This window comes from Phascolarctos cinereus, unplaced genomic scaffold (genome assembly GCF_003287225.1).
Source record: "Phascolarctos cinereus isolate Bilbo 61053 unplaced genomic scaffold, phaCin_HiC Scaffold_9;HRSCAF=440, whole genome shotgun sequence".
Taxonomy (NCBI): domain Eukaryota; kingdom Metazoa; phylum Chordata; class Mammalia; order Diprotodontia; family Phascolarctidae; genus Phascolarctos; species Phascolarctos cinereus.
The window spans coordinates 183,690,401-183,762,489 of NW_027556402.1; positions in this window are offsets into that span (position 1 = coordinate 183,690,401).

Here is a 72,089-nt window from a genome sequence, read left to right on the forward strand (position 1 = left end):
GAACAACAAGTAGAGGAAATCTTCTCAAAAACTTAAAGCTGCCACAGAGGTTTTCAAATAGACTCTGAGTGACCATTTGTGGGATTTGTAAAGAAGATTCCTACTCAGGCATGGGTTTGTAACAGAAAACTTTCTGAGGTCCCTTCCAACTCTGAGATGCCGAGATTCTGCTAATATTAATAACAGCTACTCACACGAGAGTAGGACTTTAAGGTTCACAAAACACTTTTCTCACAACACTGTAAGATGTTCAGAGGTAATGAGGGATGTTGCTAGTGGCTTTATACCTAATTTACAAGTGAGAAAACTGAGGTTCACAGAGGTTAAATGTTTAGGAACAAGCTCCTTAGCCTTGCATTGGATACCCTCCACAAAGTAGTCTCAACCTACCTATTTTTATCTCACCTTAGTCCCCATCACCACTCTTCCCCCTTTGTTCCAAATAATCAGAACTCCTCCCTGCTCCTGGGTATTCATCATGCTCATTCCCAAATATAGTTATCCATTGCACATTGAGGGGGTTAGAGGGTCAGTGCCCCCATGATCTGGAAAATCCATATAAAATTTTTGGCCCTCCCTTTATACCAGAGAAGAAGTCTGAATTATTATGGTATCAAAAAAATAAAATATGTTGATATTATACAATACTATACATATATTTTATGCATTTCTGAGTTCCTAAATTTTTTTCTGCATCATCTGCTGGCCTTGCATGTCATTCGCAGCTCCACAAAACTCCCAAAAAATTCCCATTTAATTTCTTATGCTGACCCATGATATCTTGAAACCCCGATGGAGAAAGTCACAATGTGGAAGGAGTAATTGTACAAACCTTCCCCCTCCTCTTTGCTTGTTGGAAAACTACCTGTGCTCCCAGAACAAGCTGAAGTCTTACCATGTCTTTCAGTCAGCCTCTGGCAATCATACCTCTTCTAAATACATATGGTACTTCCAATCTGTATTATTCATTCAGCCTGTATGGACTATCTGGTATTATTTAACTCTTTCATGTTCATTTAATTATCTTCCCAACTAAATTTCAAGGTATTTCTGATAAGGAGCTCTTATGATTCAGAAAAAAAAAATTATTATGCTTGGCATCAAAGGGACAGGCTTCAGGTCTGATCAAAAAGGCATTAAACCGAAAAAGGCCAGAGAAGAAAACTGCTCAAAAAACTACCAAGTCTGATCCTACAGAGAATAACAGATACAATATCAGAAGAAGAATCATGAAAGCATATACCAGTAACTCACAAGAGATACTATCTGCACCTACATCTGCAGAGAGAACCTGTAACATGAAGTTGATTTTTTTTCATCCAACTTTAAAATTTGCATTCACCCCTTTCTAATTTCATCTAATTTAGCTTTTAGGTACTGACTGTTATCTAAAATTTTAAGCTATTTCTCTCAACTTCGAGTCATCTGCAAATTGGACATGCATGCCTATCTACAATGAATTCATCAGAATGACCAAGACCCTGCCTCCCAGAAAAGGAGTGAAGGAACCCCAACTGGATAATTGATACTACTTATGTAAATATAACAAGTAAGATGGCTCAAAATACCTGGATCAGGAGAGATGGCAAAAAAGAATCAGACAAACTTTGCTGCTTGGAACTTTGTTTCCTTAAGTTTCCATTTACAAAGTATCCCATTGCCAGGGAAATGGGACTAGTCTGAGAGTCAGGGAGTCTTCAGAGAGAGTCCAGAAGTACCTCATTCTGAAGATAGAGATGGAGTGCTATGCTGACCAAGGATGATGATGCTGAGATTAATAATGTCTCTGAAATACTTCAGGAATCTGTGATTCCATTGGTATGGGTACTCTCTTCACCAAGAGATAGAAAATCTCTATAATTAAGTAGATGGTCTTTATGACCTTCTGAAACTCATTCTTCTCCTCCTAAAAAATGTATCAGACATTCTGGAGATTAATATCCCCAAATTTGTTAGGTTGATTCTTGAATTATGTATATATATATACACTTAATTATTCATTATTCATTGCCAGGTCCTTCCTAATCCCCACTGCTTCAAGTGTCATCCCCTAAGAAATCACCTGGTATGTAATTTGTATACATATTTTGTATTCACTTATTTGTGTGCATTTTTTTTTTGCTCAATAGAATGTAAGCTCCTTAAAGGCAGAAACTGGTCTTTGTATCCTCAGAGCCTAGTGTGGTGCCCGGTACATAGCAGCACGTAATAAGTTGTTGCTCATCCTTCATTTTCTGAGATGACCAATAAAATCACAGGTGATGTCTTGACTTGGATTTAAGTAAATTGGATTTAAGTGAGGCAGAGTTGTGCAAAGTTGTCCTTATAAAGCTGAATGCCTATTGTCTTCATCCACCTGTCCCTGGTTCTGAAATGCTGGCTTAAATTTTTTTAATTTCTACCTTGATAATCTGGGTCTTGGCTTCCAGTCTATCTTCAAGGCTGACCACTATTCACAGGTCAGTCAGCCTCACAGAAGCCCATTCTAGGCAATCAGCACAGGACTGAGAGGGATGATTCTATGGGTCCCTAGTGTTGCTTATCTATTTAGACAGATTTTTTTAAATGAATTCAATTTAGTGACATTCCATACCAATAATATGCTGAGAATGTTTTGAGTCCTATACCAAATTCACCCACAACTTACATGTTTTTGAAGAACAAACAAAGGAGGTTTAAAAAAATACCATCACTACCATCAATCCAGAAAGGAAAACAAGACTGTTAGTAACATAAATCATGAAAGAACCTAAACAAGTTTCTTGAGATTGGATTTTTTTTAATGACTAGAGGCCATAATGTTTGAGCTTTTCCATTGTTGAGTTGGCAGAGAATTCATCAGGGTCACCCCTCCAGAGACTCCTCTCTCTTCAAATGCAGAGATGTAAAGAATGAAAACGTGATTCTTATTAACAGATCCATAGGACTCAGCTTAAAAGAAATATGATGAGAGGCCAGAAGGATTGCTTGTTCAAGTATGGAAAGGAAAACACACTTCTGAGGGGGGCCATGAATAACTTTGTACTTCTCTCAGCAACACAGTAGGATTGAGAGCGTGTGTGTGTGTGTGTGTGTGTGTGTGTGTGTGTGTGTGTGTGTGTGTATGTGTGTGTATGCAACCACTCATCTCACATCAGAATCATGGTTTTCAGCATTCTATTGAAAAGATGTGTTTTTTGCTAACAAAACAGAAAAGATATTGAAAATAGGCTTCCCTTTTTAAACCACCTTCATGTTAAGGGGCCAGATTTAAATGGTCACAAATGAATTGTTCCCCTTTATTCAGCTCCCTTTGCTCAGACAGTGTCCTCACCTCTCCTGTCTGATTGAGCCAATCACATCCCTCCTTCAGGGAAGTCATTCATGTCCCACCTCCCCCCATGATTACTCCAACCTATATTCCCTTCTCTTTCATCTAAACCTCTAATGCTTATTAGCCAAACCATTTAATGGTGTGGGCATATTATGTGCTATTGAACAATCACATTGTGGTTGTATAACTCTAATCTGAGAGGCAGTATGGCAGAATGGACAGAGGCCTCATGTTGGAGCCATGAAGAGGTCTTCAGAGGGGTTCAAGTCCCGAGACACATTCTACTTATAGTGACCCTGGACAAGTCCCTCAACCTGTCGGTATTCTAGGCAATTCTCAAGGACTATAAGTTGCAGAGAAGGCGCCCCCCTGCATCTGTAGAAGGAGTTTCCTCACCAGGTATTTCCAATGAAATCGTAGGCTAAGTCCCTATTCTTATCTCTGCAATTCTAGTCATCCAGTTTCATCAGCCAGGCCTAAATCAGGCCAATCTGGTGGTTGAGGTTTGGAAATGGATCAAAGTGAGACACTCTTCGATCATCTTCCAGTTACTGTAGGGAAGTTTACTTAGCTTAGCATGGAAAAGATATTCAGCAAGGATACAGCTTTGGTTCCATTGGGTGCAGCTTCCCTCTCCAATGTTGCTGACCATACTTATTCCATCAGGAACCAAAAGGAGGACCTCATGGCTCTTCTTGTACTGGCTTTCGCCCTTAGCCAGTCAGGAAATTCTCAATGGTTTAGGCCTTAATTCTCTAAACCAATTAAGTCTCAAGGGTAGTTTCAATACCTTTTAAGGAAAAACTAGTCTTTCCTGAGTAGGATGGAGCCTTAGGATACTGCTCCTACCATACTCAATTTCACAAACTGAGTAATCCTTGACCTCATTTTCACTCATTCCCCATACCCAATCATAAGATCAGAACTCCAGTGCTGGAAAGTACCTCAGAGGCCAAATCCAGAAAATTTTACCTCCACAACCTCTCTTGTATCTGCCCCTTTTTCTCTGCTTGCCTCGTCACAAACATAGCGTTCATTCAGACTCATCATCTCTCCACTGGACTATTGCAATCACCGCCTAATTGGTTTCCTTGCTTCTGACCTCTCCCTTCTCCAAAGCACCCCATTCACAAAACTGACAAATTGCTATCCCTAAAGAAAGTCTGACCATGCTCACCTGCTCAAGAAGTTTCATTGGTATTCTCTTGCCTGTAGGATAAAATATAAAGTCCTCTGTTTGAGATGTCAAGACTCTCACCAACTGACTCCAACATATCTTTTCCCTTTCAAGGCTAATTACAAATTATTGCCTCTTGCAATTTGTTCCAGTCAAAGCGGCCCGCTTATATGTGTTCTACCTCCCACCTCTCTTATTTCTGAACAGGGTATCTATCCCCTTGCCTGAAATTCCCTCCCTCCTCACCTCTGTCCCATAGAATTCCCTTCTCTCTTTTGCTCAAGCTTCTGCATGAAGTTTTTCCTGATCCCCTCACTACCTCCTCCTCAGCACTCAGTGTCTTCCCTCTGACTGCTTCATTTTTGTTTGTATTAAGGCCATGAAACAGGATCTCCAAAAAGTCTTAGTGTAGCTTTTATTAAAGCTTAAAGCCACACTAAGACCATTGGAACACGCTGAATACGTACTTGTTGTCTCTTTCATTAGAAGGTCAGATAACTCAGAGGAGGGACTGCTTTGTATTCCTAACACTTAGCACAGTGCCCAGAACAGAGCAGATACTTCATCAGCGTTTGTGGTATTATTAAAATGATAATAATCCTCACCATTTCTGGAGCAAGTATCACTGTCTCCATTTGACAGAAGAGAAGACAGACACTTAGGGAAGGTAAGTTACTTGCCTATGGTCACACATTCAGCCTGGGCCAGAGCTAGGTTCAGCCAAGGTCTTCTTGTTCCAAGTCCAGGGCCCCTTAATCTTTTCCTCACTGTTTGTCTAGAATATGAGTCCAGTCATTTTAAACTTTGTATCTTGGCAACCTACGACCATGCCACGCACGTGGCAAGTACTTAAGAAAATGGTTGTTGAAAAATGGGAATAGTCCATGTTGAAGGGGTTGTGGAAAGATAAACTAATGTATCATTGGTGGAGCTGTGGATTAGTACAATCATTTTGGAAAGAAATTAGGAACTATGCAAATGAAGTAGTTAAAATGTCTGTACCTGGAGCAGCTAGGTGGCGCAGTGGATAAAGCACCAGCCCTGAAGTCAGGAGGACCTGAGTTCAGATCCGGCCTCAGACCACATACTTGATGCTTACTAGCTGTGTGACCCTGGGCAAGTCACTTAACTCCAATTGCCTAAAAGAAAAAAACCTGTACCTTCTGACCCAGAGATTCTATTACTATACATGTACCCCAAGGAGGTAATCGCTAAAAAGAAAGTCCCCATATATGTTAAAATATTTATAGCAACACTTTTATGGCAGCAAAGCATTGGAAACAGAGTAGATGCCCATCAGTTGGGGAATGGCTAGACAAATCACGGTACATCAATGTATGGAATATTGTTGTTCAGTCATTTCAGAGGAGTCCAACTCTTTGTGAGTTCATTTTGGAGTCTTCTTGGCAGATATACTAGAGTGGTTTGTCATTTCCTTCTCTAGCTCATTTCACAAATGAGGAATTGAGAAAAACTGTGAGAAGTGACTTGCCAGGGGACACACAGCTAGTAAGTATCTGAGGCCAGATTTGAAGTCACGAAGATGAGTCTTTCTGATTCCAAACCCAATGATCTATCCATTGCGCCACCTACCTGTCCTGGATGAAACATTACTGTCAGGTAAGAAATAACACACATGATAAATACAGAAAAACATGAAAAGACAAGTTAATTGATGCAAAGTAAACAGAGACAAGAAAATAATATACATAATAATCACAACAATGCTAATAATAATATGTAATTATGTAATGTAAATGGAAGGAACAACAACCACAAAATAAACAAAAACAAATGTTGCAAAATCGCAAAGAATAAGCTTGACCCCCAGAAGAGATGAGAAGACACCTTTCCCAACTACTTTGCAGAAGTAGAAGGTCCATAGATGTGGGATGTTGCTTATGTTTTCAGATTTGTTTCAATGTATTAATTGCTTATGTTGACTTTTCTTCTTCCTCCTCTTTTTTCTTCTATGAAATATTTTTCACATAGAATGGCTCTTTAGGAGGGGGGAGGAAGAAGCCTGCTGGGGGAAAATTTAGGTAATGTAAAAACAAAAACATATAAATATAAATTTATTATTTTTATACGTTGGTTGAACTGAATTGAAAGGCCATGAATACCTTACCTTTGTCTAGAGCATTTCAACATTTTTTAAAATGCTTTGCCATGTAATATGTCATTTTCTCCTGAGTATCTTTGTAAAATACGTAAAACAGGAATCTGCACCCCTAGTCTCACAGATAAGGTAGTTGAGGCCCAAAAAGTTGAGATGATTTGCCAAGATCCCATAAGCAAACTATTCACCTTCCCTCTGCTTGGAAATCCCTACTTCAAACTGAGGTTGAATGAGAGGTGGCCCATTGGAAAGAGCATTGTTTCTGGAGTCAGAAGACAGTGGGCTCAAATCTTGACTTTGGCACTAAATATGGGCCTTGGGTAAATACTGTAACCTTCCCAGGACTCAGTTTGCTCATCTGCAAAATGAAAGAGTTGGACAAGATAATCTCTGAAGTCCACTCTGGGGCTAAATGTAGAAACAGCTAGGTAGTATAGAAAATATGAGTGCTAGACTTAAGTTAGGAAGAACTGAGTTCAAACCTCTTTTAGCCTCAGTTCCCACATCTGTAAAATAGGGTAATAATAGCACCTACCTCACAAAGTTATTGGGAGGGTTAAATAAAATAGCATGTACAGAGCTTTACAAATCTTAAAGCACTATAGAAATGCTATTAATTATTAAATCTAGGCACCTATGCCTATCTTCTAACCAATCCTTTGTATTCTCATGTTATCATAAACAGCAATATTCTAAGAAAACAAAAGCAGCAGCAATTTCAAATGCTTGTAAAAAAAATGTTTTCCTCCATTCTCCCACGCTGCTTTCCAAACACAGGAAAATTGATACAAAATTAAAATAGATAACTTCTGTTTTCTTTTCAGAGAGATTTATGACCATTGTCTGTGCAGTCTCAGGCAATGGAAAAAACAGTAAAATAAAACAAAACTAAAAGCAAATTTTAGTAAAAGCAACGTTGAAAGTAATTTGACAATTAAAGTAAAAACATTCAAAAGTGCTAGAAAGGGAGACAAAGGCAAATAAGTACTTAAACTAATGATGGCCTAAAAAGTGGAATATTAAAACATATTCAGCAAACCATGTCATTGTCTCCAGTAACTAAATCTATCTTATAACAACTTGGACTTAACTAGCTGACAAAAGGAAGTTAACACAGTCTGGTCAAGCCATGGTTCATAACTTTTTTGTGGGTCATAGACTCCTTTGGCAGGCTGGTGAATCCTTCTATGGATCTCTTATCAGAATCAGGTTTTACTGTGTAAAATCAAATACATAAAATTACAAAAGAAATGAATTTTATTAAAATACAGTTATTAAAATGTTTTTAAAAAATCACAGTTTCACATACCCTTAGTTAAGAGCCCCTGGTCATGAAAAATAGCTCTGATTTTACAGCCAGAAACCTGGGTTTAACAGAAGGGCTGGAATTAAAGAATAATACCTCAAAGGACCCAGCTGTGTCTATTGATGCAAGGCACTTGCAGATATTAAAGAAAGTAGGATGAAAATTTTTATTTCAAAGTAAAATTATAATATCTGCCTGCAATGGTGTTTAAAATGCATTTGCTCAGATAGGAGAAGTTATTGTTAATTATAAGAAAATTTTTTTAAACTATAAGGTATTTAAAATCCTTGCATTGATTATGCCACTTGATGCAGCTGGTCCTTCTAGTGCTTTAAAATCCCGTGCTCTACTACTAATTGTGTCATCAAGCACAGGTCACTCCATCTCTCTGAGCCTGAGTTGAAAGATCTGGGAGTATTTACCTTGAAGAAGAAAAAATTTGTGGCAAGGAACCGGTAATTTGATATTTGATACTGATAACTGTCTCCAAATATTTGAAAGGCTGCTATGAGAAAAATTCATTTGATAAGAGCCATTCCACCATTGATAAATGAGCAAGGATGTGAAAAGATAGTTCCTAAAGGAAGACATCTAAATTATCAACAATCACGTTAAAAATGCTCTAAATAAATAAATTCAAGCAACTCTTGGACTCCATCTCATGCTTATCAGATTGGCAAAAATGACAAAAAGAGGAAAATGGCAAATGTTGGAGGGGTTGTAGAGGAAAAGGAATACTGATGCACTGTTGGTAAAGATGTCAATTAGTCGCACAAGAACAGCTCTCATGTCCCTCCTCTATCAAAATACTTTCAATGTCCTCCCTCTCCCACTACCTATCGGATAAGTCCTAACTCAGCTTGGTTTTCAAGCCCCACCCCATCAGACACACACACACACACACACACACACACACACACACACACACACACATACATGTTCGAGCACACACACAGAGTACTTAATTAACATATTATCTCACTAATCCTCAAATTAAAACTTCTACTCTATCCCCATCTGTCTTCTCATGAATCTGAGATGGGTTTATGAATACCCAGATCACCCAAGATAGAAGCATGCCTTCTCCCAGAAGTATGTCCACGGAGTCTTCAACATGTGAGCATGCACAAACCTCCATTATACTCAGGATGGGGACTGGATTTGAGTTTTCACTGGTATAGGAAACTCCCAAGTGAAGAAATATTCTCTATCAGTACAGGTTGGCATCTTCTGCAATTTGTAGTCTTAGAGAATTGCTTAGAGCACTGAGAGTTTAAGTGACTCTCCCAGGGTCACATAACCAGTATGTGTCAGAGGTAGGACTTAAACCCAAGACTTTGAGGCCGGCTGAATTTTCTATACAGATGCCCCTTTGCCTCTGCTTATATTACTTCCCCTCCTTGAAATACCTGCTACCTTCCTCCACCCTACCCATCTTCCAAGAGTCAGATCAAATCCTTCCATATCATCTGTCTTCTTTGGCCTCTTCCAGGTCCCACTAATGACTCTTTTCTCTGAACTCTTGTAGCATTTATGGTCCTTATTATTCATTTTAGCAAGTCCCTTGATTGGTATTTTTTTTTATATGCCTTCTTTCTCCAACTGAAAGTATTTTAAAGAAGGGGACTATGCATTGTGTTAATCTTGTTTCCTGAGTAATGTCTAGCACACCTAGTAAATAGTTTTTGAATGTATGAATCAATAAATCAATCATTAAATTTAGGAAAGCAATGTATTAAAAATTTAGGGATTGGCTGTGGTTAAATTTGCACTGCAAGCATTTATACCTAGGGAATTGGCAAGTGTTACTTAGGAAAGTAAAGAGATAATGTTAATAATGCAGTCTTGAACTTAAAACTTAAAAGTATGTTTCACACACTTTTTTCCCAAAGAGGCTTTTGTTAAATATTTCCCAGTACATCACTGCTCCAAAGTCACCAAGTCCAATCCCCTCTCTAAAACATGAATATGTTCTACATCCTTCATGATCATGAAGTATGTAGGCTATACTTGAAGATCTCAAGTTTCTACAAACAACTCAAATTGTTAGGAATTTGTTCTTTCTACTGTACCCAAATTTGACTCCCTGTAATTTAAGCCCACTGATCTTATTTTGTGCTCCAGTGCTAAGAAAAACAAGACTAATTCCCCTTCCATGGGAGAGCCCTTCAAGTAATTGATGAAAGAGAACTATGTGGCCCCCAAGTCTTCTCCTCTCTAGACTAAACATTCTAAGTTCCTTCAAGAGAACATATGACATGGTTTTGAGTCTCCTTCCTTTTGGGTAGCTAAAAGGTTTCTCCACTATAAAGGCTAGCAGCCAATAAGTCTCTAATAAAATTGACTGCAAAGCACTTAGCAAATTTAGAGCACACCACAAGAGTGTGAACTAGTAAACAGAGCTTATTATATCTTCCTGAATCACTCTTCTACCATGGGGCTAATCATAGAACTCCCTCTCTGCTTCATTTCCTCCCCTGAAAGAGAATTAACTCATAGGCATGCTGAAAGGAATCCTAGTCAATCAATAAAGCACTTTGAACCCTTTGACCAAATTGCTATCAGATTCTACCTAAGGACGTGGTATCATTCTATATGTTGACACAGACTTTTTGCTCCTGATGTAAGCCTTTTGCAGTGCCCCCCCCCTCTACAAACCTCATCCTCTTCATCCTTCTTTGAATGTTTTCAGAAGCTCAATTACCACAGAGCCTGGGGTCATTGAGTGACTCCTAGTCTTTTCTACTGTATCATCTTGCAATATAATTATTATAATTCACTCAGAAATAGAATGTTCCAGCTAAAAGGAATATTAGAACTTAGAACATGGAATGCCAGAGCTGGAAGGGGTCTTAAAACATTAAATATTAGAATGTTAGAAATATAAAAGGCCTTAGAGACCATTCAGCGAAACATTTTACAGTTGAGTAAACTGAGGCTCAATTAAAACTGAGAATTATTTCTCATGAGTATCCACTGCTTTCTAGGATCTCTGAATTAAAAGGACCCAAAGAAGATGAGCTGCTTCTGCCCTCAAGAAAGTTTTCTCTACTCTATCCATTATAAGATGGACATATTGAAGTATACATTTCCCAATCAAATCATATAGGACCAAGGAAGAAAACAATTATAACCAGCACATATCCTGCTGATAGTTTTTTTTCTCTTCCTCTTCCAAAAACCATAAACAAAATCCAGTGTCATCACTTTATAGTCACACTTTCAGCACACTTCATAACTTTGGACATACCTTAACGGCAAAGTTACATAGCAGCAAACATGTGTCTGGGGATTTTTTTTTCCCACAACTTAATTTGTACAATTAGCCCTTAATGGTATCTAACTTGTTTATGAGTGATTTTATCCTTAATTTATTTTTCTCCTTGATGCCAAGCATCCAGTGAGTATGTGCTCAGGTAGCATCAACTTACTTTAGTTTTGCCATAAGACAAATGTAAACACTAGACATTGAGTCATGAGACCTGGGTTCATGTCTAGATCTACCATGTTCCAGCTGAGTAACACTGAAAAACTGAATCTCATGTTTTCTCTGCTTCAGTTTTTTTATCTAAAACTTTTTATCTAAGTCATGCTTGCATTTCCTACATCACAGGGTTTTTGTGAATCAAACGAGAGGGAGAACACAAAATGCTTGTAACTGCATTGCAATACAGTTATGAGCTTAAAATATAAAGAGCCCTGGATTTGGAGTCAGAAGAATTGGGTTTGAAGCCCAGATCTGTTACTGATTACTTGTGTAACCTTAGGCAAGTGTTTTCACCTCTCTGAGCCTCAGTTTCTTCATTTGTAAAACAAAACCATGTTGGCGGGACAGTTAAGTGGCTTGGTAGATAAAGTTCAGGTCTTGGATTCAGGAAGTCTTGAGTTCTAATCCTGCCTCTTACTTAGTACTTAGACATTATATGACTGGGTGACTGGGCCAGAGTGACCAAGCCACTATGGGTCAGAAGTACACCTTGAACACAGACATTCCTGGCTTCAAGGCCAATCCACTATCCAATATGGCACCTCTGCCTTGAATATAAAAGGCACTTAATAAAAGTGTATTGACTTGTGTTTAACTGAATTGAGATGAAGAGCAGTGTAAGCTAGTGCTATCAAGGAAGGCTTTATGGAGGAGCTGGGACTTGCAATTATACCACTGTGTAAAATTGTACATCACCACCACCTTCCGTGAAGATAGGATATGCCAAGAAGGAGAGCTATTAAAGAGAGTTTCCATTGTTGAAGGGAAAATAATGACCGTGCAGAAGGGGTGAATATAGAGATGAAAAGAGATGGAGAAAAAGGCAAGATGAAAAAAAAAGAGGGGGTCTCTAGGATCAAAGTTGTGGAGAAGCAGAGGGGCAAGAGCTAGAAGAGACCTTAGTTTAGTACAGGACAATGTAAAAGGAAAGAACAGCCACCACAAAGCTATTGAATACTGCAAAATTCCAAACAAACAAGCTGGGCCCCAAAGAAGAGCTACGCACGGACACCTGCCCTCTCTCCTTTGCAGAAGTAGGAGGTCAATGATTCTGAAACACTACATGTTACTTTCTGATTTTTCAGTATATTGATAGGTTTTGCTGATAATGTTTTCTCATCTCTTTCTTTTAAAAATATTCTTTGTTACATGGAATGGCTTTCTGATAAAGGGGAGGGGAAGGAAATAAAGGAAAAATTTAGATGACATAAAAACAAAAGATATTAATAAAATCTATGTTTAAAAAGTCAAATATTTGAAAAACTAATTAAAAATCATAAAAATCATAATGCCTGGTACACAGTAAGCACTTAATAAATATTGATTGATTGATTGACTCCCTTGTTTTCACCCATGAACTGAAGCCCAGAGAAGTTAAGAAAAAGGCTTAAGGCCAAAGCACTAAGAAACAATGCTGAAGGACCACACGAGGCTGCCTTATTTCTAGCTCTAGGTCTCCTTCTACTTTGTGACTCTGCTTTTTTCACATAGGCAGAAAAGCCAATTTCTCTAAGAGTCCTGATGTTATTGCCCTGATATTTTCATTGTGCTGAGCCTGGGTTATGTAGGAGGGGGAGGAGGGGTGTTATACTCTCTCTTCACCACTATCTTTGTGCCACAACCATACTGCACAACCTCCCAGGGAAGCCAGCCTGACCCTCAAGGTCATCATGGCACCCCTCTTCCAGTGCCTACTTTCCCCTCATTCCAAACCGTGTAAGCCTGTAAGAAGCACAGTCTAGGGGATAGGCCACCTCACCTCCATATGAAACTGTAGCTATGGGAAGATTGCCCTCTGTTCCACCAATATCACCTCCTTACTCCCACCAAACTGAATATGTCCCAGGCACAACAATTTCTAGCTGAGCACAAGGCTCAGATAAATTTGCCCTCAGGTTTCTACTGCTGTGTGCTTTCCCATGGAACGAAAAAGACTGCCACCTATAGACACTTTGGCCTCCAGCCCTCAAGTCATCTAGAACCCCATAGTCCCAGCCCTAGTGCAAGCTTGAAGATTTTCAACCTTAATAAGTGTCTACCGCCAAGCCTTTAAAAAGCTATGCTATCACCACTGAAGATGCACTGAATTTAATGCACCTTCTTTGAAAATGCTAGTGGATTTATCACGACTAGGCCATTCATCTATTCAAAATAGAATAGCATTTATTGCCAACTGCTGGTTTTATGGGGGAAAAAGAAACTGGGAAACTAATAGGCTTGGTTAATTTTTTCTTTTATGGCTCCAGCAGCTGTACTAAATGCTCAGTCTGGTTTCCTTTTGCTATTTGAAAACTTTTCTGCCCTTAAGAATTAGGAACATGCAAGATTCAGCATAGAGCTCCATCCTGGAAGCCATTCAACTATGCACAGTAAATATAATGACACAACTTACCCAGACCTTGACCTCAGGTCCACCAGTGTGCTTCCAAGTCAGATTTCTTAAGCTGTGATCTGACTTGGGAAATCAGCCCATACTCTCTCTGGTTGATTACTTATAGCCATTTAGCTTGAGGGAGCTCCTAGTGACCTGGTTCCTCTCGTGCTTTAAATGTATCATGGAATCACAGGCTCTTAGAGCCCAAAAGGATCATTGAAAATAGAGCATAGACTGTCAGGCCTAGAAAGCTGGCCTTTGAACAAAGAACATTAGCATTGGAAGCGTAGACTGTCAGAACAGGAAAGGTCAAAAAAATAAAACAAAGAACATTCATATAGCACCTGGTATGTGCCAGGTACTGTGCTAAGTGCTTTTCAAATATTATTTAATTTGAGCCTCCCAACAACCCTGGGCCTTAGGTACTATCTATCATCATCCCCTTTTTACAGTTGGGGAAGCTGAAGAAAAGAGGTTAAGTAACTTAGCCAGCACCATACATCTAATAAGTATCAGAGGCCAGATTTGAATTCAGATCTTCCTGACTCTAAGCCAAGTGCTCTATCCACTGCTTCTCCTGGCTTTGAGCTCTTAGAACAGGGAACTGAATAGCAGGTATAAAGAGATCTTAGAGAAAATTAAGCATAAATCCCTATTTTATACATGAGAAAATTGAGGCTCTGCCATTTACTACCTGTAGCCTTAACCTGAATGAGCCTCAGTTTCCTCATCTGTAAAATGAGAGGGATTTGACCAGATGACCCCAAGATCTCTTCCAGTTTTAAATCTGTGCGATCCTCTGGATGTATATATTTGCATGTATATCTACACATAAGCATATAATATATGGCATTTATGTAGCTGCTTAAGATTTACATTTAATTTTCACAACAACCCTAGAAGATGAGAAATATGGATTATCATTATTCCCATTTTACAAGAGGGAAAATAAAGTTCACATGAGCCCACATGACTTGCCTATGTTCACATATTACTGTGAATTAGTCCAAATAACTCCCAAAATAGTCCCCCTCCCCACCCTCATACACCCCCCATGGAACATTCCTAAATTGTTCTTTAACTGGTGCATGACTGGCTGTTTCAGACCCTGCTTCAGGGGATGATATTAACTATGTTTGTCACGCTGCATAAGGATGATGATCAGCAGTTAGCCTGAGGCAACAGGAAAATAATCAGTCTTTGGGAGAACTTTTCTAGGCGTTGCCAAGAATTTTCTGCATGAGGAAGCCTATTAACCTGCATCATGTGAGAGAGTATTTACAGAAAGTCAGAAAATGCTGACCTGGGATAAGAAAATGGCCAGTCTAAGTAGTTTCATGGTTGATTAACTCCCTGATATTTCATTCAGGGGTTTTATAGATAAGGGTTACTAACTAACTACCTGAATATATTTTCAAATAGGAACTGGGGGGCTCCAGCCAAAGAGATCTGATGCAGTGTTTCCAAAGGGCAGAGGAGACTTCTTCAAATACTTCATAGGTTGAATGTAAAACTAGATCCCCCAGAGACAAACTCCATGTTGAATTTCTTGGGTCTTATGTTCTCTCTCAATACTGTGACTTCAGGAACACTGAAACTATCTAGTATGCTGGAGAATCAATCTATTTTGGTAGGATGGGGGAAAGGAAGGGAATGGGCATTGATTAAGCACCTACTATGTGCCAGGCTGCGTGCAAGGCCATCCCCAGTCCTCCTGATCTATATCTTGCCACTGGACCCAGATAGCTCTGGAGGACAAAGTAAGGCTGGTGACTTGGCACAGCCCTCCCTCATTTAAATCCAATTCACTTGCAGGTCATGGCATCATCTTCCTGATGTCATGGTCCTCTTGGAGAATGAAGGACAAACAACAACAGCAACAACTAGGTGCCAGGCACTGTGCTAAGGACTTTACAGGTATTATCTCATTTGAAAATTAATAAGCATGGTAAGAGCACAGATTCTGAGTCAGAGGACCTGGGTTCAAATTCTACCTCTGGTGATCACTACCTATGTGACCTTCAGCAAGTGACTTAAACTCCCTAGGCCTTACTATCCCCCTTTTACAAAATAAGGGGTTGGATTAATTGGTCTTTGTGGTTCCTTCCAATTCTAGTTTTATGATCCATCAACTGAAAGTGGCTGATCCAGGATTCGAACCCAGAGCTCTGACTCTAAATGCAGCCCTTCTTCCACTGAACTGAAATGAAACACAAGGCATGAAAACAAGTAGAGCTGCCTTTATCTTTCTTCCAAATCCATGGATTTGAACTTCAATCAATAAACAAGCATTTATTTAGTGCAAGTTCTAGTTCCAGGGGCTGGGGATATAAAAAACAAAATAGCCCCTTCTCTCATTGAGCTTACATTCTACTGAGGGGAACAATACACACACGTAATTATGTCCAGAATAAATAGGAAATAAATAGAAGATGACAAACACAGCCAATAACAAGCCTCTTGTTGTTTTGAGCTGCCCTACACTATTATTTTTGTCCAAAGCTAAATAACTAGTAATTAGCAGAGCCTAGATATCCTGGATTGATAATAAAGAAGAAGAAGAAGAAGAAGAAGAAGAAGAAGAAGAAGAAGAAGAAGAAGAAGAAGAAGAAGAAAAAGAAAGAAATATGTATGCAGCTTCCGAAAAATAAGCCTGACCAATTTGTTTGGTAGCTTTATTTCAAAAAAGAGGCAATGTAGAATAAAGGAAGACAGCGAAGACTTGGAATCAGAAGACCTGGGTTCAATATTCAGCTTGACTGAAATCAGTTTGGCCAATTAGTTGGGGCGGCTAGGTGGCACAGTAGATAGAGTGCTTGGCATGGAGTCTGGAAGACTCATCTTCCTGAATTCAAATCAGACACTTACTAGCTGTATGACCCTGGATGAATCATTTAACCCTGTTTGCCTCAGTTTCCTCATGAGTAAAATGAGCCAAAGAAGGAAACGACAAACCACTCTAGTATCTTTGTCAAGAAAACCCAAAACGGGTCACAAAGCAACAACAACACCTTATGGTTTTGTGACTATCACCAAGTTCCTGAAGTTCTTTGAACCTCCATTTCTTCTTCATCTGCAAAATGGGGACAGTCATAATTATTTCACATGACTGTTGTAAGAAAAATACTTCCTAAACTATGAAGAGACAGAGAAATGTGAGCTCTTTTTGTCAAAACGGAAAGATTTTCTCCTTTAAACCTTGACTCAAGGAGAGTCCCTCTCTGGTTTCCATAATCTTTCCTTCTCCACTGGCATCTTCCCTTTTGCCCTGCATGCATACACACATCTCTCTCATGTCGAAATACCCTTTATTCACCCCCAAGGACTCCTGCTGGTTACTTTTTGAGTTTTCTTTTCTTTCATGGCTGCCTGACTCAGTTCTGCCCTTTACTCGTCATCATCCCAAAGACTCATTACTCAGTTTGTACTGCACTAACCTTCCCTCGATGATACTCTGACTCTGTGGGAGTGCCCTTTAGTCCACAGAATGCAATGAACAAAACTAGATTCTGTAGTGCTGAATCACAGAACAACAGAAGGACCTCTGAGATGATCTGGCTCAGCTGCCTCCTTTTATGAATCAGTCCAAAAATATGTATTAAGTACCTGCTGTATGCTAGGCACTTTGTTAGGTGCTGGGGATACACTGACAAAACTAAATAGTACCAGCCTTCAAGGAGCTTATATTCTCTCAGAGGAAAGGTAAACAATATGATAGATAGATAGGTAGATAGATAGATAGACAGACAGATAGATAGATAGATAGATAGAGATGAGAGAGAGACAGAGTCAAGGGGACAAAGCTAGAGAGACAGAGACAGAGAGAAATAGAGGAGAAAGGAGAGAGGGAGAGAGAAAGAGAGAGAGAGAGAGAGAGAGAGAGAGAGAGAGAGAAGAGAGAGAGAGAGAGAGAGAGAGAAGGTAATTGGGTAATTGTGGGAGGGGAGAGAACTTATTCTAGAAGGTGGCATGAGCTGAGCTTTGAAGGTGCTCTAAGAGGCAGAGATAAGGAGGTAGTACATTGTATGCATGGGTGGGCCATCCTACAGAAAAGCATAGAACAGAAGATGAAATGTTGTACATGTGGAACATCACACACATGAGTCTGGCTAGAAGTAGAGTGCTTGAAGAGGAAAAATGTGTAAGAAGCCTGGAAAGATAGGCTGGAGTTAGATTAGGAATGTCTTTGAATGCCAAATAGCAGAGTTGGTATTTTATTCTACAGGTAATATAAAGCTGCTGGAGCTTTTTGAGAAAAGCAGTAGAATGGTCAGAACCACACTTTAGGAATACCAATTTTGCAACAGTGTGGAGGCTGGATTAGAGAAGGGGGAAGCAAGAAGACCAAGAGACTATTGCAGTAGTCCAGGCAACAGAGCCCTGGCCTAGGGTGATTACCTGGGAGTGGAGAGAAGAGGCTGAGTAAGGCCCAGGTCATTAGTGGCAGAGCAAGTACTGGAAACCAAGTCTGACACCTGTTACAGCAGTCCTTTTATCCTACTCCTTCTCAATTCATATATAAATATTCCCCTGAAGCAGCATGGGATAGTAGGAAGCACAGGCTTGGAGGCAGAAAACCTGGATTCAAATACTGGCTCTGTCTGCATGACCTGTAGTAACTTATCCACTTTAGGGCCTCAGTTTGCTCATATGTAAAATATAGGGATTAGACTTTGTGACCTTTATCGTCTCTTCTAGTTCTAGACTCATGATCCTATTATTCTTCCATCTTGAGGCCCATATGTCTTCACTGATGAGTACTTCCAATGGCCCATTGCATCTAGGTCAGTCAAAGCAATGCTTTATTTTAGTCCCAGGCCATTGTCATGAGAGCCATCTTGCCACAATGCACACACCTTCTATTGCCTATGACCCTTTCAATTCTGGAATCATAATAAAATCAATTACTAATAAATGTCAATCCACTCCTTCATGGCTCCACTCACTTTCCCTTAACTCAGTACCAGCTATTCTGCTGGTTTCAACTCAACTCCATTGAACAAGATGCCCCTCCCAGATTAAGCTTATCTAACTGAAGTCTGACCAGCGCCACCTCCCTAAACCTCCTTTTTGTCTTTTCCCATTACCACCACGGTGGGGGGGGGGGGGAGCTAGGTGATGAAATAGAAAAAGCAGAGCTTGGAGTCAGGAAATTGTTGTTGTTCGTGACCCCACCTGAGGTTTTCTTGGCAAAGATACTGGAATCATATGCCATTTTCTTCTTCAGCTCATTTTACAGATAAAGAAACTGAGGCAAACTAACTCCAAGTCTGCTATTCTAACTACTGTGCCACTAGCTGCCCTGACCTGAGTTCAAATCCCACCTCAGACACCTACTAGGTATGTGACCCAGGGCAAGTCACTTAACCCTATTCGGTGCTTTCTTCTACTTCTAAGAAGTAGCATAAGCTCAAATAAGAGAGGTAGAAAGGATTTGAAGTCATCTAGTCCAACCACTTCATTTTAAAGGCAATGAGAGAGCAGTGCAGAGAAATCAAATGATCTGCTCAAAGTATAGTACAGTAGCTCTGTCAGGACTAGAACTCAGGTCACCTCGCTCTTTGTCCAGGGCTCTTTCTACTATACCACAGTGTGTGACAGCATTTAGAAAAAGAGAAAGCCCACTTGGTGAATGTAAGATGTCTGTGTTACTATAGAGCAGACACCAAAGGACTCGTGCCAAAGCCTCTAAAAGCAATTCCCCCACCACTGCTCAGGACTCACAAGGTCAGTTCATCCTAGAGACTTGGCTTGAGGCAGGAACTTTAGGAAATTACTATGAAACATATATTTTTTTTTTCTGGGGCTAACGTACCATTCACCACTTCAAATTTTTAATCATGTTTTACACATAAAATTAGAGTCTTGGCCCCAAAACTTTTTAGCAGATTGGTATCAGGTAACCTTCTTGCTGTTCTTTCAAGAGCTCAGTAAAGAAGCCAGCATCTGTATCCCAGACACACTTCCTGAGAAGACAGCAGCCTCTACCTATTGCTCAACAGTGCCCTCAGCTGGAAGCTAGCAGCCCCGACTACTTCTCTTTTTCCCCTGAATGGCCTCAACACCTGGGGATTCTCCTTACTTGGTGCATAAGAAATTGTTTCATTCTCAGAAGGTTTTATTCCCCTTCCATAAAGGAATTTTTCAACTGGAGAACAGAAAGAAGACTAGACAAGATAACTGTTTTCAAGTATTGCAGGGCCATCATGTGAAAGAAGGATTAAATTTGTTCTGAAAGACCCGAGAGGGCAGAACCAGAAATAAAAGATGGAAGTTATAGAGAGATAGAATTTGATTGGATAGAAGGATACTTTTTCCGAACATATTTAAAGTAGACTTGACTGTCTCAGAAGGTAGTAAAGATTCCCATTCACTGCAGTTATTCAAGAAAATGCTGCTTGACCTCTTATCAGGGATATTGTAGGTGAGATTTCTGTCAGTATTCTCTCCCTCTAAAAATTAGCTCATATTTCTTAATCTGGGTCCATTTTGCTTATCTCAGTAGAAAGTAAGTTTTCTTTGAAGAAAAAAACTCAAGTTTTTCTGTGTACATTGAGCAGAACAGAGCCAAGTACTGGTCCTTTGGATACTTCATTAGAGACCTCCCTCCAGGTTGGATCATAAATTTGGAACTGGAAGGGATCCAAGATGATCTAACACAAAGTTCATGCTTCACAGATGAGGAAAGTGAAGCCCAGAGATTGCCCAAAGTCACATAGCAGAGCTGGAATTCAGACTTGAGTCCTCTGACTCCAAATCCAGTATTCTTTCCCCATCATAACTGACTGGTTTAAGATTAGAAAAGTAGTAAGACAAGACTGTCTATTGTCACCTTATTTATTTAACTTATATGTAGAGTATATCATGCAGAATGCCAGGTTGGATGAATCAAAAGCCAGAATTAAGATTGCTGGGGAAAACACCAACAATATAAGCTTGCAGATGATGCCACTCTGATGGCAGAAAGTAAAGAAGAATAAAGAAGCCTCTTGATGAAGGTAAAGGAGGAGAGTGTAAAAGGCTAACTTGAAGCTTAACATAAAAAAAAAAACCTAAGATCTTGGCAACTGGTCCCATCACTTCCAAGCAACAGAAGGAGAAGAAATGGAAGCAATGTCAGATTTTATATTCTTAGGATCAAAGATCACTGCAGATGGTGACTGCAGCCATGGAATTAAAAGACACTTGCTCCTTGGAAGGAAAGCTATGACAAATCTGGACAGCATACCAAAAAGCAGAGACATCATCTTGCCAACAAAGGTCCATATAGTCAAAGTTGTAGTTTTTCCAGTAGCAATGTATGGCTATGAGAAATAGACTATAAAGAAAGCTGTCAAATGGATGCTTTTGAATTGTGGTGCTCAAGAAGACTTTTGAGAGTTCTTTGGACAGCAAGGAGATCAAATCAGACAATATTTAATGAAATTAATTAAGGGAATTCACTTGAAGGTCAAACACTGAAGCTGAAGCTTAAATACCTTGGCCACATAATGACAAGACAAGACTCATTGGAAAAAGATTCTGATGTTGGGAAACATCAAAAGCAAGAGGAGAAGGGGGTAGCGGAAGATAAGATGGATAGATGGTGTCATGGAAGAAATGAACATGAACTTGGACCTGACATACTATAGTCCACGGGGTCATGAAAAGTTGGACATGACTGAACAGATGAACAACATCATATAACAACATGTCCATCCACTAATTGATACTCTTTGAATGATAAAAGGCCAATGCTATACAAAGTGCTTTCAAGGAGTAAAAGGATATGAAAGCCATTGTCTGCTGTTACAAGAGGCTTACTGAATAGGGAGAGATACCCCACCAAAAGATGTGTAGTACTAACCCATTGGAAGAGTGAAATTGCCAAGCTCTGCCAAGGTCAGTAATTGCTTGATTTTAGCCTCAGCCTTTCTGCATCATTGTTTGGTGATTTATGATTGGATTCCCTGCTATGCCTGATAGATGATCTTCAATTTCCCAATCTTGTGAGCCTTCATTTATCCCCAAATGTCATGACCCCATTGTTCTATGCACTGATATGTCCCTGACTAATTCTACCCCTCTGGTACAGGTGATGGGTTCCCACCTCTCCCACGCACATCCTAAGGAGTTTTCCCTGACCATGAAGGACAGCCAACTTTCCTTCCCAGTGGGCTATGCCCTTGGACAGGGTTAGATAGGGCAAGAGCGATAGGGACACACACACACAAAGAGTTAACAGTATAACCAGTTTTACTTCTCTGTGTTGCACCAATTATTATAACAAACTTCACGGACTTAGCTTTGTTTATCTTTAAGACACTTAAAATATCTCTGTAAATCTTACAATATTATTTCCACTTAAAAGATAAGAAGGCAAGCTATAAAAAGAAGCAATGGCAGAATCAGGACTAGGGTAGGCTTCTTGAGTCTGGGACTAAAATGTTATTACTGAACCAACCTGCCTGACCCCTGTGAATTTTCTTCCCACGGTTGAAAGAGAGACTTTTTAGCTTATGGAGTTTTCTATTAAGCTGAACAGTATAAAATTTTCCTCTCCTCACTCTCCCTTGTTTAGGGAGTTGTTTGGCTACAATAATCTGTCTTTAATCTTGTGTGTAAATGAATACAGAGCTTAGTCAGTGAGTGCATATTAACACAAAATAAATGAATACATTTGAATTAATCAGGCCTTCAGTCTATGTAAATTGATGATTTATAATGATATTAGCACAAATTGGAACTATAAATCATTTTAAAATTAGATCCAGTATTCCTTAACCAACAAGGACCCTGAGGATTTCAGCTTAGCAGGAAACAGCTATAATTCAGGGACTGGCCTGATGATGACCTTTAGGACTGAGATAGGACACAAAAAGGCAGAAAAGGAAGTTCACAACAACCAAATGGAAAAGGTCAATTAACAATTCTGTTGGTCAAAAAGTAAGGAAAGGTAGGGGAAAACCCCCAAGTCTCCAAAAAACCAAATCAAAGTCTTTGGTCTAGTCATTAATTCACTGAGTGACCTTCAACACGCCTCTTAAGCCCTCTCTCTGGCTCAGTTTTCCCACTAGGGATCATCATGCTGCACTACTTCCCTAAAGCAAGGTGATGAATAATGAACAGCAAGGGGATTGAGGGGGGAAAAAGTGATGATGACCACGGAATCAAGTCTCCCCAATGCTAAGTCACTCCCTAGTATGAAGTGAGGCACAAAAGCCACATTCCAGTGTCTTTTGTACTGTTCCTCCCAGCTCGGACCTGAACAAGACAGACCCTGCCATGGCCTAGGCTTGACATGTGATGTATTCCTGACTGAAGTGTCCAGGGCCAAAGAGCCATTATCCCTCATTTAACCACACTCTCTTTGCCTTCCTCTCTTCCCATCTCCAATCCATCCTACATTCATCTCCAGATTGGTTGGCCTGGTACAATCACCCCACTACTCTGTTCAAAACCCTTCTGTGGTTCCCCATCATCTACCAAATAAATAGCAAACTCATAAGCTTGTCATTCCAGGCCCTCTTCAATCTGACTCCAACCTACTTTTGCAACTTTATCTTATATTACTCTTCCTCACAAAGAATCATACAGTTAAAACTAAAAGGACCTTACAAGCCACCTCATCCAACTTTCTCATTTTGTAGTTGAAAGAAAATGAGATCCAGGTAGATAAGTGAATTGCCCAAAGTCAAACAGGTAGCAAATGAAAAAGCAGGCATTTGAGCTCAGGTTCTCTGATTTCAAATAAAATACAGTACCTTTTTTTCACTGACCACCTTGGGTATGTCCCACTAATACATCCTTTGCTTTACTAGTAACACACTTTTGCTCACCCTTGTCCTTATCCCTGGAATGCCCTTTCCACCATCTCTGCCTATTGATATTCTACCTTCAAGGCCCACCTTAAACATTACTTCCTCCAAAAATCCTTCGGAGTCTGAATCTCCCAGCTGAAAGTTGTTAGCACAACAATACAATGAAACAATAGAGTCAGGCTGCTGTATGTTTCATATATACTTATTGAATGCTGAATGAATGAATATGGTAAATCAAGGTAACTGAGTACTGTAGCTTCCTGAGACTCCATAAATGATGACATTATATTACTTTCACCACATATATAATGACACTATATTACTTTCATACAGAGACTGCCACAGCCTGCTTTACTATATAGCAGACCTGCATGACTTGGCAATAAGAAGATAAGTTATACTAAAGACAGACTGACAATGGTTGAAACAGGAGAGTGCACTGTGGCAACCTTACTTTTTTTTTTGTGAGGCAGTTGGGGTTAAGGGGAATCTCCTAGAGTCACACAGATAGTGAGTATTATGTGTCTGGGGTCTGATTTGAACTCAGGTCCTCCTGATTCCAGGGCTGGTGCTCTATCCATTGCACCACCTCAGTGCCCCTAACCCTACATTTTTTGCAGACTGCTGGAAATCCTTTGGCGGGCTGCAAGCAGCCCACAGTCCATATATTATGCAGCCTTATATAGCATAAGCTGCTGGTGTTGGTAGTTACTGAGCAAATGCTGTCAGTGGAAAAAAAAAAACCACCTTAGCCTGGAGTTCAGATGGTGATGAGACAAAGTAGTATAATGTATAGAGCACTGGTGTTGGAGTCAGACCTGACTTCAAATCTTCCCACAGACATTTACTAGGTGTGTGACATGGAGCAAGTCATTTAAACTCTGTCTGCCCACTTTATTCATTCATAAAATGAATTATAGGTTCCTTAAGGGCAGGGGCCATCTTTTTGACTCTTCACTGCTTAGTACTACACAGTACTGGCACATAGTAGGTTCTTAATAAAGGTGTATTGATTGATATAAAAATTGCTAGTTGACTCACAGGGTAACTGTAGGAATCACATGATACAATGTATGCAAAGCTCTGTAAACCTTAGCATAATATACATATACATGTATTATGTAAATTGTCCATATTTTTTATTTGAATACTTTATTTTTAATTAATTTATTTTTAGTTTTCAATGTTCATTTTTATAAGATTTTGAGTTCTAAATTTTTCCCCTTCTTTCCTCCCCCCTCCCCAAGACAGCATGCAATCTGATATATGTTATGTATATACAATCATATTAAACATATTTCCACATTAGTCATGTTGTGAAAGAAGAATCAGAACAAAGGGCAAAATCATAAGAAAGAAAGGAAAAAAAAGAGAAAATAGTATGCTTCAATCTGCATTCTGACTCCATAGTTCTTTCTCTGGATGTAGATAGCATTTTCCATCATCAGTCTTTTGAAACTGTCTTAGATCATTGCTAAGAAGAGCTAAGTTTATTAAAGCTGGCCACTGCACAGTGTTGCTTTTACTGTGTACAATGTTCTCCTGGTTCTGCTCACTTCACTCAGCATCAGTTCATGTAAGTCCAGGTTTTTCTGAAATCTGCCTGCTCATCATTTCTTCTGGAACAATAGCATTCCATTACATTCATATACCACAATTTGTTCAGCCATTTCCCAATTGTTGGGCATCCCTTCAGTTTCCAATTCTTGGCCACCACAAAAAGAGCTGCTATAATTATTTTTGTACATGGTGCCCTTTTCCCTTTTTATGATCTCTTTGGGATTCAGACCTAGTAGTGGTATTGCTGGATCAAAGGGTATGCAGTTTTATAGCCCTTTGAGTGTAATTCCAAATTGCTTTCCAGAACAGTTAGATCAGTTCACAATTCCACCAGCAATGCATTAGTGTTTCAGTAAATTGTCAATATTGACAATAAACTGTCAGTTGTTCAATCATTTTTCAGTCGTGTCCAACTCTTTATGACCCCATTTGTGGTTTTCTTGGCAAAGATACTGGAATGCTGTTTCCTTCTCTAGCTCATTTTGCAGATGAAGAAATTGAGGCAAACAAGGCTAAGTGACTTCCCCAGGGTCACACAGCTAGTAAGTGTCTAAGGCCAGATTTGAACTCAGGAAGATGAGTCTTCCTGATTCTAGGCCCAACACTCTATCCACTGAGTAATTTAGCTGTCCATAAATTGAACATTGTTGTTGTTTTTGTTGTTTCAGTCGCATCCAACTCTTTGTGACCCCATTTGGGGTTTTCTTGGCAAAGATACTACATGGTTTGCTATTTATTTCCCCAGCTCATTTTACAGATGAAGAAACTGAGGCAAACAAGGTTAAGTGACTTGCCCAGGGTCACAAAGCTAGAAACTGTCTGAAACTGGATTTTAACTCATGAAGATGAATCTTGCTGATTGTAAGCCTCTGGCACTCTATCCACCAGACCACCTAGCTGCCCTGCTTTGTAGTTTACAAAGCACTTTAACATACATTTAACATATGTGATCCTTGAAACAAATCCAGGGGAAGGAAGGCAAGGATTATTATTCCCATTTTATAGTTATAAAAATTGAGGCTCAGAGGGATTAAGTGATTTGCCCAATGATACTTGACTAGGACACAGGTCACTGTTCTTCTATTACTCCATGTTGCCTCTCTCTGTCAAGGAGATAGAAAATGGAACAGCAGAAGATCATCCAGGCTACCAGAGGAAGGCACTAGGACAGGTTTTAGAGGGCCCTTCACTGGGAAAGCCATGTAGGTCCTGAAAATTAACGCAGAGATGCAGTGGAAAGAGCAGTGGTTCTACAACCAGAGTCTTCCAGTTCAAATACTGTTTCTGGGGGGACAGCTAGGTGGCACAGTAGATAGAGCACTGGCCCTGGAATCAGGAAGACCTGAGTTCAAATCTGGCCTCAGACCAGACCCTTGATACTTACTAGCTGTATGACCCTGGGCAAGTCACTTAACCCCAAATTGCCTTGCAAAAAAACAAATACTGTTTCTGATACTTAAAGCAGCAGGACATTGGGCAAGTCACTTAATAATGATAAAAACCAACATGTACATACTATGTACCAGGATCTGTGCTAAGCACTTCACAATTATTATCTCATATGATCCTCACAGCAACCCTTTGTGGTACTTACTATTATTATCATCCCTATTTTTACAGATAAGGAAACTGAGGCAAACAGATTAAATGACTTTCTCAGGGTCACCCAGCCAGAGTGTTTCTGAGGCTGGATTTGAACACAGGTATTCCTTACTCCAGGCCTTAACCTACCTGGGTGCCAGGTTCTAATATGCAAAAGAAGAGTTCTGGACTAGATGGCTAAAAAGAATTAGCCATAGACCTATGCTGCTGCAACTACCACTACAAGATCATTGACAAAAATTTATCCAATTCAAATGTCATTTAAATGAATAGAAAACACAAAGCACAGGACTCCTACTCCAAATGAATGGAACTGAAACAATGCTGTCCACATCAGAAATAACTCACATTTTCAGAGTGCTGTGAGGTTTTCAAAGCACTTTACCCACAACTCAGGGAGGTAGATAGTGAAAAGGACTAGTAGCCAATTTTGTAGCTTAAGAAAAGAACACAGTGAGATTCAGTGATTTGCTCACAGACACGCAGCTAGTGAGACTTGGAACAAGAATTAAATGGAAGATATATGACTAGTATGGAGGACAGCATGCTTTCCATGGCACAACATAGATCTTTTAAAGTTGTTAATCTTGTCATGAACATTGATCATTAGCTGCTGATTGATTCTAATTTAATTCAACAAACTCAGATTAAATATTTGCTTACTCTCTGCAGAATATTATCCTCAGGTCAAAGTTGGGCCAGTGGGATGTTTCACAATTCACAGATTCAGACTAAGATTGGTATTCAAATACCTAATAAATGCCTTAGGTACTATCTGAGCCCCAGATGTAACTTTCTAGCTCTTTGGTATGTTTTGCAGTAGAACAGAATTTGTGGTCCAGAATGGTCTGCTCTGAAAAACAAACTTCACATTTTGAACTCTCTTTTGTTTCAAAAAATAATCAAATGAATACTTGTTAAGTTTAAGCGTGCACTAGGACCTGTGCTAAGCACTGGGGATACAAATATAAAAAAAAAAAGTCTCTCCCCTCAAGGTTCTTACCATCTAATAGGGAAAGACAACACACAAAAGAAAGCTGAAAAGCAGGTGGAAAAGGCCTCCAGGGTGGGAGCATGGTAGAGAAGCTCAAAATGAGCACAGCTGGGTAGGCAAAGAGGCAATATCTAAGGAGATGTCCAGCCTGTCCTCTCTTCTTAAATGGAGATATTTATGGCTCCACTTTCTATTCACTGTGTCTTCTGCTAAGGGAGGTGTGACGAAAGGTGGGAATGAAAGAATGCCAAATAATAAAGGCTAGAATTGCTAGAGCAATACAGTGCAACTTCTTCACCATCAGCATAGTGGAGCAGAGACCAGCTCCTAAGCCAAAAGATTTTATTTTGAGAGTTCTGCCTCCAATGCTTATTATGACTTTTAAGTAATTCATAGGAGAAGGGTCAACCTTATAGAAGGCTTTAACTGGCTAGGCCAACAAAAGCACAGACTGTCCAGTCCTGGTCATCAAACTTTAATAAAGAGATACTTTACAACTGTGATGAACTAGATGCTATTTCAACTTGACAACCATACACAGATTTAAAACAACTTCTCTATAGCATTGTTTTGATTAACTATTAAACGTCATAATCTTGCTAAAGGGGGAGAAGGAGAGAAGACTGAAGAATCAATTAATCTTTAGCCTAATTTTAAAAGGAAAATAAAAGAGCAGAAAATGAAGACATGACATGTGTGAAGGGAAAATGCCAGAGCAAAACTCATATTTAACAAGAAAATAAGGAATGAAAGAAGCGCTTATTAAGTGCTGTTATATGCTAAGCACTTGATAGATATTATCTCATTTGACCCTCACAACAACTCTGGGAGGTAGGTACTATTATTATCTCCCATTTTACAGGTGAAGAAACTGAGGCAGGTAACAGTTAAGTGACTTGCTTAGAATCATACAGCTAGTAAAAATATCTGAGGCTGGATTTGAACTTGTCTTTTTGATTCTAGGCCCAGAGCTCTATTCACTGTGCTACCTACTTGGTAGGTGGCTGTTTTCTAGACATTTCAAAGAACTTTTAGAGTTACTAGCATAAAATGTAGCATTTTGTTTTTTCATTTTATGTATGTGCCTATGTGTCTACAGAGTTTTCAATTTTGGGGAAAGACTGACATTAGTAAAATAAGATTATATTCTCTTTTGACAAAACAAATAGTTTAACAAATAATAGTAAAGGATAATTCAAATGAATAATCAAAAACTTTAATGTAAATGGATTGAATTCTCCTTATTTTAAAAAAAGATTATTGAATGAATTTAAAAAACAAGTTTCCCTCAGAAAACAGAATGTGGATCACTTTGAACTACCTCCCCAGTTCATATTTGTAGGCAACAGTTCATTCTTTAAATAGGTTCAATGGATACTGAAACACGTTAGCCTGAAGCAATACAAATAAGCAAGCTTTACTGTGGGGCCATATACATGATCATGCAGAGTTGAAGGCAGTATTTCAACTGGCAGCCCTTTCTCTACCATTGTACTGATGCCTAGAATACAGAGCTAAGCCAGTTAAGATACTGCAGTGCTTATATTTGTAGGGTTGCTTGTCTAGGTGAAGTGGCTTAACTAACTAGGACATTGATACAAGCTAAGCCCTGGCTGCTAATGATTCATCAAAGCACTACCTGGTGCTTTTAAGAGTTGAGTTAACATAGTCCTCTTTGTACCACACTGGACACTTGTAAGAACCCGAGACCCTGTGAGATGACTCCCCCAGGTTTAAGGCTTGAACTCCCTATAGTGCATAAGCTTCTACCAACATGTTTACCTTTCAAACATCAGCATTGACTGAAATGGAAATAAGAAAAATAACAACCGACTATTTCTCCCATAACCCTAGGATGGATCCTCCCACAATGCAGAACCGAGAGGTGGCAAGCAAAGACTCACACATGTGGGAAGCATCTATGAACAAAGCACATAGGAGGAGTAACTCATGCGTCCTGAGGTTGAAGGGCTACTGATATCTTTGTGCTGTTGCTACTGACCTTGATCTAATAGTCTCCCAGAAACACTGTCATATTGATTGTTGAAAGTTCTTCTCCGCACTATTTCTAACTCAGCTGATTTCCCTAGCTGGAGTACTGATGTGCTCTTTGAGAAAGGGTAGGCACCTTTACTTACCCTAGCACCAGCAAAAGCCACTCCAGTTCTATTCCTTTAGACTCTCAGCTCTAAGCCTCTCTCTCTCTCCCTCTCTCCCTCTCTCTCTCTCTCTCTCTCTCTCTCTCTCTCTCTCTCTCTCTCTCTCTCTCTCTCTCTCTCCCTCTCTCTCTCTCTCTCTCTCTCTCTCTCTCTCTCTCTCTCTCTCTCTCTCTCTCTCTCTCTCTCTCTCTCTCTCTCTCTCTTGTCCATCCCAGCAAGTTAATACTCCTAGAATTAGCCATTTTACAATGAGTATTCCTGGTCCCCTCAATCAAAGAACTCACCCCAACAAATGGTAACTGTCCAATACACTTTCAAAATGTCCACCTCTACTAAGTAAGGTCATGAACCAGACAATGGTTATTATCTAATAATTATCAAATAGCTCTGTAGTTTTGTTCTTTTTCTTGAATCATTTCAGTCATGTCCAACTCTTCATGACCTCATTTGAGGTTTTCCTGGCAAAGATACTGGAGTGGTTTTCCATTTCCTTCTCCAGTTCATTTTACAGATGAGGAAACTAAGGCAAACAAGGTTAAGTGACTTATCCAGGGTCACACAGCTAGTAAGTGTCTGAGGTCATAATTGAACTCACAAAGATGAGTCTTTCTGACTTCAGGCCTGGCACTCTATCCACCACACCACTTAGCTGCCCCTCTATACTTTAGGTTTCCCCAATTCTTAAACTCTTCAGGTTTTCCAATATAAATGAGGCAGTTGTGAAAAGGTAAAGAGGCAATGAACGACCCAGGGACAAGCTGGTAGTCTCTGCTAAGAACTCAGCTACATACCTGACCTTTGCATATGGAAATATAGCCACGTAGTCTGAAAGGACTTTTTGACCCACACTCTTAATAACTGCAAATTGGCTGAAGTCAGAAAGGGGCACTCCTTTATGCTAACAAATACCAAAAGATAGAACATATTTAACATATTAGATTGGATTAAAATTTACCATGCTGAAGCAAACTCTCCCAAATCTGGAGTGGCAGTGATATTTGATAAAATTTCATCAAAATTGACAAACATTAAAAGACATAAACAGGGAAATTACACTAGACTTAAAAGTATCACTGATAATAATAGGATATCAGTATTAAATATCCATGCATCTAACATGATATAAACTAATTTGTAAAACAAAAGTTAATTAAGTGGCAAAAAATAGATACAAAATCAATAATAACGGAAGATTTTAATTGCCTACCAACCTATCATAATAAACCAAAGAAAAGGATAAACAATAAAGAAGTTGCAGGCTTAAAGACAGCTGAAGAAACTGGATTTGCTGTGAATGTATCAATTCACATTTTGCAAAATGAGCATTTTGCAAACTCAATAAAGTGCATAGATAATTCAAGGTAACCTTTACATTATTCTGTGATCCCTGTGACCCAGATGGAAAGTGTGGGAGTAATAACCGCATTTGGGAATAATACTTAATAACAACAGTAACCAACAAAAAAAATAGGCTTAAAAGGTGTAAACCTGCATGAAAACTAAAAACAACTTTTTGGATATAAAAGGGTCCTTAGAGGCTATCTAGTTCAGAGGTGTCAAACCTTGGACCCCATTGGGGCAAGAACCAGATTAAAAGATAATTGGGAAATATTTAACAAAATAAATAAAAATACAATATAACAGATAACACTACATTTCAAAACTAAGTTACCGTACAGCCCCCCAGGGATGCCTGGGAGGATTAATACAGATTAGTGGATCTCCTTTCAATTTGAGTTTGTCAGGACTGGTCTAGAACAGTCCCTTCACTTTACAGAAGGAGAAAGGGAGATCTAAAGAGATAAAGTGACTTGCACTTGAACTCATGTCCTTTCATTGCAAAGCCAGTTCATTCCCACTACACCATCCATACTTCCATCCATTTGAATGATGCCTGGGCCAAAGAAGACATTATCAAAACAAGATAATACAGGGTGCCCCAAAAATCTTAGTGCAGTTTTTGTTGTTGTGTTGTGTTTTGTTTTGTTTTGTTCTTAAAGGTATGAAACCTTGGCCTAGCAGTATTAGTTTCCAACTATACTATAAAGTTGTAATTATCACAATCTGGTACTGACTAAGAATTAGAGTGGTGGATAAGTGGAGGAGGTTACAAAACATAGTAGTAAAAGACCACAGTTATTTAGTATTTGATAATGCCAAAGATCTAAGATTTGGGGGCAAGAACACACCATTTGACAAAAATTGCTAGGAAAACTAGAAAGCAGTTTGACAAAAAACTAGGCATAGATCACCATCTCCTACTTTATCTTGATACAGGGTCAAAGGGAATAAATTATTTAGACATAAAGGGTGATATCATAAATACATTAGTGAAATATGGAAAAAATATGCCTAATAGATCTATGAATAAGGAAAACATTCATGACTAAAGAAGAGACGGATAGGATTACAGGAAGCAAAATTAATAGTTTTGATTATATAACATTAAAAAGACTTTGTACCAATGCAGCCAAAATTAGAAAGAAAACAGGAAATGGGAAATTTTACAGCAATTTTCTCTGATAAAGGCATCATTTCTTAAACATACAGGGAACTGAGCCAAATTTATAAAAATTAAGAGTCATTCCCCAGTTAATAAGTAGTCAAAGGATATGAATAGGCAGTTTTCAAACAAAGAAATCAAAGCTATCAATAGTCACATAAAAAACGCTCTAAATCGTTATTGATTAGATAAATGAAAATAAAACAACTCTAAGGTGCCACCTCATACCTATCAGATTAGCTAACATGACAGAAACAGAAAATAATAAATACTGGAGGGAGTGTGGAAAATAAAAACACTAATGCACTGTTGGTGAAGTTGTGAACTGATCCAACCATTCTAGAGAATGATTTGGAACTAGGCCCAAAAGGCTAAAAATTTGACCCAGCAATACCACTACTAGGTCTGTATCCCAAAAAGATCAAAGAAAAGGGAAAAGGACCTGTATGCACAAAAATATGGCAGGTCTGTTTGTGGTCATAAAGAATTGAAAATTAAGGGGATGCCTGTCAATTAGAGAATGGCTGAACAATTGTGCTATATGATCATGTTGGAATACAATTGTGCAATAAGGAATAATGAGCAGGATGCTTTCAGAAAAACCTGGGAAGACTTATACAAATGGATGCAAAGTGAAGTGAGCAGAGCCAGGAGAACATAGTACCCAGTAAGGATAACACCATATCAATGATTAACTGTGAAAGACTTAGCTACTCTGATGAACACAATGATCCACGACAATTCCAAAGGACCCATGATGAAAAATACTACCCACCTCCACAGAAAGAGATCTAACTCTAAGTGCAGACTGGAGAATACTTTTTTCCCTTTATTTTTCTTGCTTTTTCTTTTTTCTGCAACAGGGCTAATATGGAACTATACTTTGCATGACTTTACATGTGAAAAAAAAAGGAATATTAGAGCTGGAAGGGACTTTTGAGATCAACTAGTCCAATGTGTAGGTCATTGCACAGACAAGGAAACTGAGGTTCACAGAAATGAGTGCCTCAGCTCATAAAGTAGCAGGGCAAGGACTTATATCCAGGCTCCCACCACTTTGCATCGGCTACCCTGCCTCATTTCCACTCCACACAACAGGATGTGGCTGACCAGGTATCCCATGGTGACCCCTGTCTCCCCATTCCCTTCCCTTATTTTCTGCCTCCTTTCATGTATTATCTTCCTTTTTAGATTGTGAACTCCTTGAAGGCAGGGACTTTTTCTTTTTTATTAATTATATCTTTTTGTCCAAGCAGGATTTAGGGCTAAACAGAAGTGAGAGAAGAGGGAAGGAACAATCATTTATTAAGTATCTACTATGCGCCAGGCATTGTGCTAAGCACATTATAATGTTATCCCATTTGATCCACATAAAAACCCTAGGGGGGGTAGGTAGTATTATTATCCCCATTTTACAGCTGAGCAAACTGAGGTTTTGTTTTTTGTTGTTTTCAAGAGACTAGCCCACAGTGATACAGCTAGTAAGTATGTGAGGCGGTATTTGAATTTAGGTCTTCATAACTCCAAGCCCAGAGCTCTAGCTGCTGAAGTATAAAGGTACAGCAGAAAAGCTGTGGCTGCTCTGAGCCCCTAAAGGACAAAAAGATCTACTACTGAGAGGCCTCAGAGAAAAGCCTTTGCTGGTGCTTCCTCAATCAGACTTCAGACCACCCTCTGCCTCTCCAGGTAGCAATCAGTGAGCAGCTCAGAAGAAAACTCAACTAGAGCAGGACATGGAGATGCCCTTAACCTTCAAAGGCTTGACTTCAAGGACCCTGGCTCAGGGAGTACAATATGAAACTGCCTCACAGCCTGTATTGGCAGGCCCTGTCCTTGCTGTGAACTTTTAAGGGAAAGAGAAGGGAATATGCATTTATATGGCACCTACTATATGCCAGACACTGGGCTAAGTGCTTTACAACTATTATCTCACTTGATCTCACAACAACCCTGGGAGTAGATGCTGTTATTATCCCCATTTTACAGTTAAAGAAATTGAGGCAGGCAGAGGTTAAGTGACTTGCCCAGGGTCATACACCTAGAAAGTATCTGAGGTCAGATTTGAACTCAAGTCTTCCTGATTCTCCAACACTATCTACTGTACCACTTACTTGCCTCTTGAACAGAGAGGCAATAAGGCGGATTACAAGAAGTCTGTTTTCAGTTCAGCGTATGGCTGCAAGGGAGAGATTGACATTTGGTGGAAGAGACCTTGCCATTCTTAGATGCTGAGCCTGAGGCTCAGTATTTTTAATTGTAATTTGTTGGTGGAAAGCTAATGCTACAATGGAATAGAAAAGTATTCATCAATCACTTACAGTGTTCCAAGTGCTAGGGATACGAAGAGACAAGAGGGTTGCTGTTCTTAAGTAACTCATTATATTCAGGGCAGACAACACATTCAGGAGGGTTCAGATATGAGGCTTATTGAAAGATCTGGTGGTCCTATAGTGTTAGATGAAATGGCAATACCCTTCAGTCCAGAGGACATGGGCAGATGAGAAGGCCAAGTGCAGATGGTAAGGCCCAATGGGCACCATCTTCCTGGGAAGATGGTAGTCACGTTCTACTCATCCATACTCTGTAGGCAGCCACCCCTCAGACTTCTGATTTTTAGAAAGGGGACAGTGAACTGAAGGATCAGAGCAGAGATCTGGGCTACCATCCCCTAAAGTGGGCTAGTGAGGGTCAACATCCAACTTAGGGAGGAAGGGCATTTAGCCCCCCAAACGAATCACTCTCTGAAATCTGCTGCTGCTGGACCCTCAGGTCCATAGACTAGGGCAAGGAAAGGGAAAATCAACAGAACATATATAGAAGAAAAAGATCAGAAAGGGAAACAGAAGACAGTGGGTAATTGTTATTGTTTTGCTAAAATCAATATGTACATTTTTAACATTTTACAAATAATTTAGAAAATTATCCATAATACTCATCATTTTTATTTTGCTGATTTGAAGGATTAAGTTTAGAAATTTTTAAAGAAGAAAGCTGATGTTGGCTCTAAAAATCAAAGTGTTTGTTTAGTCACTCAATTACTCCTCCCCAGACCATTCTACTCCAAATATTTCTTATGTGTTCTTTATTTGGCTCTATTTCTGCACAAAACCCTCAATAGTTTTTCCCCTTAGGTACAAAGGGCATTCTGCCATATTACTTTCAATTACTGTTTAATAATTTATGAAATTCTCCAGGATCATACTTGCAATATTTCAGTCAGGCCCCATTACATTATAATGAGGTTTGATTTAACACAGTCATTATAAATGCTATAAAAGGTTAGTGGCAGCTGAGGGAGGGGGGGAGGTTTCAAGCAAATGCATTCATTTCTGACCCCTTAAGAATAAAATAAACAGCTGTCACCAAGCACAAGGCTTCCACTCCCTGTGAATGACAGGGTCTTATGAGCTGCTTACACATTCAGCAGCATGTGCTGGGGCTGGAGAACCTTGGCAGAGATCAGCAGGGGGTAGTTGAAACAGTGTGGATATATCAGTTGAAAGACTAAATTCAAATACTGATCCTGCTAATAAACACCCACATGATCAGAGTATTTGACCTCACATCAGATTCCTCATCCATAATTTGAACAGGATGGATAAAAGTCCCTTCCAAGCTCTAAATCCTGAAGTAACTTTCATCAACTGTTTCTTGCCTATAAAATCATGTGTTCCTGTAGCTAGTGGCACTGTTCCATGAAGTTTGGAGTTGTGTTTTCCAGGAGTGGAGATGACCTTATATAGTAAACACTCCCTCTTGCCTAGCCTCATATTCTGATGATTTTGTAAGACTTAAAAGCCCTAGGTATAAACAGTGCCTCTTTGACATATAATGGCTCTGTGTCCCTGGATAAATCACTTAATCTCTCAGTGCCCCTTGGTAACTCCCCAAGACTATGAACTGTTGAACAGGTGCCAATCAGCATTGATAGAGGGAGTTTCCTCCCTGGGAGTGCCTTATACTAATGAAATCAGGTCTAATAATAATAATTTAAAAAGGTAACTGTGTAAGACTATAAGAAACTCACCCCAACCCACTCCCACCTCTCTGAAACAGTAGGAACAGCAAGAAATACTCTAACCCACCCCTTCCCATTCTTTCTGTTTCCAGCCTTGGGCAATCTCAAAAAGCCAGAGAGCAAGGGAGAATTTAGACAATATACTTGGAGTTTGTCATGTGGACGAACTAACAAGAGAAAACATTGCAATCTCAGGTGTTCACTCTTGGAACAATCTAACATTACCCCTCAGCATTACAGTAGGCTTTTAAGAAGAGATCCTAAAAAGCATTTAGATTGGGGTGGCGGACCACATGTGGCCTCCAGGCCGCAGGTTCCCCACCCCTAATCTAGTCTAATCTTGTATTTCCTTTAAGAGGAGGAAACTGAGGCCCCGAGATAGGAAATGATGAGCCTAAGGGCATGCAGCTAGTTAGTAGTAAAGACAAGAATCCGGGCTCCCTGTCCAGCACTCCTTCCATGATAGCTATTCCTCACCAAAGGAATCCATAAGAAGAGGTGTGGCCATAAGATATTTCTTTAAAGAGTTGTTGTATTGTGCCTGACAAATTAGAAAAAGAAGCAAAACACTTATTTGTAGGTGCCCAGAATTGTGCTTGGCTGTAGACGGCTGGCTTCTTGTACATGTCATTTATTTTTATTCATCGAGTGACCGCAAATACAACCTCCCCGATTCTGTGTCATAGGTCCTGGGGGATTCACCAAATATGTTGCTGACTGATGGATCATCATCAATATTTATTGAGTGTTCACTGGATGTAAGGCATCATCCTAGACACTACCAAGGTTTTATTAGATACAGATTGCACTGTCCTTGAGAGGTTTACAATTGAGACAATGTGCTGGGCTCTTTACTAGGCGATGTGTGCTATCCAGAAGATACAACCACTCCGGGAGGCAAAATACAGCACTATAGATTGTGCACTTCTTGAGGATCTTTAAAAGAAAGACTTAAAATGATGCTCCTTGTCCATTTGCCACAACCAGCAAAAAAAAACAAAAAGTATTTATTAAGTATTTACTGTGATCCAGGCACTGTGCTAAAAACTGAGTATACAAGGAATGGTTAAAAAAAAAAAGGATTCCTGCCTTCAAGAAGCTTACTTTCAGTGGGGGAAACAATATGTAAATAACTAGGTACAGATAAGAAATACATAGATTAGATGGAAGGAAATCTCAAAAGGGAAAGCACTAGCAGCTAGTAGAAAGGCGTCCTGCTGAGCATAGGATTTGAACTGAAATTTGAAGGAAGCAAAAAAACTGCGAGGCAGAGCTGAGGAGGAAAAACTTTCCTGGTCTTGGGGGATAGTCAGTGCAAAGGTAAAGAGATGGGAGATACAGTGTCCTCGAGAGGTGGAGCAAGCAGGTCAGTGTAGTTGTTCATAAAACATGTTGAAGGGCTCAAAGTTCAAGAGCGGAAAGGGATAAGGTCATGAAGAGCTTTATTTTTTTTCTCTTAGATTTTATATGTTGAGCTTTCCCTTTGGTGAATATTAAATTTATTGTGCTACTGGTCATCTTTGAGGTCTCCTCCATTGGTATTACTTTTCTTGGAAATGCATTTGCAAAAAATAAGAGATATTTTCCCCACATCTTTGCTCTATTTGTACTCTCTTCTCCCAGAAATTTCTTTTTTTATTTCATTTTTTTATTTAATTAATTTATTTTTAGTTTTCAACAATCATTTCCATAAGCTTTTGAGTTTTAAATTTTCTACCCCTCCCTCCCCACCTCCTTCCCCGAGAAGGCATACAATCTGGTATGGCTCTACATATACATTCCTATGAAGCATATTTTCATATTAGTCATGTTGTAAAGAAGAATTAAAACCAATAAAAATAACCACAAGAAAGAAGAAACAAAACAAAAACAGAAGGAAAAAAATAGGGAACAGTATGCTTCTATTGCATTCAAACTCCACAGTTCTTTCTCTGAATGTGGATAGCATTTTCCACCATGAGACTTTTGGAGATGTTTTAGGTCCTTGCATTGCTGAGAAGAGCTAAGTCTATAAAAGCCAGTCATCGCACAACGTGGCTGTTACTGTGTACAACATTCTCCTGGTTCTGCTCACTTCACTCAGCATCAGACCACACAGGTCTTTCCAGGTTTTTCTGAAGTCAGCCTGTTCATCATTTCTTATAGCACAACAGTATTCCATTACATTCATATACCACGACTTGCTCAGCCATTCCCCAATTGATGGGCATCCTCTCAATTTCCAATTCTTTGCCACCACAAAAACAGCTGCTATAAATATTTTTGTGCATGTGGGTCCTTTTCCCATTTGTATGATCTCTTTGGGATACAGCCCTAGAAGTGCTATTGCTGGGTCAAAGGGTACACACAATTGTATAGCCCTTTAGGCATTGTCGTGGAGAGCTTTAAATGTCAAACAAAGGACTTTATATTTGATCTGGAGATAATAGGAAGCCCCTGGAGCTTATTGAATAGGGAGGTGATATGGTCGGTCCTACACTTTAGGATTTTCACTTTGGTAACTAAGTAGGGATATGGATTGTAATGAGAGGAAGCTTGATTTGGGAAGATTAGAAGCCTATTGCTACGTGATGTTTAGAAAGGTGATGAGAGCCTGCACTAGGTCAGCAGTTGTGTGACAGAAGAAAAAGGTACAAATAAGAGAGACCATTACATAATTTCATATCATATTATATAGTTTTATATATTATATAATTATTGTTACATAATAAGAGACCATATATAAGTAAGAGAGCCTTTCTTTGTATTCCCAACATGTAACACAGTAAGTGCCTGGTATATAGTAATTGCTTTATAAATGACTGTGATGCTGGGAAGGTACAAATAATAAGACATAGCAGCAGACATATGGATACATTATTACCCTTTTCTTAAAAAACCTTCAGTAGCTCCCTATTACAAATAATAGTCACAAAGATAGAATCTTAGAGCTACCATAGGGACCATCCAGTCCAACCCCATCATCTGACATGTGAAGAAAATAAGGTCCCAAAGAAATAATGAGGAGCAACTTAGCAAATCAATCAATCACTTAATATATAAGGGACAGAGCAAGAGCTCAAACCTCCAAGTCTAATGATATTTCCACTATGCCCTAATTAAGTTTTGCCTAAATACACCTAGCACCCAAAGCTCTCCACAACTTAACTGTAATTATCTTTTACAGCTCTGCCTCCCAGTATTGTCGCTCATGAGCCTTATACATAGTCAACCTGGACAACTTATTATTCCCCCAACATCCTGAATTTCCTTCCTCCGTACCTTTGATCATGCCATTTCCTCTTCATGGAAAATGTTACCCTATTATTTCTGGTCCAATTCCTACCCATCCCACTCAAATGATTCCTCCTCTGAACTTCAAAAGGGGACAGAGATAAACTTAGTTTTGTCACTATTGTGCTAAATGTAAAATACACTTAAAAACTGCACTTGAAAGAGGTTCATAGCTTCATATAAAATCCTCTTTTCTGTTATTCCTTGTATACTGAAATATTTGTGTCTATTGATCTTCAGGTTCATAATAAAAAAAAAATTAAGAAAAAAATGCTTCCTGTTCTATGAAGTTCTTCTCCAAAATAGAAGTGATCTTCTCTCCCTCCTCTGAGCTCCCACAGTCCTTGGAACTTCTCTTATGGTATTTTTCCCTTATTATGCCTTCTTTAAATTTACCAATGATATCTTAATTGTTAAATCTGACTACCTTTTCTCAGTTCTCACCCTCCTTTTATGTTCTGATGTTTCTGACACTGTTGACCACTTCCTTCTCATAGATACTCTTTCTTCCCTTGGCTTCCAGGACACTGCTGTTTTCTGGTTCTCTTCTCATCCATCTAACTGCTTTTTTCATCTTTTGCTCCCTAAATACGCTCTTTCCTGGATTATTTTCTCTTCTCTGTATATACTCCCTCCCTTAAGGTTTTTGCCAGCTCCCACAGGTTCAATTATCTTCTTTTCCAAGCCCCAATCTCTTTCCAGAACTCATTCCAACCCTTGGCATCTTGAACCGGATATGTCCACAATAGAACTGATTATCTCCAGTAGAAAAATGCATTGGTATTGGGGTCAGAGACCCTGGGTTCAAAACCCAGCTCTTCCACTTATTACTTATGTATCCTCAGGTAAGTTACTTTGCTTTCTGGGGATCAAATCTCTCATATATAAAATGAAGGTGCTGAACTAGATGAACTCTAGGGTCCCTTCTAGTTCTAAATCTATCATCCTATTATTTTTCTTCCTAAATCCATCCGTCTTCTAATTTCCCTATTTCATGCTGAGGGTTTCACCCTTAACCCAGTCATCCAGATTCATAACTCGAGAGTCATCCTCAATTCTCCTCTCTCCCTCACACTGCTCCCCAACTCATAGCTTCTCAGTTGCCAAGTCATCAGCTCTGCTCCCACAACATACATTTCTTCTGTCCCCTTCCTTCCCCTTACACAGCCACCACCCTAAATTGGGCCCTCAGCTCTCCCCTATATTCACCTCCTAATTGGTCTTCCTCCCTCAAGTTTCTCCCTGTCCCCAAATACAATCCACACCCAACTGCCAAAATATTTTTTCTAAGGCTTAGGCATGACCATGCCCCACTTAAAAACTTTCAGGGACCCTCTACTGCCTTTAGGATAAAATACCAACTTCTAAGCCAGACATTTAAGGCCCTCCACCATCTGCTTCCCACCTACCTTCCCAGGCTTATTTCAAACTACTCTTCCTCAGGAACACCATGTTCCAGCCAAATTGGCCTGCTCACTCTTTCCTGAAGTAGCAACTCCATCTCCTGCACTGAGCATTGGCACAAGCTCTTCTCTAGGCCTTGTATGTACCCAGCACCAAGCACAGTCATCGGCGCAGTGTAGACTCTTCAACATTTGTTCAGCATATCCTCTCTATGGCAACTTTCTCCCTCTTCTGATTTCTCTTACATTATGTTGTAGCAGGTCATTTCCCTCATTAGAATGTAAGCTCCTTGAAGGCAAGGACTGTCTTTGCTTTTTCTTTTTCTTTTTTTTTTTAATTCTCAGTCCTTAACACAATGTCTGGTACATAGTAAGTGTTTAATGAATGATTATTGGCTGATTGATTGCTGATGGAATTGAATAACAGCCAGATTTAGTGGGAAAGTATGGCTTGTATTCAGACCAGAGAATATATTGAATACACACACACCCATATACATGTGTGTGTCTGTGTGCGTATCTCTGTATATGTGTTTGTGTGTATACACATATACACATAAACATTTGTGCATGTATGGATGTATACACATATACATATAATGTCTGTATATACATATACACATACTTTTGTATATATGTATAGGTATATGGATTATGTGTATGTGCACATACAAATATACATACAAATGGCCCTGCAAAGAATACAAATAAGAAAGTGCCCTGTCTTCCTGGGGCTCAGAGTATAGCAAAAGATAAGGCATATACTCAAATTACAATATAAGGTAAAATGTGAAGGTGGAATAAAGAGAGGTACAATGAGCTATGGAAATTCAGAGAAGGGGCCCCAAAGATTAGCCAGTCCAACCCATACCCAAACAGGAATGTCCTCTATGCCATCCCCAACAAGTGAGAGCTACCCTCCCCTTGAGGACTTCAGCTAAATGGGCTAAAGTAGCCCATTCTAATTTTTGACAACTCTAATTGTGAGGAAGCATTTTCCTTCTATTGAGCTGAAATGTATTTCTCAGCCACTTTCTCCCATCATTCCCAGTTCTGCCCTTTGGGACCAAATAGAACAAGTTGAATCTCTCTTCCACATGACAACCCTTCAAATATTCGAAGACAGATATCTTATCACCCCTAAGTCTTCTCTTCTCCAAGCTACACACTTGCATTTTTTTTTAGGTAATGCCCATATGGTAAGACCTCTAGACCTTCTCTTCTGAATTGCATTTAACTTCCCATACCATACTGTTTTATTGTCTTCTGCCTCAGACCTGTTATGTTTCTCAGGTCAGGGAGAGGAGAAGCTCCTTGAGGGAGGAAACTGTGTCACACTGAAAAGCAGTCATATAATGGAAGTTTAATATTCCATCTTTTCATTCTCTTTCCACTATACCATGCTGCCTCCTTGAGATTAGACTCAAGGCAATAGTGCAAAGTCATAAGATTTAGAGCCTGAAGGACCTTAGAAATCATCTCATTGAACACTGGGTAAAGAAGTAGTCCCATAAATAAAAATTAGGAAAGCCTTTCCTAAAGGCAGAGTTTAGTTCCTGATTTATTTTCCTGACTGGAATACTGGTTGAATTTCATTCAATGAGCATTTATGAAGTGCCTACTATGTGCAGGGTAGTAGAAGAGCACAGGACAAGGAATCAGGAGACCTGGTTTCTAGTTTAAGTTTTATAGCTAAAAAACTTCATCATCCTGGCCAAGGTTTAGCTGTGGTTTTCCTCTTAGTGCCTAGAAAAGAGTTTTATACATAATAAGACATAATAAGAATAAATGGTTGTTTTGTAGTTTTGTACATAATAAGAGTTTTGTATATAATAAGACATAATGAGAATAAATGGTTGGACTAAACTGAATTAGCCTCTGGGCCTTGATTTCCTCATCTGCAAAATGAAGAGATTGGAATCAGGGGTGGGGAACCTACAGCCTCTAGGCCACCTGTGGCCCTCTAGGTCCTCAAGTGCAGTCCTTTGCATCCAAACTTCACAGAACAAACCCCCTAAATAAAAGGATTTGTTCTATAAAACTTGGACTCAGTCAAAGGGCAGCACCCAAAGACCTAGAAGGCCACATGTGGCTTCAAGGCAGCAGGTTCAACACCCCTGGGATAGATGGTCTCTAAAATCCTTTCTGGCTCTAACATTTTATGTTACATATTTTTTTGTAACTCCCACAGGCCCTAGCACAGAACTGAACACATAACAGGTACTTAATAAATATTGATTGGCTCACCTCCTCAATCTTCTCCACAGCAAATGCCTCTGCCAATGTCCTAGTATAAGGAAATGAAATAAGAACCAAACTCTGCCCTTAGGAAAGACTTCTCTCTTGGATTTATGGGACTACTTTTTTCCTAATATTCAGTGATATGATCTCTAAGGTTCCTCCAGACTCTAAATCTTATGGTCCTATACTCCCTTGAGTCAATAGTCTCAGGGAGGAAGCATGGAATAGTGGAAAGTGAATTAAAAGACAGATTCAAATCCCAGCTCTGCTATCTGGTTTATGTGACCCTGGGCAAGTCATTTACCCTATCTTGGCCTCAGTTACCTCATCTATAATTATCAGGGTGGACTAGATGAACTTACCTTCCAACTCTAAGTTCCTATAATAAGTATATGATTTAGATGGCCCCAAAGGATCATAAAAAATGCTAGACTTTCACATTTCTCTACAGGTTAATGTGGAGAGAGCACTGAACCTGAGTCAGAAGTCCTCGGATCGAGGGAGGGATTTCAGGGTAGGGGGAGAAGATAAGGGAGGGATCTTTGGTGGGGGGCGGGCAAAGCATGGAGTAAAAGTAACGTAGAGGAATCAGGAGGGATAGGAAATAGGAGATACACACAAGCATAAAATAAAGATCAGGAGTAGAATTTATTAGGGGAAAAAAAGCAGGGGTAGTAATCATAATCTCAAAGTTAAAATAGATTAAATCAAAAGAGGAAAAAAAGAGAAACTATACTATATGTCAGCTGTATTAATCAATATTGTTTTAGACCATTTAAAATAACCAGACAGCATAAGGTTAGAATATTGCTATAGTATACAAAACAATGAGTTGATGGACTTAGAAAGATATGGAAAGACTTGGATATATGAAGAAAAACTTCATCTACCCTCAGAGAAACAGAAGACAAATAAGTATAGTATGGTCTTACATAGATGCACATGAATCTATATTTCTGTGTATGGGTATGATTATAGATCTCTAAGTATATTTATGTATATATAGTTGTATATATATGTGCATATATATGTATGTATACGTGTATAAATGTATTTATTATATATGTTGCATGTGTGTGTATGTGTGTAGCCTTAATTTTAGCCTGGGGAGGTGAAGATGAGGGGGGAGAAGGGTAAAGTAAAAAGTACATAGCAGAAAACAAAAGAAAACTTACAAGAAGTAAAGAAAAGATGAACAGATCTGAACATAATGTGTAGTAGCTATTATAGGCTTTCTTGAAATGGAAATTTATTGCCACGTATTTTGAATCCTCTCTTACCTTCTGATATGTACATGGCAATGCTTTTTTTTAAAAATTTTGTATTTAAGTTTTAAATGTTTCTTTTTCTTTTCTTATTGTACATAGAATAATGAAAAAGAATTTTTTTAATTTAAAAAGTTTTTAAAGTCCTTGGCACAAATCTCATCATTGCCATTTACTTAAAGTACTACTGTGTATGGAGTCAGAAGACCTAGAAGACCTGAATTCAAATCCTGGCTTGGCCACTTACTAACTATGTAATCTGGAGACAAATTACTTAAAACATTCTGGCTCTCAGTTTCCTCATCCTTAAGCACGAACAGGTTGGACTTTAAATTTTTGAGCCCAAAATCTATGATCCTATGATCTTATGACCTTAGGTAAAGTGCAAGCCTTTCTGACCTTCCCTTTCTTTCCTCATTTGTAATATGGGGATAATAATCTTAGCCCTATCTACTTCCTAAGGTTATTATAAAGTTCAAATGATGTAAAGTATGTGGAAACTCTCTGTGAATTGTAAATGCAAGATTATTCTCCAACAACGTTCAAAAAACCTGTCTTGAATGATAGGCAATGGAGGACATGCAATGAATGAGAAGAGCCCCACCCTCAAGAATCTTATGGGATAGAGTTATAATCTCTGGATGCCTTGACAAGGCCAGTTTAAATTCTATTACTGCCATGTGCTTAGCTGTCCTAGGGGAAGTTATTTAACCTCTCCCACTATAATTTCCACATCTGTAAAATAAGGGAATGGGATGATAATCCTTGCCTACCTCATGGAGTTGTCTTATAAAAGCACCTTGTAAATCACACAACAATATGCAGGTGGAGGCATTAGTATTATTAAGAAGCACAACCACTTTTCTCTGCTACAGATACCAATTTTCAGGCTGGGTTTCGTTCCTTATTCAATCTTCCGTGGAAGAGAAGTAGAAAGGACTGAATTAACATTCCTTCATTCTGGAGGAAGGTATGTTATGTTGGTGGCACTTAGTGGGTTAACCTGGGGTCTGCAAGGGAGAAAAGCAGTTAATTGTGTATGCCGCAATAGTGGGGGCAGAGAAAGGAGGGCATTTAGACGAGAAAGCACAATTACAGAAGGAACCAAGCTGAAAGGAGGTGGGGGGGGGAGAGGGGGATGAGAGGATGGGGATGAATCATGGTATTGATGTCAGAGAAACAATATTATGACTGCATGGGTTTAATGGTCACTGATAGCTAATTCAGTGACAGGTACTCTTCTCATCTGTACGGACCAAGTACTCGTTTCTCTTAAAGAAAACCTAAGGACAGCTATTTAGCGCAAATATTCAGAGAAGATTATATGCCCTAGCTCCTTTTCTGTTGGGAAGGTGGGGGCCCTTCTGGCTGTGCCAGTACATGGCTCACGATTTGCGCCCCCTCACCCCCGCCCCCAAACTTATTCCCTTCTCTTTCTCACTACTCTTCTCCCACAAGTCTGGAACAAACAGTCCATGCTCCGCCCTAACTGGACAGTGATGGGGTATTCAAAATGATGAGGGGATTAGGGGTCCCTTACTTCAGTTCCCAATCCTGAGTGATGACTGCTTTGTCAGTTTACAAGAGAAAAAAAAAACAATATGTAACATCTTCGAGTGACAAGCAGTCATCCCAGCGGGGAGGGCTCAGCTAGTGCGGGTAAACCCTATTTCCCATCTCCCCGCGCCCGCACCCAAGCCTACCGGCACAGTCCAAGAGGGCTGCTGGAAGAAAGGCAGTCTATAGCCTGTCCTCCCTCCATTCCTCCTGGGCTGCACCAGTAGGGATGCCCTGGGGTACCACCTCGTGACTCCGCCAGCTTAGTTGGGCTCCCGACGTAGCCACCCCCGGGAGTCCCCCTGGGGGCCCCAGTTCGCTCCCCCGCGTTTGCCATTCGGCGCACACATGCACATATTAGCCGCGGCTGGTTGGGAAGCCCTCCCCGGAGAGATTCGACAGCCAAGTTGCCTGGTAGCAGGAGCAATCTGGGGTCCTCAGATATGCAAGTGACTAATTTTCCATCCATCGGAGATGAGACTTAAATAAATAAAAAGGTACTTCACGGGGCGGCTGTACTTAATGATAAGCAATTATCCCAAGTCAAATTAAGGGAGCTCTTTGTGCCGGGCCTGTGAAATTGGTTAAGCAAAAAGAATAACGTCCCCATTTTGGTGACTCATCCCTATTGCTCATTTCAGGGGGGAGCATTATCTCAGGGAACTGATGCAATTAATATGAAAATGAGAAAAATCATTGTTTAAGGGAGATGGGGGGAGTGGGCGGGGGCTGACGCGACAATGGACAATGGTGAAGAACCTGGCCCGAGGAGGGCCATTTGCATAGGTCAATGGCAGTGTGATTCCTGGAGCAAGGCCGGGCAGCTTCCCTTGCATGGTAATACTTGGCCATTAAATTCTCATTATGATGACCTGTGTCCAACACAATTCAATTTTTCTAAATCTTAATGATAAAAAGTTAATTATGCTAAGGTGAAAACCTTTAGTACTGAGGCTTAAAATAAAACTCAGAAAGGGCACTGTGATGATCTTTCAGATACGGCAGGCATCGTCACCTAGGCTCAATTCACTATTTTATTAAGTATGATAAGATTCCAAGTTGGAGCTTTTTTGTGTGTGAGCATTGCAGAATATTTTTTTCTTCCCTCTAATGCAGTCAAGAGAGGAACAAACCTTTTGTTTCTGCTGTTTTAAAATTCAGTTGTGGTACTTTTCCCCTTAGTGGCTTTCTGAAGTCATTTCTTGAAGGCTATTCAAAGGATCTGGAATTAGGCACCCTGGGTTCAAATTCTAGGTCAGCCACCTACCTGCTGTGACCTTGGGTAATTCACCTATCTCTCTGAAACCCAGTTTTCTCATTTGTAAATAAAGAGGGGGAAGAGAGTAGTAAGTAACCTCTAAGATTCTTTTCTGCTCCAAATTTTGCATCTTTTGAGCCAGAGATCAAAGTGATTCCTTAGAAACTGATGATAAATCAGAACTTGACTTTTCTGGCCAGTCAAGGACTTTTGCCTTGCCAGGTGGCCAAAGTCTGTTCGGGCCTCTCTGTCCTAAGGATCCTATGATGTCTGCCACTGTCCTCTTCCCCATCTCTATTCTAGTCTCAGAACAACCTTTTATCTCTGACTGCTTTTCATAGCTCACCAAGTCCCAGAGGCAGAAGATGAGTCTCCCTGGCTGACACAGAGCCTGGGAGGAACAAGGCCTTGCTGATCCCATGTCCTAAGATAAACATCACACTTTAATAGGCTAAGCTAATGCTGAACAGAACACAAAGTCTTTTTTGGTTTCCTGAGAGGGGACTGAGGTGATCAGTCTTCCTGCAAGCACTGATAAGCCCATGGCTAAAGGATTTAGGACAACTTCTCCAGCCAGCAGTAGTAAAAACAGTATGGATATTTGACCATCTTTTCTTCTAAAAAAGAGAGGGCTGCTTTATTAATCTAAAACCTTGATAGGTATGCAAGCTATGCACACATCACTAAAAGATCACTTCAGCTACGTCTGAAGGTGAAATATGCCTCCTGTTTAAAAACTAGAGAGCAAAACACCCCAGCAAGTACACTGAAAATTCCAGAGTTTAAGTTTTGGAAGAGACCTCAGAGGTCATCTGTAGCAGCCTAAACCTGAAGCATGAATTCACCCTAAACATCCCTGGCAAGTAGTTATCTGCTCTCTTGAAAACTTCCAGTCAAGGCTAGAAGTACCATTTTATATAGAAATCATTAGGAAACTCTTCCTTATTTTGATTCAAAATCTGCCCACCTATAACTTCTACAAATTGGGACTTAGCTCACTACTCTGGGGGCAAAGCAGAATAAATCTAATCCCTTTTCCACATGGAAGGTAATCTAATAACCAAACAAGCATTTACTAAGTGGCTGCCCTGACAAGGCATTGTTCTAGGATCTGGGAGGAAAAAAACCCAAAGTATCTTTAAGGGACAGTTTCAGAGAAACCAAGGAAGACTGGTATGAACTGATGTGGAGTGAAGTGAGCAAAACCAGGAGAACAATGTCTGCCACAGTGTTGAGGTTTAGAGGTTAGGGATGCTAGGACCCTGAAATGAAGGCATGCGGGTCTTACCAGAAAGAATTCTACTCAAGCCTTCTTTCAGACAAAGACAAGGTTTATTAGAACATCTGTCATATTAGCCAGACTCTTCAGGAATCTAAGCATTTGCATCACTAAGGCAAGCAGGCTAGATCTTAAGAATCTGAGCAGTGGTTAGATTATAAGAATCTGAGCACCTTAATGGAGGCCAGATGGACCTCATATACAGAAACGACTGTGGGAGGGATCTAGGAGTGGCCAAGTAGTTTGGGGTGATTGGAGGAGGGGTCTAAGGAGGATCTGGATGGGATGGGCCAGTAAGCTAGGGTGAATAGAAAGCCAGGGACCTGGACCTCATAGCCAAGAGAGAACGGAGTCTAGATAAGATTAAGGGTGGGAAGTGGCCAGGGGTACTGGGAGGTAACAGATGGAGTCTAGATAAGATTAAGGGTGGGAAGTGGCCAGGGGTACTGGGAGGTAACAGAACAGAATTGGAAGATTGGGCTAGCCACAATGAAAGACCAGTTGATAGGATTATAACCTCAAGTGAAATCCAGAGATTTGGCCAGGTGGGAAAATCCAGAGGTTTTCCTTTTTGGGGTCCAGATCCCAAAGACATGGTCTTTTCCTTTTAGGGGTTCAGATCTCATCTTCATCAATGGTAGCTACATACAAATGAACATCTCTAAAAAACTCAAAAACTTTAATCAACATAATAATCAAGCCCTATTTCATAAGGATAAAGAATTCTGACAAAGAGATGATGAACTTAACATGAAGAATAACATATACTTTTTTTTGATCATGTATATTTGTTACAAAAGTTCTTCATCTGGTGGGAAGGGGTTGGGGACAAAACATGGAAGGGAGAAAAAAATTATTACTTGTTAACTGAAAAGAGTTGATTTTTAAAATTGAAGCCAGGGATCATGTACCCCCTAAGTCTTCTCTTCTCCTGGCTAAACTTTCTCTCTGTGGCATTAGTACCCTTTAATAATTCCAATATTAGACAAAAAAAAAGCTCATCCTTACAAATAAAAGAAGAAATTCATGTCCTGTTTGCTGTGATTTGGTGATGCCCAGAATGCCTCTGGCCTGAATGTGTCTTCTCTACTAACCTGCCACAGTGACTGAAATCACACCACTAATGTTGCATGTCTTGCCCCTTCCAATAACCTTCTTTTAAAATATAAATACCAGAGGGAAGCATATAGGGTTATGTGCAAGGATTTTATCCTAATAAAATACCAGAAGCATTCATGGGACACACAAAAAATGTAAGCAAATGGAAGCGGATACCTGCATAAGTCTCAAATTCCCCACTGTGATTACTACAAGCTCATCCTTTAACATTTTAATGTGAATTAGTTTAAGAGATCAGATTTTCTCCCTAAAGAGAAGTACTTGAGTTACTAAGTATAATGCCATTGGGACTCTATCAAACATGTCTTTAGAAGAGATGAGAAAGAATGTGATTGCTCACACTCAGATATGCACCCTACAGCTGAATCTGAATTACAGGGTCATCACAGAATAGTCTTTCTGGCAAGCTGAACCCCCATGTTCTGGGTGAGTATCAAGCCTAGTGGGTGAAATTCCCAAACAAGAGGATAAATACAGTGGCTGCCCCAGTTGCCTTCCCAATCCATGACTATATCAGTGGATAGATCATATACAACACCAAACAGTAGTTTCTTATAGTTCAAAGGCTAACTATCGTCTATCCCTTGCCTCCTAAATAAGCCCTACCAAACACACCCCCCCAAAACAGTTTTCTTTGAAAATCCAGCCTACCCCTACAGACTATGGAAATCACTTCTTTCCTAAAGTAAACAAGCTGGACTTTACATCTGCAGGCAAGACAAGTGTTGTCCCTATTTGGCAAATGAGAAAATTGAGTCTCCAAGAAATTAGGTGACTGCCCAAGGTCTCACATTTAATAAACTGTAGAACAAGGACTCCAATTCAGATCTCCTGATTTTAAGTTCAACCCTCTTTCCATTATCCCATATAGTAACCAGATAGCATTTTAAAATACAATCATTTTCTAGCCAGCGTTTCTTTAGTAGACACAGATTGAAACAGAAAGAGATTTAGAGAGTAATAGAAATAGGTAATTCTTACCTGAAGCTAATGCCTGTAGCAAATGCCAGAACAATATAGATTTCCTTATTAAGCAAACAACTCTGTTTCTCTGTTTCTCTCTGTCTCTGTGTGTGTCTCTGTCTTTGGCTCTCTGTGTATATATATGCATACATATACATAAAGGCAATAGGACATAATTCAGATTCATTGAGGACTAAGGCATTTTCTTGTCTGCTGAATACGATGCATATGATTTTGTCCTATTGAAGTTGGTATATGCATGGAAAAGATGCTAACCCCTCAGTTATAGAAACAGGTCTTTTGTGATACAGAACCTTCACTAGACTGTAATTCTCCCTTTTCAATCCTTATTGTCTTCCTTGGTTTCCTTTAAATTCCAACTAAAATCTCATCTTTTACAGGAAGCCTTTCCCAACCCCTTTTCATTCTACTGCCTCCCTCTATTCATTATTTCCTATTTATCCTGTATATAGTTTACTTTGTATATATTTGTTTGTATGTTGTCTCCCCCACTAGACTGTAAGCTCCTGGAAGGCAGGGTCTATCTTTTCTGTTTTTTTTTTGTATTCCTAGTGCTTAGCATTTAAAAAAATGCTAATTGGTGGCTTAATTGATTAATTATAGCTGCCTCCCCAGCATTACTACTGGTCTTCCTTTTATAAAGAGCAGCCAGGTCAATGAATCCCAATCTGAATGATCATGTTTTAAAGCAAAAACAGACATTCTTAGGTAGGCCAGAAAAAAGAGGAGGTAGAGGGTGCAGGGAGCAAGGAGCAGAACTATGGTCTCCCATCCTGGAGAAAACCATTAGGACCAAGCTATAGGATTGTAATCCAAGATTAGGTTTGAAAAAAGAAGACCATGTAAAGAAATAGCTTGAGATGGATATAATTTTGTCAATTTACATATTTTAATTATAAATGATGGAAGTATATGATTTTACATACAATTTGTTCCTTCATTTGTTTTGTTTGAAGGTTTTTATTTGATGAAGGTGTTCTAGTTAGTAATAAAAATTATTTTTTGGTATGTGTGTGTATATGTATATATAGATACACACAATAAAAATTTAATATACACAACTAATCTTCAAAACCTACTACATATATGGTAGATTAATCACTATTCATTTTGGACCTTAGAAATTTTCTATGAAACACAATTCTAATTACCTCATTCTAGGGAATTGGTTCTGAATTATTATGTTCTATTTTTCCTTTTATTAAAACCTAGAAAACGTCCTCTTGTGTCCCAGACTGTTTGGCTGCAGGGGTTAAAAAGGGAAAGAGGGAGTGATGTTAAATCAGGCATCCAGTTATAGGCAGAGAGACAGGAAAATGAGGTAGGTAATTAGGAATTCAGGTGCAACCCACTGCAGAACCCAGGGAATTAAGCAGGCTTAAGACAGAAGTTGAGAGCTCAGCGTTTTAAAATAGGGGTTGGAGATCAAGCAAGATTTAGAAATTAGTAGAATGGCCAAGGTAAGGCTACCATGCCCATCTATAACTAAAAATCCTTTCACTTAGGGTAAAAATAACTGAGTTGGGAATAGGGTGAACCGCCCTCCATTTTTCTAAAGGATGGTCTGACAGTAGGTTCAGTTTACTGGAAGCAGAGGACAACCCAATCCCTAGATGATCCAACCTCCACCTCTGGTAGGAGCTGGGTTGGAAGGCAGGCCCCAGAAAAGTGGTGCCATGGGGTCTGGATCCTGGGGGTGGCAGCCCAGGGCCAAGAGGAGTGGGGTTACACCTTCTAGAGCAAGCTGAAAGAGGGCCCCTAGCACAGAGATTGCTGTCTCTAGACCTCCATGGTAGGGAATTATGTCCCACCCCCACAAGGTATGTTGGAAGGAAAATAGTAATAATAATAAGGTAGCTAATGTTTATATTGGGCTTTTAAGGTTGCTAAGTGCTTTATATATTATCTCATTTCAAAGTAGTCAACAAGCATTTATTCAGTGCCTTCTATGTGATCTTTCTATTCCTTCAGTTCTAGCATCCTGGGGAAAAACCCAGATTGTCCTCCCCTTGTTATGGCTCTGATACCCTGGACCAGCTTTTGGAGCAGGAATCCAGGAAGCCAACAGTGGTCAGTAATGCCTAAAGCTGAGGACTGGCATCCTTGACAGTCCTTGACTAATAACTAAGACTTGCTACCTAACCATAAGAAAATGGAGCTTGGTCTCATCAAGGACCATAAACTTCAAACCCTACCAAACTAAGTTATGTGCCCTCTACAGAGTCAGACCAAAGAGAAACAGTCCTGGGCCCTCCAGGCCCCCTGAAGTCATTTACTCTGCTAAAAATACCACTAATGATATTTACATTTCTATAGCACTTTCACAAGCATTAGTGATTTAATCTTCATTACAACCTTGTGAAGTAGGACTGATAATAATAATAAATGACATTTTTACAGTACTTTTAAAGTTTGCAAAGTAGTTCACATATAGTTTCTCATTTGGGATATATGACTTTCTACATGGAGATTTTCTCGATCCTCCTAACTATTGCTGTCCTCCCATAATGATCATGTGTGTATGTGGGAGTGTACATACATGCATATAATATGTATAGATATGTGTGAGTGCATATATGTATATATGTATTATACAATATATGTATATACACATGTGTCTACATAGCCATACATTACACACACACACACACACACACACACACACACACACACACATATATATATATATATATATATAAAAATACACATATGTGTATATGTGTTGTTTCTACAAATAGAAGGAAAGATCTTTGAGGGCATGGACTCTCCCTTTTATCTTCAAATCCCATGACTTAAGATAGTGTCCAACACAGAGTAGGTACATAATAGATGTGTTGATGGATTGATTTGAGCTTCACAACAATCCTGTGAGGTGGTTATTATAGGTGTTGTTGTCTCAATTATACAAATGAGGAAACTGAAGTGCAGAAAGGTCAATGACTTGCCTGAGTTCATATGGCTAAGGACTATAAATTGTGGTATCCAGCAAAAACCCTTTTCCCCTTCTGGACCTCAACTGTGAGCCAGGAACTAGGCAATTATCTCAGTAAAGACAAAGGTCAAAAAGAACATAGTGAGATTTGGTGGCATCTGTGCCCAGTGAGAATATTAAAAATGGGAAGAGACAAAGTAACTAGACAATTGTCTTGATTTATTAAAGAGACCAGAAAACTGGGATATTAATTAAGATCATTATATTACCTAATAATGGGATTAAAATTGACTTTATAACAAGTTATACTGCTTACTTTCTTTTTCTTTGAATTGTTCATTGTACTTTTTCATTTTTACAGTTGCTAAATTATAGGAGATATTGTAGATATGAATGAATAACATGGATTTATATATGTTATACAATTGGCTTTAGTAATATAAAATGAAATGTAAAATGTTTAAAGCAAAAATGAGAAAGCCAATGTTATTTTCTGCCATTCATAATCCCAATTCCCCTGATAAGCATTACTACCAAGGGCAGTGGGATTTCAGCTATCCCACTCTATAGTGTGAGATGTACTGCGAAGCTCTGCCTGTCTTTAAAATATCACCCTCACCAATCTACCAGGGTATCTCCATTCTCTCTCCCTGGCCTTAAATCTCCACCATTAGAGTCCCTCCTTTGGAAGACCTGTCTCTGGAAGATCACTATTTTTAAAAGTATGTATTTGTCTACTGAATAGAGCCCAAACTCCTTAAGTTGACATTTAAGTTACTCTATAATCTGACTCCATTCCACTTCTCCAGCATTATTGCCCGTGATTTCCCTTTACCCATCCTATCTGTGCTCTAGCCAAACAAACTAGACTCTTCACCCTTCCAGGAGACACATCTTGACACTTTCCCAGGTCTATACTTTTGCACATACCATTCCCTACCAAGGGTGGGGAACCTGCGGCCTCGAGGCCACATGTGGCCCTCTAGGTGCTCAAGTTCGTGCCACACTGACCTATAGGGCTACACTTGGCCTAGAGGACACAGGTTCCCCACCCACGTATCCAAGAAGGTTCTCTCTAATAGCCAATTCCATCTCTACCTTTCTACTTCTATTAATTCAAGGCCTAGTTCAGATGCCCCCTCTTACATAAAGCCTTCAGAAATTTCTCCATCTCCAGTCAAAATTCATTATTCCCCTCTCAAAACTCTAATACTCCATTTCTTCCTAAATAGTCAACAAGCAATTATTAAATGGTTATAACATGCCAGACACTGTCCTAAGTGTTATGAATACAAATACAAGCAGAAAGAAAAATAGCCCCTGCCCTCAAAGAGCTTACATTCTAAAGGGGGAATACAAGACATAAAGGGGAGCTGAAAAGTGGGGAGGAGGTGAAAGTACTCAGCACAGGGGCATGGCAGAGAAACTCCTGTGGAGAGACAGGAGGGCAGCCTGGAGAGGAATGAAACCCTGTTTGCCCTGGGCCTTCTTCTTCAATGAGAAGTTCTAAAAAGAACCAGCCAATCAGAAGCTGAGGCCACAGGACTGGAGGGTACTTTCGGTGTGATAAACAGTCCAGAGGTGGAGTGAGCTTCCAGGATAAAGAGAGTCCTATGGGATGGTAGAGACAGCTCTGTGAAGATGAGTCAGCAGCGCAGCCTGCCCTCATGGTCTGTGCACCAGAGGTCCATTCATAACAGCCCCATGGAAGCTATCCTCAGATTCAAAGCAACAACAACAGGTAACATTTACATAATGCTCACCATGTGCCAGGCACTGTGCTAAGCACTTCATAAATATTATCTTATTTGATCCTCCCAACAACCCTGTGAGGTAGGTACCATTATTACCCCCATTTTACTGATGAGGAAAATGAGGCAAATAGAGGTTAACAGACTTGCCCATGGTCACACACCTAGTAAATGTGTGAGGCTGGATTTGAATTCAGGTCTTCCTACTCTATTTGGGTCAATTACTCTATCCACTGTACCACCTAGCTGCCTCAAATAGTCTTTGGGTCAGCATCTATTCAGAACTATAGTTCATCTAATGATTCTCTTTCACCACATCAAACCAGAGGACACCTTAATTCAAAAGAAAGATGTCACTAAATTGAATAGTAAAGTGAATAACAACCACAAAATGACACATATCCCAATACTTGCATAAGGTTATGTTCTCATTCACATCCCTGTACAGTTGTTGGAGGATGGAACACTGTGCCCAGACAACTCGTACTCCTGGGGGTATGTCCCAGCTGGAATACCTCTGATTCCAAAGATGCTGCTTGGTACTTTGTTACAAAGCTGCCAATATCAAGGGCTGGGCTGTGATTTGGTGTGGTCATTGGTTGGGCTGACTTCTCCATTGAGCTATTACTGCCATCTGCTGTTTGTTTGCCTAATTGTAACTAGGCTGCTTCTCTGCAGAGATTGCTCAAAGCTCTTTTGTGAGTCACCTCATAGTCTCAGGATTTTTTTCATCTCTTTTGTGAGTTAGACCCATTGCCACACCCAGTCAGCATAGCAAAAGTCTACCAGATCGGCACTGGTCTTTTTGACTTCTTCATTTCACCTTTAGTGGGAACTCTCTAAGTCCATTTGATTTTTGGATTGATATAAATTCTTTTCAATTCCTTTGCTTATTCCTTCGCTCATTAGCACCAAGGATGTTAAGAGCTTCATTCAGCCATACCGGAAAGGTGAATCTGGAAACTACTGTTTTGCATTCCTTCAGCTACCTTCTTCCTAGATCCTACAGAGAGTGGCCATACATCCTCTGGTCAATTGTATGGGAGCAGACAGGATATCTGTGCATGCTCTGTATAATCCACAAGGAAGTGCGAATCTGAGCATGCTCCATGTCCCCCTGTTATACACTTACCATGTTTTCTTTTCTATTATCATAGTTAGTTATTAGGCCCTTTAAGAGAAAGAATTATGTCTTTTCTTCCCTTTGTATCCCCAGCATTGAACATAGTGCTTTGCCCATACCAGGTGTCTGAACAACATTTGGAGAAAAGAAGGGAAAAGGAAGAAAGGAATAGAAGAGGAGAGGGGAAGTTCAGGGAGGAGAAGTGAGGAAAGGCCAGATCTCTAAAATAAGGGGATTGGATTAGATGATCTCTAAGGTCCCTTCTTGCTCTAAAACTATGATCCTAAGATCCTATATGGGGAGCTAATAACTTCATTGTATTCTACCTAGATAGGGATAGTTATAGAGAGCAGGGGAATGGTGTTCCCTAGTTTACTACTATTAAATGATTAGAACAAATTTGGTTATTGGACTGGCTGAGTGTTACTTTGGAAGGGGAAGAAGTTACAAAGGTGAGGTATACTGTCATCAGGTATAATTTGAGAGAATAATGGAAAAGACATTCCTAGTATGCCATACAGTAGTGAGGCACCCTAGAATAGCCACCTAAGGGGAAACACCAAAGATAAGCCTCAGCTGCAGCTGGCCCTCTCAGTGGCTCTCTGAATACTGATTTTTAGTGATGCACATGATCTTGGACAATACCCTTGAACATGACCCCCAATCTCTGCTCATTACTAGTGGTCTCCAGGAATCTGACCTTGTCCAGGCAGCACCAGCTATTGTGACCTTGAAAAAATTACGAAGGGTCAAGGGAAAGAGGTAGTATAGAAAAGGCAGGATAGTGTTCCAGGAAATGCACCTAGCATGAAGTCAGGAAGGGTCTAGATTTGAATCATTCCTCACACACTTGCTACTCTTGTGACTATGAACAAATCATTTAATGTGGCTGAACACTGTAGTTTCCTCATCTGTGGAAATGGGAGTAAAGATACCTGTAGCCTTTACTTCACAGGGCTGTGATGAGGTTCTAATGAGGTAATCTATACAAAGCCCTTTCCAAACCTTGAAGCATTACATAAATGACAGTTATTAACTCAGGTTACTTATAGATATCAAGAGACCTGAGAATAAGATTCAGAGTGCCCATTATCAATATCACCCTTCAGCTAAGAACCTAGGAAAATGCTCTCTCGCTCTCTCTCTCTCTCTCTCTCTCTCTCTCTCTGTCTGTCTGTCTCTCTCTTTCTCTCTCTCTCTACATATACACACACATACATACACATATGTATATACATATACATATGTATATGTAGAGACAGATATATATATATACATATAGATAGATCTATAGATAGATATATGTCTGTCTCTCACTCTTTCTGTATGTACACATATATATAATACAGATATATATACATACATATCCATATATATGTGTGTGTGCATGTATATAGTCTCTCTGTCACTGTTAATTCACACCTGATAAGGATGTACCTCATTCCTCCATACCACTTTCTCCTTCCACAGTAATACTCAACCAATTAAATAGCCAGATTTTTCTGTCTGACTGTTATCTTTCTCTTTGTGTGTCTGAATCTCTCTGTTTCTCTGTCTGTCTCACTCTGTCTCTCTCTTTGTCCCTGTCTCTGTCTCTCTGCCTTTCTCACTCTGTCTTCTGTATCTTTCTGCCTGTCTGGCCAACTGTCTCTCTATCTCTCAAAGGTTAGGAGAAAACCATTCTTGAAATAAAATCATAGCTCCATGGCCAATACCCAGGCAGTGACCTTCTCCTTTTGCATCTAACATTTTAGTCCCCTTCCTGTTCTTATACTCAGGGATGCTCAATCCTTTCTGGAAATGTCATTGAGCTTTTTCTCGTGGAGGGAAGGTGATGCTGACATTCTACTTTTTCCTGTGTTTCCCTGGAGAATGTTTAATCTTGGTGACCTTGCAGATATTTAAGGAAAGTCAATCTCTGGATAGCAACTGTCCTGTGACAGCGGGCATTTTGTCTAAGGGGGCCGAGGGTATCATCCAGCCTAGAGGCAGAAAGGCAAATGGATTTTCCCAGGATTATCATTCATCAATAATGCTCAAAGACTCTGTAATATCATTATTGTTACTTCTAAGAAAACTAAAAGCACAAGTATTTGCCTGACAAGAAGTGAACAAGGACAATGAGAGTTCTTTTCCAAACTTAAGGCAATATGGCTCTCTGTCTCTATGATTAAGTGAAGCACTTGAAATTGGATTTTATATACAAATTAGCAAATGCAGCCTAGTCAAGCAATCTGACTGCTCAGTAGAATGGCAGAGACAAGAAATCTTCTGCGTGGTCATTTCCTTTCTGAAAATGGAACTGTGTTCATGTGATAAGAAAGAAAGAGAGAGAGAGAGAGAGAGAGAGAGAGAGAGAGAGAGGAAGGAAGGAAGGAAGGAAGGAAGGAAGAAGGAAGGAAGGAAGGAAGGAAGGAAGGAAAGAAGGAAGGGGGGGAGAGAGAGAGAGAGAGAGACAAAGAAAGAAAGGAAGGAAGGAAGGTAGGAAGGAAGGAAGGAAGGAAGGAAGGAAGGAAGGAAGGAAGGAAGGAAGGAAGGAAGGAAGGAAGACTACTTTGATTTTGTCCTGATAAGCCACTTCTTAAATACTGTTCTCAGTGCTATAAAACACAGGCTCATGTAACTTCATTTGATCACAAACCCCAGATCTCCTATTTTAGCCCTTTTCTGCTCTGCATTTTGAGATTGAGAAGGAAGAGCCCTTACTACAATATTCTGAAACTCAGCTTGATGTTGACAGGTGGCCCCTAGCAATAGCGATAATCATTGTGCTATCCAGATTACTGATTTATGAATGGACCTGAGAAAGGCTGGAAATTTGGGAAATAATGAATCCCACTGGGGAATAACCTTTCATCTGTTTGTTTGTTTTTAAAGACTGTCTTCCTATCTCTCCCAGATTGGAAGGGCAGTGGCCACTCTGGGGCCCAAGACCATTGCTGATTGGCATGGAAGCTTTCCCCTGATCTATTTCCAACTTGGGCCAGTTCACACTTCTTTAAGCAGCCTGGTAGCCCCCACTACCTCCTCAGGATTCACCATTTTGGTACTAGTCTCAGTGTGGACACCTGATCACCCTTAGCCCTACTGCAACTCAGAGCTAGCAAACTCAAGAGATCTATTAGCCTCAGTCTTCCTTCAGTATCAGGGAAATAGATCAGGGAAACCTTGGAAATCATTTACTCCAACCTCTGCATTTGACAAATGAGGGAACTGAGGTCCAGAGAGATGAATGATTCACACAACACTGTGCGTTGAATTTGTGGCAGATTTGTATCTCAAACCTGGACTTTTTTTGTTGTTTTTACACCAGTATCAGTGTTCTTAATCCTAAACCATATCTGTCCCCTTCCAGTTCTAGAATTCTATGGTTACTATTTGTGAGCATTTTAATCACTGAAGCTAACAAAATTTAGAATACAAGACAGTAAAAAGCCAGAACCCAGATCATGGACCCAAAACCATGAATATCATTCAGAATGACATCCCGTCCTGTCTTTTTTTTTTTTAAATTACAAATGGTTCAAGAAAGTCTGGTTGCATGGGGTCATACTATAGTGGCTGATAGCCCTTTAGCAGGCGAAGTGATACAGAATAGTGTTATGCCTATGTCTTCTGAAGCCAGCTATAAAGCTCAAACATATGCCTCTGGAGTATAACTAGGGAGAGTCAGAGCTAAACACAAAACAAAGGCATGAGGATTTGTGAAGAAAGAATAGAAATCCCTGTGCCCTCATAAAAGATAACCCTTAAGTAAATGAAGGAGCAAAATCTAAATATAAGTGCTGGGACCATGGGTACAGATGGTCCTAAAACTGCTAAGTAAAGCAGGGAAGTGGGGCCGTATAAGTAAAAAATAAGGACAGCTCATAACAGTGGCTCCTTATGAAGGATCAGCTATTGCTTATGAAGAATTTCCCAGAAGATAGGAATATTTCTCTTCTAATTCACATACACTGCTCATAACTCTCTGGGAGTCTTTGGAATTTTTACTAAGTATCCAAAAATCTAAGCAATAATTTTCAAACACTCCCATTTTTTTGCTAGCAGAAGGATATTTATAATGTCCTTCCTGAGTAATACCTTCAGTGTAAAGTCACCCAGAGGCATGATGTGCCCAGATGGTCCAGATAACGGGCCACACATCAAAAGCCCACTCAAGCACCTGCGACAATCTACATCTTACCATGGCTGCAGCACTCAGAGTCTTCACACCAGAATATGAGGTAATGGTTGTGGTTCCTGAGTTACCGGACAAGGAGGGGAAGAAAAGAGCTACAGTCACAGAAGCAGCCCTCTCTTCCCACCTCTTGCTCTTGGCCTGCTGGAAATCAGGGCTATTGATGTAGATTTCAATCTATCAACAAGCATTATTAGGTGCTAGATGCTGGTCAGTGTGCCTGACACTGGGGACACAAAGACAGAAGTGAAAGCCACTGGCCTCAAGAAGCTTACAGTCCAACTAGAAAGACAACATATACATATGTAGGCAGATACAAAAGATGCAAGATAATGTGGGAGGAAAGCAGTAGCAGCTTAGGAGAATCACCTTATGCCAAAATGGAGCACTTGAGTTGGGCCTTAAAGTAATCTAGAGATTCCAAGGCAGGGAAACGCAGCATAGAGGTGGTAGTTAAAATCATGAGAGTGGGTGGGCTTTCTGAGGCAAAGAGTAGCCAAGAAGAGCAGAAGGCAGAAGGTAGTTTCTTGGAAACTGAGTACCTGGACACATTAGGAAGTGGAAGAGGTGCCAGGAAGGGTATTTGATCGAGTGCTGGCATTCAGGTCAGAGGACCAGGGTCCAAATCCTGGCTCTGCCTCTTCTATGTGTATAATCTTGGGTAAGGTACATATTTGGAGGAGAGGGGTGCCTTCTCATCTATAAAAAGAGAAGGTTGGACTAGATGACCTCTAAGGTCCATTTCAGCTCTAAATCTATGATTCTATGAGCCTATGAGTAAGCCAGCATTAGGCCCATCCTAGAGAAAGGACTTTAAGAATTTGAGAAAGTACTTTATGAACATTCAGGCAAACATTAAAAATAAACTCTTATTGCACAAAATGGCCATAGAGCATGAATCACTTGTGACAAATTTCTTCTTTTCAACAATAATGTTTGTTTTGAGTCCAGTTAAGTTTGGTTAACAATTATTCATTGAACTCATATTTTATGCCCAGCATTGTGTTAGGCAATGATGCAGATTCAAAAGAAGCATATGACTTTATGTGCAAGTTGGCTGGAGAATTCTTTCATGTAATGCAAATAGAGAACAATGAGAATCCACAAATAATCATGGTCTGAGTGGCAGAGTGCAAATTGTAAGTACAGTAGGAACATAAAGGTCTGTGAGTTCAGCCAATGAAGGCTATGTGGACGCAGCTAGTCCTTGAAGCAAAGGGAGGACTTGGGTAATTAAAATGGATTAGGGTTGCAGGAGTACCTCAGATTATGAAGGCAGCATGAATGAAGGGGGAGGAGCACAATGAAGAAAGGTAAGGTGACAAAGTGGAACTTCATTTTGGGACATAATGAGAGATAAGACAGGCTCTGTAAGTTGAAACCAGCAGAGGAGTTGGATACAGTGAGCAATGGGAAAATCTTTGTAGGTTACTGAAGAGGCGACTAACATAATGCAAAGCAGTGTTTGGGGTAAACTAGAAGCATTTAGGATATTAACAGATTGGGTGCAGCCCCTGAGGTAGGTTTACATGAGGACATGGACATATCAACGTCATGGTGATGGCAGCAGAAGAGATAGTGTGATGTCATGGCACATGATCTGTATCTTTGGAGCAGACATTCATATCGATGAGGTCACAGTGTGGGGCAACAGAAAAAACACTAGCTCTGGAGTGTGAAGACCTGAGTTACAATTCTTCTTTGGAAGGTTACTTCTTCCCTTGGGCAAGTATGCCCTTGGGCAAGTCATTTAAATTTCTGTGATCCTCAATTTCCTTTTCTGAAAATGAGAGATGATCTTGATGTCCTCAGAGGTCCCCTATACTCCTATGATCTTATAAAATTTAGGACACATCAGAGAAGGCACAGCCTAGAGGTGGGATGGGGAGGGGTCAGAAAGGAGGCTATTCTCAGTAATGAAATGATAAGGGCCTTGATTCCAGGTAGTATGTGGCCATGGGAATGAAGAAGAGGAAAATTACAAACATTCTGAAGAAAGAATCGACAGGATTTGGTGGCAGTGGCCAAGGAAATAAAAGAGAAAAAATGAATCAAAGATGAGCCCATAGTTCAAGACTGGATTACTGCAAAACTGGTGATGCCACTAAGAAGAATAGAGAAACATCAAAAGGCAACTGGTTGGTGGAGGAAGAGGAAGAGTTGAGTTTTGAATGAACTGAGTCTGAGGTGGCAAAAGAACATACAAGTGGAAGTGTCTAGAGCTAGTTGGACATATGGGAAGGACGAGGGTGCGAGTGAGTGGTCAGGGCTTGGGAATACAGGTTTGGGATAGTAGAAAAGTTACAGAAGTGAATGAGCTCTCAAGGGAGATAATCTCTCTAGAGAAATAATGATAATAGCTAGCATTTATACAATACTTTACAAACATTATTAACAACCATGGGAGGTAGTTCCTATTATTATGCTCATTTTATAGATGAGGAAACTGTGGATCTCTGCAGAGATAAGCCAAGGAAAATGTGGCATGATTCAAAGGAAAGAGACCTGGCCCCTATTCCTAGCTCTATCACTAATCAGCTGTGTAACCGTGGGCAGTTTACTTTACCTCTCCCAGCTTCAGAGGTTAAGTGACTTTCCCAAGGTCACACAGCTAGTAAATATCTCAAACAGGATTTAAACTCAGATCTTCCTGATTCTAAGTCCAGTACTCTATCCACTGTACCATGTACATGTGCCATATACTCCAATATGGCAAGGAAAACATAGTATGGTTCAATGAAAAAAAAAACACTGGCATAATAGTGAACTGGGAGAAGAACAGAGAACCAAGGGCAAATCAAGTCATGAATTATTTATTAAGTATTTGCCGTGTGCTATGTGCTATGCTAAGTGCTGACACTGCAAGTACAAGCAGAAAGAACATCTTCATCCTCAAAAAGCTTACCTTCTAATAGGGGAAGGCAACACTTACAAAGCACCTGAAAAAGAGTGCAGGGAATGATGGTGCTGGTGAAGGTGCTGGTCACAGGTGGAGCAAGGCAAAAAAAAAAAATGTTCAGTAAGTCAACAACAGAGCCTGGAGAGGAATAAGAAAACGATTAGCCTGGACCGCTTCCCTAAATTGGAGGTTTTGGAAAGGGCAAGCCAATCAAAGGGAGAGGCTCCCGGGGTGGAGGGTCCAGAGGCCAAATGAGCTTGTAGGGTGAAGAGGTTTCTATGGCATGGTAAAGAAAGTCCTATGGAGATGGGTCAGCAGTGATGCCTGGAAAGGAATGAAGAGGGCAGTCTTGGAGAACGTCTACAAGCAGTGGTATAGAAATGGAAGAGCTAACAGCTAAGGTGACAGAATAACAACACTAGAGAGATAAGAGTAGAGGAGAACCAGGTTAATGTGATGTCATGAAAATTGAAAAAAAAAAAAGGAGTTGCATTCAAAAGAACGTGAGGCTAATCAACAATCCCAAAGAAGGAAACAAACATTTATTAAGCACCTACTATGTACCAAGCACTGTGCTATGCACTTTACAAATATTAACTCATTTGATCCTTACAACAATTCCCAGAAGGTACGTGCTATTACTTTTACATTTTACAGTTGAGGAAATTAAGGCAAATAGAGGTCAAGTGACTTACTCAGGGTCACACACTTAGTAAGGTCAAATTTGAACTCAAATCTTTCTGACTTCAGGTCCAGTATGCTACTCACTGTGCCACCTAGCTGCCAAATAACCCAGTAGGATGAGGATTAAGAAAAAAGTCATTGAATTTTGCTAAAAAGGGATCACTGGTGGTCTCTCATCACAAAATGTCAATAGAGAGGCATTGGTCCTCATTTCAAGAAGATCATAAGAGAAGAGAGGATGGAGGTATCAGGGACAGTTCCTATGTCCTCTAAGAATCTGGTTGAGCCTAAATAGGACAGGCTCTAAGTGCCTTTTAATAGGATTCAGACCATGCCTTGATAATGACATGACCTTACTTTATACCAGGATAGAAGAAATGCCAAGGAAGTAGCAGACTGAATGTGGTTCACCCCACCATAGACAGCAGAATATTCAGCAATTACAGACTGTGAGGTATATGCAGGCAACACCCTCAGGACCTGGAGACTCCTGTTATCTCTGAAGAGATATGCCAAGGAAAACTTGGCATGATTCAAAGGAAAAAGACATGGCCTTTATTCCTAATTCTATCACCAACTACCTGTGTGAACATGAGCTTTACTTCGGTCCTTTCATCTGTCAGTGGAAATATTTTCTCTACCAACACCAGAGAGGCACTGTGAGGGGTCAAGGCAAGAATCATTATTTTTACTAAAATAGGATCACAGGATTTAAACCTGGAGGAGACCTCAGAGATTATTTCATCCAATTTCCTTTATTTTACTGATAAGGAAACTGAGGCCCAGAGAGGCTAAGGGACTTGCCCAAGGTCACACAGATAGTAAATAGCAGAACTGAGGTTCAAACTCAGACGCTCTATCTCCAGAGCTAGGGCCCTTTCCCCATCTCAGAAAGTCTCAGATGTCTGATTACTTCTCCACCTAGCCAGTTCCACTCTGCTGATAGGCACAAGATGGTGGTGGAACTTGGGAGTAGAATATTTCAGTTCCAGTCCTTCCCAGGGAGGAAGTCCAATGCCTACAGGTATGGGCAGCAGGGCTGCCACTGTGCCAGGTTCATAAAAGGTGGCATAGGATATATTGTTATTGTTCAGTTGTTTCAGTCATGTCTAACTCTTCGTGACCCATCTGGGGTTTTCTTTGTTTGCCATTTCCTTCTCAGCTTATTTGACAGATCAAGAAATTGAGGCAAACAGGGTTAAATGGCTTGCCTAGGGTCACATAGCTAGTGTCTGAGGCCAGATTTGAACTCAGGAAGATGAATCTTCCTGGTTTCAGGCAAAGATGTTATCCTAAATCCAACTTTGACCACGGCCTATGAATCACTGACAGTGTCTTCTCTAGATAATGTACTGACTTGGGCACAAAAGGGTTCCATGGTGTTTCATAGTGTTCTCCAGTGCCCAGAATCAGCTAAATCATTCATATGGCATGTATGCTGCTTCTGCTTCCTGATGCAGATGTAATACAGACCTGGCGGGCTGCCAAAGCCAGAAAGAGGCACCTGGGAAAGAGATGGAGGACGGAGTTATCAAAAAGGATATGCGGGGCCCAGGTACACTCACTTACTGCTAACATCCATCCCAAGCGGGACGGAAGAGCCAGCAGGGAAGCACAAGGATCTTTTCATGCCTGGACTCACACTTCACTTGTGTATGTTCACCAAGGTCGGGGCATACAGGGAATTGAGGATATTATCAACACTGAACAATTAATTATAGCCTTTTCACCCAGGCTCCTAGAAGTCCAGGGCAAGAGGAAACAATCAATTGTGTCCTTCAAAGAATAATATTACCTCTGGGCTGGCAGCTTAATTAGCAACACCTGAGCTTTCTGAGGCTGAACAGGGAATACCAGCATGAGCTTCTAAATAGAGTATCAGGAAACACAGTGATAGGGCAGCCAGGCACAGTGGCAGGAAAAACACTCAATATGGAGTCAGAGAACGTGGGTTCAAATCTTGGCCCTGCCGCCTAAGAACTGTGTGGCTTGTAATAAATTACATACCCTCTCTTGGCCTCAGTTTCCTCATCTGTAAAGTTAGGAAGTTGTAGTAGATTATCTCTAAATTCCTTAATGACTCAATTCTATTGGTCTATAATGAAGAATAATTATCATTATTATTATTATAATATCTCATATTTATAGAGAGCTTTACAAAACCCTTTGCTCATAACAACACTGTGAGGTACTTGGCATTATTGTCTCTATTTTATAGATGTAGCCAGAGTTGGATTGGAGTACTCCCTGTGGAGCTGAAATGAGCTCCCCTGGCTACTTCTGGTAACACACTTGTTCAGCATTCAAAGGCTTGGTACTTTGGGATAACAAAGCAACCCCTTGGTCCCTGTGCCAGCAGCAAAGGGAAGGGGATGCATCGAAGGGGATTTGTACTGAGGCAGCAAGGGTCAACCCCCACTAGACTTTAAAGGGACAACAGACTGCTCTTGCTTTCTTCTTCTTCTCTCTCAAATGTATACTATGGAATATTCTCTCTCTCTCTCTCTCTCTCTCTCTCTCTCTCTCTCTCTCTCTCCCTCTCTCTCCTTACTGAGAGGAAGAAGGAAGAGTAGGGCTACTCCTCCCACCCACCCCCACTGGCTGCTTGCATATGGCATCTGTTCCCTAATCTAGCTGATGCTAAAGCTAAGAGCACTGGCTGCCTCTTCTTTTTCCTTTCCCTGTAATCAAATAGTAAGCCTGAGATAGACATTTCTAGCCTGGGAAGCAAATGAACAGTGAGTTTAAGAGGTCAGACACTCCTGGATTTCTCAGTCAGTGCCAGCTGCCCTGTGAGAGATATACCTTTCAGCCAATTCCAAGGTTTCTGGGACCTTCACCAGTCATCTTGACTTTTATCTTGCCCCTGGCCTCTGGAGGAGAGAGTGAGGCAATGACTTTGCACAGCCCTGCCTCACTTAAATCCAACTCACTTGCAAGTCATCACCCTCATGATATCCTCTTAAAGAATGAAGGATGAACAACAACATTTCTAGGAGGAGAAGATAGCAGAACCCAATCCCTGACCTGATTTTCCAGGAGACGTGAACCCTGAGGGATATTTTTTAGGAGACAGTACAGAGTGAAAGTGAACATGAAAAGCTTTTTCAATAGTCTCTGTTAGTGTTTCAGGCTTTAAGTACCAACCTCCTAGAAGGTTCACCTTCACCTTGGCTTTCAATGAGAAGTGCCTGGTTAAGGCTAAAGCTCAGCAGGCAAACCAGTGCTTCAAGAAAATCTCAGTAACACTCACTAGCTGTGTGACTCTGGGCAAGTCACTTAACCCGGATTGCCTCACCAAAAAAAAAGAAAGAAAGAAAATCTCAGGAAGTTTGCCACAATTATTGGCTCTGACATCCAGGCTGCCACTCTTCCTTCAACCCATTTCATCAGAGAAATATCAGAGCAGGAAGAATCTCAGAATCCATCTAGTTGAACCCATAACTCTACAGGGATCCCCACTGACAGCATCCCCCAATAGTGGTTGTTCAGGATTCACTTTGAGATCTCTAGTGAAGGGGAACCCACTCCATTCTGAGGCAGTGTGCTCCATTTTTTGACAGCTCCAATCATAAGCAACTTTTCTTTTCCTGAAGAATGAATCTGCTTCTCAATAGCTTCCATTCTTTGCTCCTACTTTTGTCCTCTAAGGTCAAGCAAAAGCAAGCTAATCCTTCTGCCACAAGAGAGCCCTTTAGACACTGATAGATAGCTATCATAGCCTCATTTAGTCTCCTCTTCTCCAAACTAAACTTCAGATGGGATGGTCTCATAGTCCCTCACCAATATTGCTGCCTTTCTCTGGATGCTCTCCAGCTTGTCAATCAATGTCCTTCCTAAAATGTGTGAGATAGGATTGAGGGGACCTTCCAGAAAAGGGAGATTAGGCTTTTAAAAAGTGATTTCCAAAAGCTCTCTGAAACTAAAAGTGTTTAGTATTAATTTGAGAGGCTGAGCATTATCAAAGCATCTAACACTTTCTGTGAATGAGCTATCCCTTCCTGGACAAAATGATAATGCTGACCCTTCCATTCCAAGTAATTTTGCTAAAAATGTAACTAAAAAGACCAATATTTGTTCTTTAAACCCAATTATTACTCAGTACCCAAATCTTTTTCCATAGGATTTCATAATCATGTCTACTATCTACTCTTTATAGTGATGCTTTGAGATAGATTATCACTGCCACACTTAAACTGGGGAAAAGGTAGATAAGTGACTTGGATAGAGCAATACACCTGGACCTGAGCTGAAATCCAGATACTTGTTAGCTATGTGACCCAGGGCAAGTCTCTGTCTCAGCTTTCTGATCTGCAAAATGGGGATAATAACTATCTCCCAGGTTGTTGCAAGAATCAAATAAGATAATATTTTTAAAGCACTTTGTAAACCTTAAAGCACTTTATAAATGCTAGTAGTAGTAATAGTAGTAGTATTGTTATTATTACTATTACCCAGAGAGATTAAGGTATTTATTCAAGGTTATACAACAACGAAATCGGAGCAGGAACTAAAATCACAAGGCCCTGTTTCTCTAATCCCTTTCTTACCACGCTACTCCACCCCTACCAGGCACATCACCATTCTAAGATAGTATGTGTGTGTGTGTAGACAGAGAGCTATATGTTAGATAGCTATATATAGATATGTATAATATATACATATGTGTATTTTTAAGAATAGTGGATTTTTGGAGTCAGAAGATTTGGGGGGGAATCCTAATTCTGCCACTAAAAACCATGGAATCTTGGACCCACAATTTAACCTCTTATGGCCTCAGATTCATTGTCTGTAAAATGAGAAGGTTGGACTAGATCACTTCTAAGGTCCCTTCCGGGTCTTGATTCCATGTATCTATGACCTCCCAAACCACCATGCTAGGATCTAAATCTTCTATTAAAAAATGGAAGTCCTCTGAGTCCAGTGGCAATGAGTAGTGGCCTCTCTTTAGGACCAAAATGGTACTGCTATGTGCCAACTGCCCAGTGATGGATGGAGCCTTGAAAAGAAGGAAAATCAAGGAGAGTTAGAGGCAGAGCTGGAATGGTTATGGTCAGCCAGGTGTGTGCCTAAAAGAAGAAAGAAAAATAAATTAAAGTCTTTCATCTGGAAAATAAATAGCAAACTGCAGTGAATTTGTGCCCTGCATGAATGAGCTAGGGAGGCTTAATTCTCTAATTATTACCTCTCTTCTCTCCATGGAGATAAATAGCAGGTTGGTAGAGATAATCAGGGCATAAAACACTATGGCCTCTTGAATTCTATCTTAATGGAGTTTTTTCCCTTAAATTACTTTTGCCCTGGTGAAAGATTTGGGACCACATTTACTTTTCCCAACTCCTCCCCTGTCACACATACACTCTTCCACACCATTAACCATTAAATGCTTTAGCATGCTGGAGTCCAGAATTACTTCAGCAGAGCTAGCCCCCTCAGACTCACGATTTTTTGCAATTAGCTGACAAAGCAAGCAGACATCTCTGTTGTTGACTCCACCCTACCTTTCCGGACTAATCACATATTGTTCTCCTTCACACAGTCTACGTTCTAGCCAAAGAGTCTACTCTCCAATCCCAAAAGCTGGTATCCCACCTTCCACCACCCAACCATCCATCCACTCACCCCCATGCCTTTAGAGAGACTACTACCCTGCCTGGAATACAATTTCTTCAAGTTCTAGCTCATGAAGTCTTTTCTGATTCTTCCCCATTGTTAGGACTTTGTCCTTCCTCAAATGAAAGGAAATCAGGTTGAAACATTGAGCATTTCAGAGTTCATGAGTGAGAGAGAGGGAAAGAGACAGAGACAGAGACAGACAGACACAGACAGACACAGACAGACACAGACAGACAGAAGAGGTGATGGGAGACAACCAGAGAGAAATCTCTGTGACTGAGCAAGTCCCTTCACTCCCTCATGCTTCATTTTCTTCCTTTATAAAATAAGAGAGTTACACTAAAAGATTTCCAAAGTTCCTTTCAGCTCTAATAATTTATATCTCTATGAGAACTGGAAGATCTCTAGTCTCCTGTTCTCTAATTTATTGGAGAAGCAGAAGAAGAACATGCCCTTTTCTGGACCTCCTATTTTATTTATTTTTTTTCTCTTCATTTCCAGTTCGGGAAATTCTTTTCCTATTGTGTGCTGCCCTTGACTGCTCCCTGGCAGTCATTGTAGAGCTGAATGCTACAATTCTAAATGAATGCATATCAATTTCATGAAGGGGGGGGGAGATAAGGTGGGGCAGGGAAGGAAGAGAGATCAAGGCAGTTCTCCTATTTTAAAGGATGTGACCATTTGCTGTCAATAGACAGATAGCTGTCCCTTAAATCTTGTCAAAGTATTTAGACGTAGAAAGTACCTTAAAAGTCATCTATCTAATCCAACTTAGTCATTTTTTCAGAGAGAGGTAATGTCAACTTTTTTGTTCAGGAAGAATCCATTCCACCATCTATCTAAGCAGTGGAATGGTGTAAGTGCTGCAAAAAAGTCCACTTTTCTTCCAGTTACTACATAGTCCTGATATTCATAAGAAAAAAAAAATTCCACTTGATGTTATCATCAGCTATTATGGGACAGAGGTGAGGACCTGGGTCCTCAATGGCTGTTCCAATAAACCACAAACTCTGGCAATTTCTACCATGTTTAGAAATGGCTCAAGTATAGTCCCACCAACAGACTATGTCTACTTTCTGAGAACTAGCCTGATTAAATACAGAGGGGCTCACCACTAAGAATCTGGTCACTCAGGCAGCTGGGCAGTACAATGGATAGAATACTGGACCCAGAGTCAGAAAGAGATCAGTTCAAAATCTGACTCAGATGCTTATTAGCCATATGAACCTGAGTAAGGTAATTAACTTCTCTCAGCTGCAATGTCCTCATCTGTGAAATGGGGATAATAATAGCACATACCTTGCAGTACTGTTGTGCGATGATGTGAAAAGCTCTTTGCAAGGCACCATTAAAATTCTAGCTATTATTATTACTAAGCAATGAATTCCTTGGCCATGGCAACCAATGAAACAAAGAAAAAATTTTAAATATTCCTCAAACCTGTCTGACCCTCTTTAGCCACTGTAGTATCAATGGTGGAATATGGGAAAGAGGCGGCAGAGGGTGCTAAGGATCAAAAATTTTTAGACTAGTTATAAACTTTAATCTAACCACTGGCATTCTAAATGTGAGATTTTTATCCAATGAGCAATGAGTGGACATACTATTGGAGGAGTTGTACCTTAGTCAAACTGATATCCTTTCCATAAAAGAAGCCAGAAGATATAAATGAAAGATGGCTCACAGGCATTCCTTGGAGAGACATACACAAAGGAGTGGGCAGAACTAGTTTCTTTATCTTGCACCAAAAGGACTTTTTAATGGCTATCTTAAGGTAGAAGTACATGACAGTAATATCCACCCATATGGTTCAAAAATATAGTTTGTAGGGGGTGGGGACAAGATGGCAGAGTAAAAGCAGTGACTTGCTTGAGCTCTCTCCCAAGCCCCTCCAAATACCTGTAAAAAATGATTCTAAACAACTTCTAGAGCAGCAGAACCCACAAAAAGACAGAGCGAAACAAACTTCCAGCCCAAGGCAACCTGGATGGTTGTTTGGAAAGGTCTGTTGCACCAGGCTGGGAGAGAAATGTAGTTCAGTGTGGGCACGCAGGCAAAGGGCAGGCCTCAACGAACCTGGAGAGACAGATGTGGTGGTTTCCAGACTTCTCAA